This window comes from Hypanus sabinus, unplaced genomic scaffold (assembly GCF_030144855.1).
Source record: "Hypanus sabinus isolate sHypSab1 unplaced genomic scaffold, sHypSab1.hap1 scaffold_922, whole genome shotgun sequence".
Taxonomy (NCBI): Eukaryota; Metazoa; Chordata; class Chondrichthyes; order Myliobatiformes; family Dasyatidae; genus Hypanus; species Hypanus sabinus.
This window is the reverse complement of record NW_026781775.1, coordinates 61,129-133,217: the sequence shown is the minus strand read 5'-3', so window position 1 is coordinate 133,217 and position 72,089 is coordinate 61,129. Positions and strand designations below refer to the sequence as shown.

Sequence of the window (72,089 nt, the reverse complement as noted above, 5' to 3'; positions counted from 1 at the left end):
CACTGACACAACAAAATTATAATGGTGCATAGCTCCCTGAAGGTGGAATCTCATCTGCATAGGGTGGTAAAGAAAACTTTTGGTATGCTGGCCTTTATAAATAAGAGCATTGAGTATAGGAGTTGGGATGTAATGTTAAAATTGTACAAGACATTGGTAAGGCCAAGTTTTGAGTATTGTGTACAGTTCTGGTCACCGAATGATAGGAAAGATGTCAACAAGATAGAGAGAGTATAGAAAAGATTTACTAGAATGTTTCCTGGTTTTCAGCACCTGAGTTACAGGGAAAGGCTGAACAAGTTAGGTCTTTATAATTTGGAGCGTAGAAGGTTGAGGGTGAACTTGATAGAGGTATTTGAAATTATGAGGGGGATAGATAGAGTTGACGTGTATAGGCGTTTCCCATTGAGAGTACGGGAGATTCAAGCAAGAGGACATGAGTTGAGACTTACGGGGCAAAAGTTTAGGGGTAACACGAGAAATATTTTTTTTTACTCAGAGACTGGTGGCTGTGTGGAACGAGCTTCCAACAGAAGTGGTAGAGGCAGGTTCGGTATTGTCATATAAAGTAAGATTGGATAGGTACATGGACAGTAAAGAAATGGGGGGTTATGGGCTGAGTGCAGTGCGTTGAAAATAGGTGAGAGTAAGCGTTGGGAACGGACTAGAAGGGCCGAGATAGCCTGATTCCGTGCTGTAATTGTGATATGGCTACATGGGTATAATCTCCGTGACCAGTTTGGTAGCGTGACGCTGACTCACGTGTCACTGCAAACGCTAAACATCCTTCACCATCTCTCTCAGTGTCACAGATTCGTCAGTCTAAGGAAACCTGCCACCGAAACTACCATCAGTTAAACTCATCCCTTCAATCCAAGCTTTCAGCGCTCAAATCTAATCTGTCCGATCTCCATCACCAGATCTGCGAATTGTTGACCAGAAGCAGAGGTGAGGCATCATCCCCCTCTTTCACCCGCTCCTCATCACAGGGCAGGCATGGAGAGAGGAAGCGTCACTCAGTGCTTAATATCGGGAGTGTGTGAAGAGAAGGTATGGAGGGTTATTCAATCTGTGCTTGACCCGGTGAGTGTGTGATGGAGATGCGTAGAGGAAACTTCACTCTATCACTGAATCCAGTATGGATCCAACTTCACTCTGTGTCAGACTGTGGGGTTCTGCGATGGGACACTGCACAGAGAGATTCACCCCATGTCGGACCACTGAAGTGTGTTATGGCACCGTGGAGAGAACGTTTTACTCTGAATGTGGGAGTGTGTGATGGGACGGTGTAGCGGGGGATTCACTCTGTGTCGGAATCTGGGAGTGAATGATGGGAAGTTGCAGAGGAGGTTTCATTTTGAGTCTGAATACGGGAGTGTGTTATGGGATCGAGGAGAGACAGCTTCAGTATGTGTCTAATTCGGGGAGTGAGTGATGGGACGTTGCAGAGGGAGCGTCACTCTGTGTCTGACTCCCGGAGTGTGTAATGGGATCGTAGAGAGAGAGCGTTTGTGTTTGATTCCAGGAGTGTGTGATGGGACGGTGCAGATGGAGGGTTTATTCTATGTGACACCGGATTGTGTGTTTGGATATTTTGGAGGGAGTCTGACCCCGTGAGTGTGCCATTGGAGGGTGTGGGCGGAGCTTCGCATTGTGTGAAAACACAGGTGGGTGTGATGGAACGGTCCAGAGAGAGCCTCACACTGTGACCTGCCAGGAGATGCGTGACGGGACGAAAGGATGGAGATTCACACCGATATTCGTCGTGTGCACAGAGGGAGTTTCATTCTGTCTCTGAACGCTGGAGTGTGTAATGGGGCCCTGAAGAGAGAGAGATTCACATTGTGCCTGATCAGGCTGTGTGTTATTGGACTTTGTAGAGGATCTAAATTCTGTTGTCTGACCCCGGGAGCGTATGAGTGGCGGTGTTGAGGGAGCTTTCCTCTGTAACTGACCCCGGGAGTATCTGACCCCGTGCCTTTATAGAAGGCAGTGTGCACGGAGCTTCTCTCCGCGTCTGACCACGGACCTTTATTAAAGGCAGTGTGCACGGAGCGTCTCTCCACGTCTGACCCCGGGTGTTTATAATAGTCAGTGTGCACGGAGCTACTCTCCACGTCTGACCCCGGGTGTTTATAATAGGCAGTGTGCACGGAGCTTCTTTCCACGTCTGACCCCGGGCGTTTTTAAAAGGCAGTGTGCAGGGAGCATCACTCCACTTCTGACCCCGGGTGTTTATAAAAGGCAGTGAGCACGGAGCTTCACTCCACGTCTGACCTCGGGTGTTTATAAAAGACAGTGTGCACGGAGCTTCACTCCACGTCTGACCCCGTCCGTTTATAAAAGACAGTGTGCATGGAGCTTCACTCCACGTCTGATCCCGGGCGTTTATAAAAGACAGTGTGTACGGATCTTCACTCCACGTCTGACACCGGGCGTTTATAAAAGGCAGTGTGCACGGAGCATCACACCACGTCGGACCCCGGTGGTTTATAAAAGGCCGTGTGCATGGAGCTTCACTCCACGTCTGACCCCGGGCGTTTATAAAAGGCAGTGTGCACGGAGCTTCAGACCACGTCTGACCCCGGGCGTTTATAAAAGGCAGTGTGCATGGAGCTTCACTCCACGTCTGACCCCGAGCGTTTATAAAAGGCAGTGTGCACGGAGCTTCAGACCACGTCTGACCCCGGGCGTTTATAAAAGGCAGTGTGCATGGAGCTTCACTCCACGTCTGACCCCGAGCGTTTATAAAAGGCAGTGTGCATGGAGCTTCACTCCACGTCTGACCTCGGGTGTTTATAATAGGCAGTGTGCACGGAGCTTCACTCCACGTCTGACCCCGGGCGTTTATTAAAGGCAGTGCGCATGGAGCTTCACTCCACGTCTGACCCCGGGTGTTTATTAAAGGCAGTGTGCATGGAGTTTCACTCCACGTCTGACCCCGGGCGTTTATAAAAGGCAGTGTGCATGGAGCTTCACTCCACGTTTGACCCCGAGCGTTTATAAAAGGCAGTGTGCACGGAGCTTAACTCACGTCTGTCCCCGGACGTTTATAAAAGGCAGTGTGCACCGAGCTTCACTCCACGTCTGACCCCGGTGGTTTATAAAAGACAGTGTGCATGGAGCTTCACTCCACGTCTGACCCCGGGCGTTTATAAAAGACAGTGTGCACGGAGCTTCACTCCACGTCTGTCCCCGGGGGTTTATAAAAGGCAGTGTGCAGGGAGCTTCACACCACGTCTGACCCCGGGGGTTTATAATAGGCAGTGTGCAGGGAGCTTCACGCCACGTCTGACCCCGGGCGTTTATAAAAGGCAATGTGCAGGGAGCTTCACTCCACGTCTGACCCCGGGCGTTTATAAAAGGCAGTGTGTATGGAGCTTCACTCCACGTCTGACCCCGGGAGTTTATAAAAGGCAGTGTGCATGGAGCTTCACTCCACGTCTGACCCCGGGCGTTTATAAAAGGCAGTGTGGAGGGAGCTTCACTCCACGTCTGACCCCGGGGGCTTATAAAAGGCAGTGTGCAGGGAGCTTCACTCCACGTCTGACCTCGGGCGTTTATAAAAAGGCAGTGTGCAGGGAGCTTCACTCCACGTCTGACCCCGGGGGTTTATAAAAGGCAGTGTGCTGGGAGCTTCAATCCACGTCTGACCCTGGGCGTTTATAAAAGGCAGTGTGCACGGAGCTTCACTCCACGTCTGACCCCGGGAACGGTGACGCATGTCTGGAGAGGAGACATGACAGAGGTATACAAGATATAAAGTAGAATAGATAGCCAGCGGCTCTTCCCCAGGGCAACACTGCTTAACACAAGAGGACATGGCGTTCGTGTAAGGGGTGGGAAATTCAAGGGGGATATTAGAGAGAGGTTGGTGCGTGGAATGCACTGCCTGAGTCCGTGGTGGAGGCAGATACACTAGTGAAATTTAAGAAACTACTAGACAGGTACATGGAGGAAATTATGGTGGGGGGGGGGATATAAGGGAGGCAGGGTTTAAGTGTCGGCACAACATTGTGGGCCACTGGGCCTGTACTGTGCTGTATTATTCTATGTTCTATTCACTCTGTGTCCTGACCACAGCAGTGTGTGATGAATGGTGTGGAGGGAACTTCACTGTGTCTGATCCTTGTTACTTTCCGACGGGAGTTTGTGGAGGGAGATTCACACTGTGTCTGACCTCGGGGGTGCGTGATGGGACCGCGTGGAGGGAATTTCACTCTGTGTGTCAACCCGTGTGTGTGTGATGGGGAAGTGTGAAGGGAGATTCACTCTTTGTGTCACTGTTCCTTGTCCCTGATTTTCAGAGCAAACATGTTCCAAGGACTGGGTCACAAATAAAGACCGGAGTTATTACGTATCCAGGTTTGAAACATCTTTCCAAGAAGCGAAGCAAGAATGTTCAATCCGTTATTCAAGGCTGCTGGAAATAAATTCAAGGGATGAAGCGGTATGTGTCACAGCTCGGAAAGATCCCACAATAACCCAGGAATCATCACACACTCCCGGGGTCAGACACAGAGTGAACCCCCCTCCCAACCGTCACATTGCACAGTCCCCGAGTCAGGCACAAAGATAATCTCCCTCCACACCGTCCCATCACACACTCCAGGGGTCAGGCACAGAATGAATCTCCCTCCACACCTTCCCCTCACACACTCCCGGGGTCAGATACATAGCGAATCTCCCTCCACACCGTCCCATCACAGTATCGTGTTATAATCAATAGAGGGAAGGTACGTAGATAGTTTTCAATTCTTGGCAATAATGAATTAAATTTAACTTCTCAGCTCTTTGTATTCCACAATCTTCCTGACAGCAACTTTGCTTACTGGATCGAAAAATGCGAAAACGGGTAAGATTATAAATAATCTGTGGAGTGAAGATTCGTTATTGATATAGTCCTAACGGGAGAAAATGGGATTACTTTACGGACTGAAGTAGTTTTGTCGTAAAATGGAGGGGCATTGTGATTTGTTTGTAGACTGCACCTGGGAAGGGGGTAGGGTGTTTGAATGGGAACATTTTGGGGCCGAAACGTGTCTGTCGGGGAGGACAAGGCAGTGGGAATATTTCGAAAACTGCCAGAGGGCAGTGGGGAGAGATCATGACAGAGTTTATTTTAGTACTGACGTATCTGGGTGAGGACAGCGCGGTTCAGTAGGACTATTTTGGAGATATTCGCCGGACTGTGAGGAGAGGGAGCAACGGCGGGATTCGTTTGGTGAATGACACGGATCTCTGTGGCGAGAGTTGAACAAATGGATTAGTTTGGAAACCGATACAGGGCGGCGGACACACAGTGGGTTAACGGAATTAGTTTGCGAACTGAGGCAAGGATGTGGGATAGAGGGTGCCAGTGGTATAAGTCGGGAGGCGGACCAGAGGCTATGAGAAGAGCGCGGTGTAGTGGGATATGTCAGGAGACAGACACGAAACTCTGGGTAGAGGAAAGGGCAACGAGATGAACCTGGAAACACACAGGGCTGAGGAAAGACTGTGGAACATTGGGATTCATTTCGGGACAGCCATAGGTCTGTGGGGAAACGGTGGGACGGGGGGTTTGTTCGGGGACTGAAACAGATCAGAGGGGGGAGTGTCGGCCTGTTCGATTCGTATGGGGACTGACAGAGGACTGTAGCGGGGAAGCGGTTGGGTGGGATTAGTTTGGGGGTTTACGGGGCTGTGGGGAGACATTGGGTCAGTACGAATAATTTGGGAACTGACACAAGATTGTGGGGAGACATTGGGGCCATGGGATTTTTCTGGGTACCGGCACGGGGCTGTGGGGAGAGAGTGGTTGAATGGGATGAGTTTGGGGATTCACACAGGCAATTAGGAGAGATCGAATTCATGGGATTAGCTTGGGGACGGACTCTGATCGGGTTCTCTACTGAAGCTGTTTTGTCTCTGTTGAAATCGTTTACCCCTCCTGGATAGGAATGTGGGACAGAGTCTCCTGTACAAGGCGTCCTCGGGAATACGCGTCTGCAGTCAATGCGTAATGACTATACTTTGTGTTCATGATCGGCGTTTCATCTGCGAGAGGTCAGCAACTTTGTTCCCGGATGTTCTTCAAAAGACCCAGGGTCTCTACCAACAGCCAGTGGAGTCGACATAAATCAAGTGACTGCCCCTATATTCTCCTCCTGCTCTCCCCTTCACTCTCATTCCTAAATCATGTCAAATTCGCTCCGCACCCTCCCTGCCCCTCCCTCCTACATCTCCTAATCTTGTTGCCATCATTTTCTCTCTAACAGACTACGACAAACGCTTCTCGTCGTCTATTCCCTTCGTTCTCGCCATTACCACGTCACGATCTTCCTAGTTCCCTCTACCTTCCTGTCTGCCCCTCAGCTCCCCTTATTCCCACGAAAGTTCTCCGCCCGCACTTTCTCTGCTCCCTCTGCACTCCTCTTTCACCTCTCTCACCTTCCCTCCTCAGGAACTCTATACCTCCCCTCCCTGTTCTCTCTAAACCCTCCGTCTCCCTGATCTCTCTCTCAATTTCTCCTTTCCACTCACTCTCACCTCAATCCTGTGCCATCTGGTTCTCTACAACCCGACCCTGAGTGAAAGTCTGTGCGCATTCCATCTGTCGGTGCCCCTCTCGGGTTTATGGAACTCTGTAAATGTTATAACTACGCTCCAGGGAATAATGTTCCCACCTTCCTTCCCGCTCTCCTTAACTCAGTCCTCCGAGTTCTGGCAGTATCCCCGTAGAATTCCCTGTACAGTTTATCCAGATCACTGACATTTTTCCTAAAGCAGGGCGGCCTCACCGACGTCTTGTACCACGGCAACGTGACCTCCCGACTCCTGGACTCGGTGTGACTGGTGAAGACCAGCGGGCCAAGTGTCCTGTCCACCCTATCGGATGTTGTCGACAGGAATCGCTATTTCAATTATTATCTGGAAATAACAACCCCTGGAATTTGTTCTTTTGAAGCATAAGTACGGTGCAAAGATGTATAATTAATGTAAATTGCAAATATTAATAAACAACGCAGAAATGTCGAGTTTTTGCTGAAGCATTGGCGTAGGGGAAGAAGCTGTTACTGAATCGCTGTGTGTGGGTGTTCAATATCCCGGAGCTGTCAAATACTCCTCCTACAATACGACTCCCAATCCCGTAATCATTCACCTGAACGCTCTCCAAATGTGACCTCACCAGTGACGTATTAAACCTGAGAATGACGTCAATGCTTTTACGTCCCAGTACTCTTGACACTTCAGTCGTTTTCAGACTCCGAACTTGTGTGATGTAATGTTGGTGAGGGAGCTTCACTCAGCGTCTGACTCCGGTTGTGCATGATGGGATTGTATGGAGGAGTCTCGCTCAGGGTCTGACTGACTGTGTCAGAGACTCATGTATATTTTCCCCTTGGGGCAGCCTCCAATCAGAGTTCGGGAGCGGGAAATGTGTGCATTATAAACCAGTGCCTCGCGTTTGTTTGAACAACAACCAATCAGCAAGGCGGATTCATCAGCAAGAGAAAAGGAAGATAGAAACATAGGAATATAGAAAACCTACAACACAATGCAGGCCCTTCGGCCCACAATGTTGTGCCGAACACGTCCGCACCTTAGAAATTACTAGGCTTACCTATAGCCCTCTATTTTTCTAAGCTCCATGTACCTATCCAAAAGGCTATTAAATGACCCTATCGTTTCCGCCACCACCACCGTTTCCGGCACATTCACCACTCTCTGCGTAAAAGACTTACCCCTGACATCTCCTCTGTACCTACTCCCCAGCACCTTAAACCCGTGTCCTCTTGTGGCAAACATTTCAGCCCTGGGAAAAAGTGAGGATAAAGCCATTAGATAGAAGGTAATTTTTGTAAAGGTTATTTTTGACCTCATGATTAGTTTCTAAATTGACTTGCCAACTTTATTGGAGTCCGGAATGATCTGGCAAATGTGGATTCGGCCAGGCTTTTTATTCTGGCAAAGATGTACGTGCTAAGTTGGAGCCGAAGAGCTGTTTAACCTGTGTGGAAGGGAAGAGTCTGCACTTTAATAATGGGAGGTGTTGAAGGAGAGAGGGAGTTCAATGTAGAGGATTGGGGTTCACACCTTGTAGATGGGGGAGAGAGCCGGGAAACCAAGGGGCAGATAGGAGTTGGCATTGGGTTTGACGTTTTGGAGATTCCTGAATAATTTCTGGACGCTCGGTTGAAGGAAGTGTGCGGGGTCTTTGGAGAGGATACAGAAGGGATTTATTCGGATGCTGCCCGGAATAGAGAGCACAATCCATAAGCAGTGGACGGAATTGTTGGTTTCCTCTATTACTGAGGTGTGGGTGGCAACGTCAAAGGAGATGAGGTCGGCAAGTTTTTTATTCACACGAAGACTAATGGATGCTTGGACTGTGTTACCAGAGACAGTGGTGAGGCAGATCGATAGAGGCGTTTCACTGGCTCTTTGACAGACACGTGGATATACAGGGGATTTATATAGTTGGACGTGTGACGGCCGATGGGATTTAGGTTAATTGGTATATCACAACATTGCGGGCCGAAGGGTCTCATCTGTTCGGTGATTTACGTTCACCGCCCTACAGGAGGAACAAGGAGGGCTTTGAACTCATGAGATGGGAAACGCAGGGGGAGGTGTAGATGAAGGAATATGACGCTGCATTCAGAAACTCAGGGAACGACCTCTCGACATAGTCAGTGAAAGAACCACACAGCCCTCACTACAAAACAGACACCCAGCCCTCTCACCGCGACACCGACACAGCACTCAACGGGACACGAACTCAACGCCCAACGTTACCGACACACCGTCACGCCCTTCACGGTAGCAGGGCACAATCCCCCCGTATGCATAATCCCCTCGCTCTCCAGCACTACTCCTGTCTCCGTCACAGACTGCATCCTTTACAGTACTCCCGTTCCCATCACATTCCCTCCCTTTCAAGCTGTCCCGTCTTCGTGACACACTCCTTCTCTGCACACATCACCGTCTCGGTCAACTCCTGTCTTCCCACCGACACAACCCGTCTCGTGCCCCGCTGGATCCCCTAAATGTGTAGTGAGATTGGTCTGGAGAATGACACGGGGCCGTGAAGAGAGAGAGAGAGAGCGAAGCACTGGGAAATGTTCGAAGAAATCCCGGGGTTGTCTGCTGAATCTATTTTGCTTCTGTTCAGATTGTTCAACACTTTTGATAGGAAATGTCCTGTACAAGATGATCTCTGGAAAGTCCGAATGCAGTGAATGCAAATCGTCCAGGAAGAGTTCCTCTTGTTGTCGTGATAAACACAATTTCATCTGCGAGACGGTGAAGCGCTAGTGTCCTTGAGGGGGCTGTCTGAGTCTACATCTCTCTGCAGAGTCTGGCCACCCAAGGCGTTGACGACTCCACATCAGGCGGTGATGCGACTGGACAGAGCGCCCCCGAGCGGACATCCATGGAAATTTGCTGGTGTACAATGAGAGACCAAATTGTATCAAACTCATGACATGGCAATACTGTACCTTCTTCCTGACACATTTCCTCTCTGCACCCATTACCGTCTCCGTTATCTCCTGTCTTCCCACCACCACAGCCCGTCTCGGTGCCCCGATGTATCCCCTGAGATTAGTCTGGATAATGACGCGGGGTCGTGGAGAGTGATCGGTGTAGTGAGAATAGTTTGGAGACTGACGTGGGGCTGCGTGGAGATCGCAGTATATTGAGATTAGTTTAGAGACCGACACGGGCTGTGGAGAGAGTGGAGTAGTGGGAATATGTCCAAAAAAACTCTTGGGGTTGCCAACTGGATCTATTTTGCTTCGGTTGAGATTGTCTAACACTTCTTAATAGGAAAGTGGCCTCTAATGTTGTCTACAAGAGGCACTCTGGAAAGTTCGAATGCAGAGTGCAAATCGACCATGAAGAGTTCGTCTTGCAATCGTGATAAACACCGTTTCAACTACGAGACGGAGGGAGCGGCGTTGCCTTTGAAGGGACCGGCTGAGTCTACATCCCTCTGAAGTCCCTGGCCACCCTGGGCGTCGTCGACTCCACACCAGGCGGTGATGCGACTGGTCAGAGCGCCCCCCAGCGGACATCCATAGAAATTTACGCGCGTTCAATGAGAGACCAAATCGTCACATACTCCTGACGTCACAATAACTTCTGTGTCCAGGGAGTTATGGATGGTGTCAACCCAATTGCGGAGTCAGGTCTGGAATTAACTCAGAGTTAGGCTCAAAATAAACGACGGCAGTAACTGCATCCGAAGTGTCAATCACAACCCACAGTGCTAGAAATAGATCTTCGACGGTTGAGCACTGAGTGCTCAGTACAATCCATTTAATTACAGACATTCCAGGAAGGATTGTGATAGGCAGAAATTTGCATTCCGAGTCTTAAAGTGGAAGTGTCAGGGAAACACACTCCAAACGAGGCCTCAGAAGAGCCTGAAAATTAATTCCTTGCCCGGGAAATGAATGCGAACCTTTTGTTAGCCTTCCTCTCTGCCGACACCTTGTCCACTCCAGCCTGTTGGTGTCAAAGGTTTTCAATGCCCTACTAGAAACACATTCGGAACCCGATGCCTTGAGAGGGTTCACCCACCTGAAGGATGAATCTTACATCGGCCGAGAAAATAGAGGTTACTGAAGCGAAGTGGGCGAGCAGAGCCGAACATGATGCCCCTCTATAACGTCTTTTTCAAATGCAACGTGACTTTCCAACTCGTGTAGTTACTGAACTGCAACCCCCTTCGTCTCCGTCATCTCCTCCCCGCCCGACATCAGAACCGGTCCCCTCCAATAAAATCCTCCCCGACTCCATGACTCCTCCCTCCTGTGCACCGCTACACACCTCAGTTGTTCCTACTTCTCCTCCTCAACCCCGCCCCCGTCTCTGTCAGTCCCTCCCTCTTCCCCACTCTCGGTTCCAGTCACTCTGTCCCTTCCAATAACCCTTGCCCATCTCCATGAGCCCCTCGCTCTTCTGCACACCGTCAGTCTCTGTCACCACCAGCAGTGCAAGCACCCTACCCTGTCTCCATCAGCCCCTTTCTCCCCTACGACTCCCCTCGTCGCCAACCCCGTTCCCCGTCGACCAACCTCGCCACAGTCAGACAGGACATCCTCAAGGTCACCACCCTCCCCCGTTGTATTCATACCTTCCCTTCCACACACCTCGTCTCCATTACTGTTTTATCCCCTACACCTTACGCCGTCTCTGTTATCCCCCCTTCCCCAACTCCTCTCGCCGTCTCTCTGAAACGCTGCGTCCCCTACAGCCTTCCAGGTTTCCGTCATCTCGCTGCATCCTCTGCCCCGCTCCCTTTCTGTGTTAATGTGGAATTGTGGGGAAGAGGGAGATGTGACGTCTGGTGTTACATCAGCACACCCCTACACCCTACACCCGATGTCGATTTCCCCTACCTTCATTTCCATCACCGCAATCATTTTTACACACCCCGACTCCATCAGCCCTCCGTCTCCCGCACTCTTAGCCGTCTCCGTTATCTCCTCCTTCACCATCTCCTCTTCCCGTCCACCTGACCCGTTCAATCCCCTACACTCTCCACGGTTCCATCAACCCTCTCACTCCTCTACAGCCCTCCCCCCGTTCATCTGGAAATCTGGGGAGGAAGGGGGAGAGGTGACGTCTGGTCTTACAATACCCAACCCCCTCTTCCGGATGTCGATCTCTCGGTTCTGATCCTGTTCACGGTTCTGTGTAGACAGGCCGGTCTTGCGGTACCACACCACTTTCTGCCAGTGACCACTTTCTGCCAACACCCTCCCTACCCCCTCCCCGTCAACCTCTCCCACTTCTCTGCTCTTCCCTGCTCACCATCTGAACACGAACACACGCACAGTCTCCGAGACAGACACACAATGAAGGAGGACTGGAACGGCGGAGTGCTGGGGGTGGGGAGAGGAAAGCAGCTTCTGACCCTCGGAGTGTGTGAAGAGACCGGGGGGAGGGAGCTTCAATCTGTGCCTGATCCCGCGTCGGGGTGTTGGGACGGTGTGGGGTGAATTTCATTCATTGTTTGAATTTCTATATCCGTGTAATTAACAGGAGCAGAGCGGACATACCTCGGAGTAAAGCGGTGGGCAATCGCAGCGGAAATTGTTCAAGTAATCAGTGTCCGAGTGAAAGGTAGAAGGCTGATCAATTTGATGCTGGACGGATGAGAGAGGCATAAAAATGTTGCTAGATTTGTTTTCAATTTATTAATTGTTTCGTTTATAATTGCAGTTAGAAAGAGCAGTGAGCATTCCTGCAGGAGAGTGGACTGCTTTCCTTACGGGTTGTGGGAGGGCATGGAGACCGCCAGAGTCCCTGACAACTTCACCTGTAGGAAAGTCATCCAGCTGCACCTTCTATCACTGCCCGTAACAACGTTGGAACTGGAACTGGACGAACTCGGGATCATTCAGGAAGCTGAGCGGGTGATAGGGCGGGTATATAGAGAGGTACTTACACTCAAGGTGGAGGATACAGGAATCTGGGTGACAGACAGGAAGGTGAAAGGGGTTAAACAGCTATAACCATTGCAGAGAACCCTTGTGGCCAACCTGCTCAATAACCGATAACCCACGTTGGATAGTTCTGGATGGGAGGAGAGAGGTGCAAATGACCAAGCAGGGGAATGTCTCACCGGTCGGGTCTCTGGCACTGCCTATGATTCTGTGACTCAGCAGGGAGGCGGGTGAAATCTGACGAGCTGTGTCGATAGGGTTGTCTTTGTTGGGGGAACGGAAAAGTGGTACTGTGGATGAGAAACACATTCCTCGATGGTATGCGGTCCCCAAAATACAAGATTGTCGCTGGAATGGAGGAGCATTCCTTATGAGGTTGAATGAACTCGATCTTTTCTCCTTGGAGCGACGGAGAATGAGCGGTGAACAGACAGATGTGTACAAGATAATGAGAGGAATTTATCGTGTGGACAGTCAGACCCCTTTCGCCAAGGCTAAAATGACTAGCACAAAAGCGCATTGAGTTATGGTGCTTGGAAATATGTACACAGGAGTTGTCAGGGCAGTTTTTTTTTACGTTGTGTGGTGTGTGCGTGGAATGGGCTGCCGGCGGCGGTGGTGGGGGCGGATACGATAGGGGCTTTTGAGAGACTCCAGGCTGGCTGCATGGAGCTTGTAAAAATAGAGGTCTATGGGTAAACCCTAGGTCTTTCTAAGTTAGGGACATGTTCGGCACCGATTTCCGGGCCTAAGGGTCTGAATTGTGCTGCAGATTCTTCTATATTTCTATGTTGCCTATGTTATAGTCACCAGTATATAGGAACGAAGAGTGAGCCGTTTCTGCAAACTTATGTATGTGCAGGTGTGGCTAAAATTAAAAATAACTTTCAGTTTAACACTAGGGTTGGAATGAGAACTTCAGATATGTGTATCACTAGATTCTCTTCCACTGAAGGTGCGAACTCCACAGACGGAACGGTTTCATTTCATTTCAGTTAATTTCAATTGAAGTTTCATTGTAATTTCAACACAGAGAACTGCCCATGAATACAGCCAGGATCTGCTGTTAATTGCAATGCCAACAGTCCCACATGGCACAAAGCACACACAATATGTATAGAATGGAAAGATAGCAAGCATATGTAGGATATCAAGAAAACACATTATGTACACGCGCGCACACACACACACACACACACACACACACACACACACACACACACACATTCATGCAGCTTGAAGTCCCTGGGCACTTTGAATACACGGTAATCTACAATTGTTCACAAAGAGATTGTCTTCTGCCGAGCAAACACTGGGGGGCATCTCAGACTCCTGCTTGGATACAGCGCCTCGCCGGCTCCATCTTGCGCAGCGCCTTCATTTACTCTCCGATGAGCAACCCTCTCACTTTACACCGAACTTTATTGGAACTAATTTACCATCGGTAAGGTTTGCCATTAAAAAGGCAGAGTGGTGAAATAAAATAGAGTTGCAGGGACATATAAACAAAAACGCCTTTGCAGATAGCTGAGTGGTTGTTGAGACAGATGTTGTTAAGGCCTCCGACAAAGTCAAGTATCAAAAAGTTGAGCCTGCTGGGACTCTGTGGTGAACTATTAGCCTGTCTGGACACGCCCCCTTCTGACTGCTCCTGTGGCACCTCCCACAGGCCCCTGTATAAAGGTGATTCAGGTCTAATCCTCTGCCTCATTCTCCAGGATGTAATATGATGGTCACTCACTGCTGGTTCCTTCTTCAGTCAACAAAAGCCGATATATCGCCTTGCGTCACGGTGTGAGTTATTGATGGTTGCATCAATTTTATTGACTGAAAGTTTTAAAACATGGAAACCGTTTTACGTCCGGAAAGGTTGGATTTGGACCCTAAAGACCCTGACGCAGCTCTCGCTTTTGAACACTGGCTTGCATGCTTCCAATCAGACTTGGCGGAGCTTCGTGCGACTGACCCTGCCGTTATGTACAGAATTCTCCTCTCGAGGGTCACTCCAAAAGTTTATTCCATTATCCGGGACCTGCCGACCTACGAAGGGGCACTGGACGCCCTCATCAGACAGTACGTGCGGCATGTGAACACCGTCTACACAAGACATCGTTTAGCTACCCGGCGACAGCGGCCTGGAGAATCGAGCGGAGTTTCTCCGAGCACTACAGACACTCGTCCGAGCTTGTGACTGCAAGACGCTCTCGGCAGAACAACATGCGGAGCTGCTAGTGCGTGACGCCATTGTGACGGGACTGAGGTCAGTGTACGTGCGCCAGCGACTGCTGGAACACTCCGATCTTACCTTACGCTCGGCGATCGAGACGGCCAACGCTTTGGAAGCTGCGCTGCACTACGCCGACGCTGTCCAGTCGCTCGATTCCCCGCCGGTTCCGTGGACGCCTCCGACCCCGCCACCGCCGGCTCCCGCGAGCGAAATCACCGCTGCCAGTCGCGAGGCCACGAGCTCCCCGAACCCGACCACAGCGGCAGCCTGTCAGAAGCATGTACTTTGTTATTTCTGCGGCCTCAAAAAGCACCCCCGAAAACGCTGTCCAGCGCGATAAGCGACCTGCTCCAGCTGCGGAAAGCGGGGCCATTTCGCCGAGGTCTGTAAGTCTAAATTGCGAGCGGAGTGCAGCGCTGCTAGTGAGACGTGGGGGCCGCCATCTTGCATGCCCGGATGTTGGCGGCCATCTTTGTCGGCGTCAACACGCCCCGCCCGCGACCCTCCGATGCTTATGGGGTACCCCGGATGTGGGCGGCCATCTTTGTCGGCGTCAGCATGCCCCGCCCCCGACCCTCCGATGCTTACCGGGTACCCCGGATGTGGGCGGCCATCTTTGTCGGCGTCAGCATGCCCCGCACCCGACCCACCGATGCTTACCGGGTACCCCGACGGCTCGTCTCTGGCCACTGTGACCCTCGACCAAAGCGCCCCACACCAGCTTGCAAGGTCAATGATGGACATCCGGGTGGAGGGGCACAGGACCAGATGCCTGTTTGACACGGGCAGCACTAAGAGATTTATTCACCCGGACACAGTGCAACGCTGCGGACTCGCAACACGGCTAGTAAGTCAGAAGATCCATTTGGCTTCTGGGTCGCATTCCACAGACATCCGGGCGGGTTGTGTAGCGACATTGGTGGTGCAAGGCACAGCATATCGGAACTTTGCGCTCCTGGTCATGCCTAATCTGTGCGCACCTGTGCTGTTGGGGCTGGACTTCCAGAGCCATCTCGAAAGTGTGACTGTGGTATATGACGGGCCCCTCCCACCACTCACTGTCCGGAATCCTCAGTTCTGTGGAACTTCATCACTGCTGACCACACACACACAGCGGCACACACATCCCATCCAGCACAACAGCTGCCCTACCGACACCACTTGCAGTCTCTCCACTCTCCAGGTCCCTCCCCCGCCGCGGTTCGCCAACCTGAACCCGACTGTAAACGTGTGGCGACTAAAAGCAGGCGGTACAGTGCGCGGGACAGGGCCTTCATTCAGTCAGAGGTGCAGCGGCTGGTCAGGGAGAGGATCACTGAGCCAAGCACAAGCCCTTGGAGGACCCAGGTGGTCGGATGGCGGCCCCAATCCCCCCTCACTAACTCCTATTCTCTTTTCCCAGGAAGTCTGTCACTGGGACCACTCTACCAGTTTGGCTGACGTCCCCGGGGCCAGTGCTGCTCCGGAAACATGTAAAGAAGAATAAATACTCCCCGCTGGTCGAGAGGGTTCACCTTCTGCATGCGAACCCCCAGTATGCCTACGTGGTTCTACCTGATGGGCGGGAGGACACGGTCTCCATCCGCAACCTGGCGCCCGCAGGTGCAGCAGACCACTACCCTGAACACTCTCCGGTAACTATGAACCCTGTACCCGAGGTGACACCGCGCTCACCAGGCCCTACATAGACTCCTCATGACACCTATATCCCAGGTGCCTCGCACATGCATGAGCTGGAACCAGCACAACCTCCGTCTCCTGTCACCAATATCACCAATATCGCCGGCGTCGGTGCAATCACAGCCGGAGTTACGTAGATCGCAGCGACAGATTCGACCACCTGATAGACTTGACCTGTAAGAAACTTCGCCACATGGGTACACGTTTAAACAAAGTGAATGTGGTGAACTATGAGCCTGTATGGACACGCTCCTCCCACAGGCCCCTGTATAAAGGCGATCGAGGTCTGATCCTCTGCCTCATTCTCCAGGATGTAGTATGATGGTTACTCGCTGCTGGTTCCTTCTTCAGTCAATTAAAGCCGATATCTCGCCTTAAGAATCAGAGTGAGTTATTGATGGCGCATCAACCACCTCACACCAGCTCCTCAGCCACCACTTTACCTGGGGTTTAGAAGGCGCCAGATGCGTGGTCTATATATCCTAATATCAGTCTTATCCTGTTCCTTAATGTGACCGGACTTTCAATTCCCTCGCGACCCAGAGGAACAATTGTTCTGATGAATTAACCCTCTTATCACTGGAAGTGACGGCACCCTCGCCCACCAACTGCTGTGTGTCAGGGCGCTCGCACTGGTCATGGGGCCGGGGAGCGACAGACCGAGTTTCTCGGGTATTTCCGGAATGGAAAAGCACTTCCTATAATTTAAAGCATGAGAATCAGCAAATTTCCAGAAAACCTTCAGTGTGTACGTGTTGTGTGAGGGAGGTTTTTTTTTTCCGCTCGAGCGCTGTGCTGCGGATAGGAAATTGCCGGGCCTAGTAAAGTGAAGGCGGAGAACAACACAAAGACTCTTCTAAGAGCCACCCAACACCTCACAGAGGGAGCCGTGTCCACAACCTTTTAATTAATTTTATCGATATATTTGGCTGAGTTACTTTTGAAGCAGATTAATCCATGATACAATTAATGGTACATAACATGAAAAAGTAATCAAGCACCGTTGTTGGGTGCTCTGAAATTGCCGGGCGATTTGAAATTAATCCTGCGCCAATCACACTGTATTCTGATTGCATGAAGTCCGACAGCCAGTAAATTCCTAGGAATGTTTCAGTATGTGAGGGAGGGAGTTTTCTTTCCCCTCTCTGGAGCTCTGTGTTTCGGATAAACCACTGGAAATTGCCGGGCCTAGTAAAGTGAAGGCGGAGCTGGACGATGAGAAGCCGCTCTCGGCTCTGTCCGACACTCTGACTCTGTCCCCTCACCTCCCCGCTCTGTCTCTCTGTGTGTTTCTTGGGCAGGAGTAGTGGCAGAGGATTGGAGGATGGGTTATGTTATCCAGTAACTTGGGAAAGGATCGAAGGAAAACCAAACATTGTTCAGATTCTGGAGGGTCTCGGCCTGAAACGTCGGCTGTTTACTGTTTCTCACAGATGCTGCCTGGCCTGCTGAGTTCCCCCAGCACTTTGCGTGTATCGCTGCAATGAAAAGCCTGGGAGCTGAGTCAGGTCTGCTGCTGCAGTTCAATCATTAAAGACTCGGCTGACAATGTCAATGCCCGGCTCAGCAAATATGCAGATCCCACTAAAGTGTGAAAAAATGTAACTAGCAATACAACAGGACTGTGATCAATGAGCTCAGTGATTTGCGGAATGTGAGATAGAAACATGGAAAATAGGTGCAGGAGTAGTCCATTCTGCCCTTCGAGCCTGCAAACAAGAACAAGAGATGTTCCATTGTCATTCACGAACCAGGGCAGAACTGCCGTGGGGAATGGTCGGTCCCTGGGAGTGCTGTAAAACAGAGATATCGGGGTGCAGATATCGTATTCCTTCAAAGTGTAAACACAGGTAGGCAGGACGGTGAAGAAGGTGTTTGCCACACCAGCATTCATCGGGAGAGCATTGGACACTGAGCAGTGACGTCACATTACAGCTCTACCAGCCTTGGGGAAACGACTCCTGGAGCATGACGTACATTTATAGTTGCCCTGTGAGCAGAGGGTGACATTAAACTGGAGAGGGTGCAAAAGGGATTTAACAGGAGGCTGGATAGGCTGGAAATTCCTCATCAGAGTGTATGTGACATTAGACAGGTTGATAAAATAATGGCAGACATTGATATGTTCAGTAGTGAATCTGTTATCTCCAGGGTCATGGAGTTGGAAGCTAGAGATTCCAGGTATAAAGTGATTGAGGGAAGATTTAAATGGGACCATGAGGAGCAGGTTTTGTACACAGAATGCGCTATGTACATGTAACAAACTACCTCCAGTGATGGTATAGGTGGGCACCATTGCAATATCTCTTGCACTGTGGAGAGGGATGTTTCACAGGGACATGGGCCAAATGTAGATAACTGAGAATGGTTTTGTTTGTCCACTTTGTCAGCATGGATGTGTTGGGCTGAAGGGCCTGTTTCTGTGCTGCACAACTCATTGACAACGTCTGTTGCTCTGGCAGAGCGGGACGGACAGTGTCAGTAGTGAGAAGGTTTGGGGGATGTAGAGAGGAGAGTGAATGGTTGAGGATGAGGCGGATGGAATAGAATGTGTGGAAAAGTGAGATCACCTATTCCCAGGATCAAACTGTAAGAGTCATTTCCACATGGGGATGTTCAAAGGGACCTGGGTGTCATTGTAAACAAATCACTTGAGTTAACATGCAGATACAACAAGTAATGAGAGGGGCAAACAGTATTTTGTCCTGTGATCCAGGAGGAGTGGAGAAGAGGGGTACAGATATCTCACTGGGTTCGATAGGGTCCTGGTGAGAGCACACCTTGAATGTAGTGTCCGTGTTTGGTCACACTTCCTCAGGAAGGATATCCCTGCAATAGAGGGAGTGCAGTGACTGTTCCCCACACTGACTGGGCTGGTTCCAGGGATGGAGGGTTGGTTATGTGAGAGGACAGTGAGTGGACCGGGTCTGTATTCCTTGCAGTTAATGAGAAAACGAGGAAATCTGTTAGATTCTTTCAGGATGTGACAGACAGTAGGCAAGGAGTATCTTTCCCCTGAATGAGAGTTCCAAAACTGAGGAAAATACCCTCAGAATGAGGTGTAAATCGCAAACACGAGAGAATCTGCTGATGCTGGAAATCCAAAGCAACACAAGATGCTTGTGGAACTCATCAGTACAGGCAGCCTGTATGACAAAGAGTAAACAGTTAACACTTCGGGCTAAGACCCTTCCATCAGATCTCAGGGTGAAGGTTCTCAGCCCAAAGCATCATTACTCATTTACATCAGAATGAGGTGACATGCATTCAGAATGGAAATGGAATGATATCTCTTTAATCAGAAAATGAAGAACTTCTGTATTTGCTGTATAAGTAATCTGGAGCCTCAGGTGCTGGGTTGTGTCAAAGCTGAGATCACAAGTCTCTGGGAGAGTTTTCGTCACTCAGTCCATAAGACCACAAGATATAGGAACAGAATTCAGCCATTTAGGCCATCGAGCCCGCTCTGCCATTTCATCATCACTGATCAATTTTTCCTCTTACCTCTTATCTTCCCTTGTATCCCTTTATGCCCTGACCACTAAAGAATCTATGAATCTCTGCCTATACCCAGTGATTTGACCTCTCCTGTTGCCTGTGGCAAAAAATTCCACCGATTCACCACTCTCTGGCTGAAGGAATTCCTCCTCCTCTCCATTCTGAAAGGATATTCTATTTTGAAGCTGTGTGGTCTGGCTTTAGACACTCCCACCACAGGAAAAATCCTCTCCACATCCATTCAATCAAGCCCTTCCACTATTTGATAGGTTTCAATTCGGTAACCCTTCTTTCTCCAACGTCACGGGGAAGAGAGGCCCAGAGCTATGAAACGCTTTTCATATGACAAACCATTTAATCCTGGTAAAATTCTCCATTTGTGACGTCATGACAGCAGAAAAAGTTCTGGATTTCAGAGATTTTTGTATTTTGGAATTATGGACAAATCTGCAAACCTCAATCATTAACCCATGCTATCCCAGGCACACAGATGCAAAATAAAGACAGATGTAAATTTAAAGCAGGAAAGTGGAACCTGACGAGGAGGTGAAGCCTGATTACAAGGCCTCAGAACATTGTACTCTCCAAATGGTCAAAATACAGCCAAGTAACAAGTTCGAAAATCCCCACAACATGCAGAATTACAGTGCTTCAGATTATCTTGGTCCATGGGATAAACACAAGCTGGGTCTGATCAACCCTGGCTCGGTCACCTGGGCAAGAGAGTCTCATGATTAACGACCCGAAACCCCCAATGACCCCAGGTTGCAGCACTGATGATGTGTCCCTTTGCACACCCGGTTCTTTAAGCCAAGTGGGAGTCAGGCCACTTTAATGAAAGGCATCGGCTAGATTAAATTGGCTCCACTACACTACCCTATCCACCATAGTCCCACATATCTCACCATACTAAACTCCACAGCTTTATCTCTTCCAGCCTCACATATACATCCACCAGCCCTACCCTCAAACCCAATCCTAAGAAGGGGCACCCACCGCTTCTAACCCTGGCCACACACACACAAACCCGAAGCCGAGTGTACGGAGGAGTAAGATCCAACAAAGGCAAGTGTTGGACCTGGTGGATGAAGGCATGGGCCGGATCAATGTGGCAGCGTTGCGTGACACTGAATCGAGAGTGACGAGATGAAGAAGCACAAGAGGGGTGATTCTCCGACTGCCCGCATAATCTCTTTGTTATTTTGATTTTGTTCTGATAGTCCTCTGTCTATTTGAATATGTTGGTATAATTCATATTTAATTCCAGTGTTTCTTGTCAATGTTGTGTCTGATGAAATGTGCCTGTGATGCTGCTACAAATCCGTTGTTCCTTTCACCTGTGTGCATAAATAAACTCGATTTGAACTTTACTTTGAAATGTCCAAATCTCTCCTTCGCTCTCCTGCTGCCCTGTGTCATGAACTGAACGTCTTCGTGTTTAATTTTACAATATTTCATCTAATTTTATTTTCGTACTGCTTTTGAAATTTGCGTTTCCCTTTTCAATTGCAGCCCGCACCCCCGCCTGTCTCTGCCCTCTGTCCTCCCTCCTGTATTAAACGCAGCGCGAACCGTCACACATTGGTGCCGCTTCCCATCCCCCAGCGTTCCGCTTGGTGATTCCTTTCTCCAAGCAGCCAATCGGAATGCTCAGCGTCGCCATTCTAATTAACATACCATTTTGTGCGCTGCCCATTTAGTCCGAGCTCCGAACAGTTTCTGATTATTATTGTGTTTGAAACCGACGGGGAAGTGCCTGATCCACCGAAACCCGCTCCCAAGAGGGGCGCCAAGAAAGCTCTGTCCAAACCGGCGAGCAAGTCTGGCAAGAAGCGCAAGAGGTCGAGGAAAGAGAGTGACAAAGTGATGAAGCAGGTTCACCCCGACTCCGGCATCTCCTCCAAGGCCATGAGCATCATGAATTCATTCGTGAACGATATCTTCGAGCGCATCGCGGGTGAGGCTTACCGCCTGGCCGACTACAACAAGCGGTCCACCATCAGCTCCCGGGAGATCCAGACCACCGTGCGCCTGCTGCTGCCCGGGGAGCTGGCCAAGCACGCCGTGTCCGAAGGGACAATGGCGGTGACCAAGTACACCAGCTCCAACTGAAGACAAGTTTACTGACAAAACAAACGGGAAAATCAAAGGATCTTTTAAGAGCCACTCACGCTTTCATTAAAAGAGTTACAAAATATTGAGCCATGGACTTGAGGTAAGTTTGAAAATTGCTTTTTGATGCGCTCATTCAGAATCTTATCTCCGTTACTCAGAAATTGCTGTCCACTATTCAGCAGAATCCCGATTTCTCTGTTACATTCCTGCGTACTGCACAGGCACGGAATCGTGACGCAACCCTTCCCTGTCATTTCCTCTCGGTCATCAGGTTTCTCTGAAGAAGACACTAATTGTTGTTTCTGTTTTAATTACCGTGGAGAATGCGGTTCTTTGAGTTTTGTCCCATTTTGGTTACTTCTCTTAACCCCATTCCAACACGAGAGCAGAACACTCACGGTTTGTTCAGACTGTATTTGTTAAAGCTTCACTTTCTGAAGGGCCATCCGCTGGTAAACTGACTTGAGTTTACACAATGACCGTCCGCTAACATTTATCAATTGAAAGAAATCGGTGAACTAAATCTCCAGACACTGTGGCAATATTAACTACACTTAGTTTAAATCTGTTTCACCAATCATAAACGTCCCGCTACATTTCTCCCGACTGTATATGAAGGGAGAATACGCATATTTCCGGAAGCCAGAATTTTTCACGGTCAAGACTCCAAGTTTATTTCTGATTTATCAAATCTATCTGACGTTGTATGTATTCCGGAAACCTGGTTTCCCACATTTAAATTCTTCCCTCCAGGATTATATTGTAATTAGGCGTGATAGATTATTTGGTAGAGAAGGTGCTATTGCAAATTTTATACAGAAAGGGAGAAGGCATACAGTTGTGGATGTGAATGAAATGTATGAGAGACTTGTAGAAGTATTTGATTCAACAGGGAGCGACATTAAAGAGGAATATTATTATAACCATGGTGGAAAGCTTTCGATTGATGTGTTAGAGTATATGTGGCTCCAGCTCACTAAGGGTTGTATGGTTGGGGATTTTAATGCATAGACTTCACTGTGGGCTTTTTCTCAGAATGATGGTGCTGGTTTGAAATGCAGAAGAGTTTTAGATATTTCACTGTGTCTAACTGGTGGGAGAGTTATGAGATTTAATGTTCATAATAGTTCTGAAATTGCTGTAAATTTAACTTTGGTTTCAAACATTCATGCTGCAGTGAGTGGGTGGTATGTCATGGGAGATGAAACATTGGGGAGTGATCATTTTCCTCTATTTATAAGCCTGGGTTTAGACCAAGATGCCACTTTGAGGAGGTGGAATTTCGGTAAAGCAAATTGGAGAAGTTTTAATGTTTTATGTGATGAATGGGACATCTGTGTGGATGGAATGGTGAGCATGATGTCGATTTCTGCAAAGAAAGGTTGTCACGTTATTTCTCAAATTTGCTGGAAGAGACTCATATTAAAAAGTGCATTAATAGGGGAAAAACTGTACCATGGTGGACGGAGGAGTGTGCAGAGGCAATTAATGAGAAAAATGTGGCATTTTGGAAAGTTAAGAAGTATCACTGTCCGCGTGATCTTATTAAGTGTAACAGGTCACAGGCCGTGGTGAGGAAAATAATGAAGATTGTGAAAAATATTTACTAGAGGTCATATTGTGCTAGAATTGGAAGGACTATTAACCTTGGAGGTGTTAGGGGAATGATTAAGACAATGGGGGGTGAGGGATTCATAGGGTTCCCAGTATTGATTAAAGAAGTTGATACAATTGTGACTGAAACAGAGAGGGTTTAGTTACTGGCTTGGTCATTTGCTGTAACTCATAATCAAAATAATGAAGAGACTAAACAATGTAGGGATAAGCTGTTAAGTGAATACCCAGACGTGTTGGAAACCTGCTGTAGCAATGACAGTGATGTAGAGTTTTATTTGTGTGAATTTAGGAAAACTATTATTAATTCAGGGCTGACGGCTGCAGGGAAGGATGATATATGTTATTGCATGTTTAAACGTATGGCCACAGCTCTCTTGAGATAATATTACATTTTTGAATCCTAATTGGCATTCAGGCCATCTTCCCTCCTCATGGAAAATTGCAATTGTAGTGTCTATTCAGGATCCAGGTAAACCACTGTTGGATCCTCCTAGTTATAGATAAATATTCCTGATGTCCCATTTGTGTAAACATATGGGATATATGGTATTAGAGTGGTTGAATTATATTTTGGAAAAGGGAGGGGACATGTTGTTGTTAATATATTGGATTAGTTTGAGGGGACAAGTGCTGGTTCAACAGCACATGTCCCAAAAGCAGTCAATGTTTTTATGCAGAAATCTCAGCATCTACTTCAACACAGCAAGCTTCCAGAAACAATATAGTCAGTGGAAATGTCAATCCATCGCCTCCTATATTGTCGCGATGAGGCCACACTCAGGTAGGAGGAACAACACCTTGTATTCTAGCTGGTCAGCCTCCAATCTGATGGCATGAACATCGATTTCTTGATCTTCCGGTCATGCCCCTCCCTCATCATTCCCCATTCACTTTTCCCTCTTGTTGCCTGCCCATCACCTCCCTCGGGTGTTTCTCCCCCCGCTTTTCTTTCTTCCACGGCCTTCTGTTCTCTCCTATCAGACTCGCCCTTCTCCAGCCCTGTAGCTCTTTCACCAATCAACTTCCCAGCTCCTTACTTCATCTCTCCCTCTCCCAGTTCCAGTTATCACTTTGTGTTTCTCTCCCCCCTCCCCCACCTTTAAATTTACTCCTCATTGTTTGTTCCCCAGTCCTACTGAAGAATCTTGGCCCAAAATGTAAACTGTACTTTATCCACAGATGCTGCCTGGCCTGCAGAGTTTCCCTAGCATTTTGTGTGTTCTCCTTGGATTTCAATAACTGCAGATTTTCTCCTCTTTATTACTCAATGTCAACAGGCATTCTGTATGACAACTGTCAAAGTCCCACTGCAGATATGAAACTCGAGGTTCGGCAGATGCTGAGAATAAACTGCAAAGGAACACACAAAGAACTGCAGGAGCTCAGCAAGTCGGGCAGCATCTCAGCAGAGAAATAAACAGTCTCGGTAGGATGAAGTGTTTGGGCCCATAATATTCACGATTTATTCCTCTGCATAGATGCTGCTGGGGCTACTGAGACCCGCCAGCATTTTGCAAACATAAACCTCTTTTTTTTCAGTCAATCAGATTCCAGATGTTGCTGAACTTTCATTTGTAGCCTCATCCTCCTGCTCTGGTTCCCTCTTTCTACTCCCCATCAACTCGAGCCTCCATCACATCTAGAGCCTCCTTTTTGCTGACCCCACTTGTTTCTGCTCCATCGAATATTTACCCACCATTCTGCTCATACTTTAGAGGAGAGCATTGTATTGCAACAGTCTGGCTGTGTGAGGCACGGCCCTTCAAAATCAGTGAAAATCACCCAAAACAGTGAATGGAGAAGGGCAGAGCCTATATTACCAGCAATATCCAGGAGCAGATAGGGAAACAGATTCTGGAAAGGTGTAAGAGTAACAGAGTTGTCATGATGGGAAATTTTAATTTGCCAGATATAGATTAGCATCTCTCTAGAGCAAGGGTTTTTATGAGGTGGAGTTTGTTAGGTGTGTTCAGGAAGGCTTCTTGACACAATACGTAGTTAAGCCTACAAGAGGAGAGGCTGCACTTGATTTGGTATTGGGAAATGAACTTGGTCAGGTGTCAGATCTCTCAGGAGGAGAGCATTTTGGAGAGAGTGAATATAATCCTATCTCCTTTACAATATCATTGGAGAGATATTCGGAGCAGACAAGTTAGAAAAGAATTTAATTTGAATAAGGGGAATTATGAGGCTATCAGGCAGGAATTTGGAAACAAATGCTCTCAAGGAAAAGTACGGTAGTGTGGCAAATGTTCAGGGAATACTTGAGTGAAGTTCTGCAATAGTTACGTTCCCATGGGACACGGAAGTGATGGTAGTGTGCAGAAACTCTGGTGTACAAAGGCTGGTCAAGAAGAAAAGAAAACATTACTTCTTACTTCTCCTGACAGTAAGTGTGTTCACTTTGATTTGTAAATATGTGGATTTCATCTTCAGGCACAGTGAGGATATAAAATCCCCATTTGAATACACTAAGATATGAACTGTTTGTTCATAGTCACAGTGCATTGATTACTCTTCACAAACATGTCTATCCAAATAGAAACTATTTGCGCCATTGCAAAATACTCCACTTCAGGTTCCTCCCCTCCCTGAATCACAATATATAGGGGACAACCACCTAAATCTGATACAGCAGCTCAAAGAAAGCAACTTCCATTTCTTTGTTACAGGTACATCTGATTTTCTGAGTCTTTCTGAAATAATTATTGTCAAGCATTAAATGTAGATGGCTTCATTGGTAAATTGGCAGATGAAGAAACAATTGATGGAGCTGTGGATAGTGTGGAGGACTGGCAATAAATACAGCAAAATGTAGATCAATTGCAGATATAGGCTGGGAAATGGCAAATGGAATTTGACCCAGATAAATGTGACGAATTGCACCTCAGTAAGGCAAACGCAAGACAGAACACTGTTATGGGCAAGGTCCTTTGGTGTTGCTGAGCAGAGAGATCATGGCATCCTAGTTCATTGCTAGTTGTAAGTAGCTACACAAGTTGGTATGTTGTTTAGAAATAGGCTTACAACATGCTTGCATTTATTATTCGAAGCATTTAGCTCAATAGTCATGTTCCTACTTTGTAAGACTCTCGTTGGGCCACATCTGGATGACTGCATACAGTACTGGTCGCCCCACACTTGGAAGGATGTGGAGGCTTTGGAGAGGGTGAAGAATATGTTTACCAGGATGCTGCTTCATTTAGAGGGTGTGTGCTATCACAGGAGGCGTAATAAAATGTTGTTTCCACTGGAGCTCCAAAGGCTGAGGGGTGATCTGATAGAGGATTGCAGGAAGATGGAGGGTATGGACATGGTATAGGCAGGAAGGATTAGTGTTTGGGTGTTTTTGATTTGCTTTATAGCTAGTTCATCACAACATTGTGGCCCTAATGGCCTGCTGTTGTGCTGTACTCTTCATTGTTCTATGTTCTCCTTAGTTCTCAAAGCATTTTCATAGCAAACTGACCCATTTGACAGTTACCTTGTAGCTGTTGGTTAAATCCTTTGCGATTTACAATTTGCTATTTCTAAACTCAAGGTAAAGATTCCATTTAGTATTTTAAATCTCTCACAATATCATTAGACATTTTGGATCTTAAACCACACAAGCAGCAATGACGTTAAATTAGTTTCGTCTTTCCATGTTCATGAGATGTTCTTCTGCACACCATTGATTTAACATGTGGTAATTTAATAGCACCTTTCTGTCAGCTTAAACAGTCTGACATATCACAGAAACAAACGTTTTCACTGATAGAACTGCCAATGATCAAATGACTTATCTTTAAACGCTTTAAACTCTTGTACATGAAAGTCGCTGAAGGCTCTGATATTCTCAATCCACCTTGCCTGGTACAAATGATCAATCCATGGTCAAAGTCACTAAGATCTCATTTCTCTCCTATGGTGATGTTTGGTCTCAACAACAAATGAATCTCTTGACCATTCTTGCATGCTTTTATGCATTAAGTTTCATCGACAATATTGGATGATGAGATATCGGCACTAACAAGTGTAATGGGATGTACGGGTGTTCCTAATAAAGTGGCCACTGAATGTACTATGCTCTGCTTGGGCTGTCCTGAACCATTTCTCTGTCATTGAGGTATTTTAGAAGTAGAGTTTCTGATAAATTGGAAACACAGCAACCAACCTCACACATGCAGCAATGTTATGCCCTGATAGAAAGGAAAATGACTCAAAACCAGGGAGAACTTGCCCATCTTTTCCAAGGTATATGGAAATCACTCAAGAGGCTTTAACATATCTGCCTGGATTCATTCAGGATGGCATTGAAATAGCATCCTAGAATTTGAACTGTTCACTCGATTGGACCTCAAACCCACGCTATAGCCTCAAGGAAATAATCACACCACCTTGTCACTCTTGACACTGTTAAGAACTCAGCATAGAAACAACTTTAGGGAAATGGAAAACAATCAGCTCAGCAAAGGCAGCAGTACAGGAACTTGCAGCTCATACTGAATGGAATCTAAATTCATACTCTCTGTGATTAAAGAAGAGAATAGTAAATTTAATGTTATTCTATCTACAATTGAAAGGTGTCCTGAAGTTGTCTTCAAGGCTACCAGAGTCTGTACTTCTGCAGATAATCTATTACCTTCAGTGACAGTGTCTGATTGTACAAGACAATATGTGGGAACCGAATTCAGCACAGATATACTATAGCCCATTGTTGAACACACACAACTTAAACTAGAAAAATACAGTATTGCCTTTAAAACTGATCTGATTTACTGTCCCAGCTATCCAAAGATAAGTCATTCTTGTCATATAGTAGTATGTCTGTATTCATTTTACCTGTATTCTCAGTTTTCTGAAATATCCTCCCTCTCAATTTGTAGTTTCCAAAAGTCATAGGAGCAGAATTAGGCCATTTAGAACCAACGGGTCTGCCCATCATTCCATTTTGGATGATTTATTATCCCTCTCAACCCCATTTGCTTCCCCTGCTGCGGAACCTATCACAAACATATTAATGAATAATCTATCAACCTCTGCTTTACCCATCCCCAATTACATAGCTTCACAGCTGTCTGTGGCAAGCAATTCCACAGATTCACCACCTTCTGGCTCGAGAAATTCCTCCTCATTCCTGTTGTAAAGGGACATACTTCTACTCCAAGGCTGTACCGTCTGGTCCCAAACTCCCCCACCACAAAATACATCCTCTCTACTTCGGCTCTATTTAGGTCTTCCAATATCCATAAGCTTTCAATGTCCTTCTTTTCTCTTTACCAGAGCTATCAAAAGTGAGATTTCTTCCTCCAGATAATTGCCTTCCAAAAAACTCTTGTCGTCCTGGTGTTTCTCCTGCTGATTGTTAACACTGAGTTTTCCATTGCCCGAGGGGTCAGACGACTTGATATCAGATTAAACAGTAATGCAGAGGGAATTTCTTCACAGGTAGGATTGTCTTATCTCCACTTCTTTAACCAAACGAAACAACATTCCTCTGCAACTTGCTCCAACCACAGATCATTGATCGCACAAAGCACATAAAACTAAATATTGTCAAAAATAAGTGCATAAAATATAACTCACAATACATGCAGTGTGCAGCACATTAAAAAACAACTAACAGTAGAGAGCTCACTGTCCTGTGATGAGAGGTCGGTTGTGGCAGGGCATTCATTGGTTTTGTAACCTAATGGAAGAAGCCTATTACCCAGTCTAGCAGTCGTAGTCCTCAAGCTGCAATGCCTCCTTCTCGATGATAATAGGTCAAAGAGATTGGGAGATATGTGCCAGGGATCCTCAATGATGTTTTGGGCTTTGACTAAATCAAATGTGTCAGATAATTAATATTCTAAACAACATTTTATTTAAAGTCAAACATCTATTTTTTGATATAATGAACATACTGAAATGCAATATAAAAGATTAATTTTTCCAACTCAAATTGAGTTTATTCTTATTATCATAAGTTCAGTGAGGTACGGGTTCAGTGCCAAGGAAAATTTGCATGCAGCAACATCACAAAGATGAAGGGACAGACAGCACACAGAATATAGATTATGCATTAGGTCTACCTTAAGTCATGCCATATGCAATAAAGTCGATTTGCCATCATGAGTATATATTTTCAGAAGTTAATTGGCTGGAATAGTAATGAATGGGAGATTGGTTTGACTAGACAAAATAGATGAATGTCACTTGAGGCAGGCATCCCCAAGAGTGCTGAAAACATTGTCAATTACAATTTCCCACGAGACGTTACTCACGGACAGTTATAGAAAATCGTGTAGGTCTTGTAATGGAAATGTTCCCATGATAGTTCAGGGTTTATTCATCAAGAAGATACTTTGATTGATGTACCAGTTGGGTGGGAGGTGGACGGGGTAATGTTTTGGTAATATTTTCTGAGGAGCTGACTGGTCAAACTAAATAGTGAGAACTGGTGCCGAATACTTTCCTGTGTTCAATGGTGGGTGAGGTTCACCAATGACGGACTGGGCCATATTTAGTACATATTACAGGCTTTTCCGTACAATGGCATTGATGCTTCCATATCAGGCCAAGATGAAACTAGTCAATAAACTCTCTAACAGACATCTGTAGAAATTAATCAACGTTTCAGATAATAATTCAAATTTTGTCAAGCTTCCAAGAAAGCATAGCGTTTTTGGTGACATTCCAAATCTCCTCAAATTCCAATTGAAATATAGCCGCCGTCACACCTTCTTTACAGCTGTATCAATATTTTGGGTCCAGGTTAGCTCCTCGGACATACTGGCACCCAGGATCTTAAAATAGCTCCCTCACTGCATTTCTGATCCCTCCATGAGGATCAGTGTGTGTCATTCACTCAACTATTATGTGTCATCTGTCCTCATACCCGAACTCCGGAAAACACGTTGAGGAATTCTTCCATGGGCAACAAAGTCAATGGTCTGAGATAACTGAGCAGCAAGTTGACTTCACAATTCTTTGTTAATTGTCAATTCAAATATGAGCGAAAGTCTGAGAATCAGATTCCCACGACACAATAGGTGACTTTGTGGTTTGTTAGAAGTAAAGGTCTGTTAAGATCTATTAAGAACAGTGCATTCCAGTGATCCACCACTCTCTGAATAAATAAAACCCTACGCCTCACATGCCCTTTGAACACACACCTTCTCACTTTAAATGCCTGCCCTTTGGTATTTGACATTTCAACCCCGGGAATCAGATCCTCCCTGTCTACTCTATCTATGCCTCTTTTAAACCTTCATCGGAATTCCCCTCAGGCTATGGTGCTCCAGAGGAAACAACTCACCGTCCTTTCCTATTGTACCCAGTCTCAATTGTAAGCCAGACTGACGCTGTGGAAATACAGCTCCAGAAATATGATTTTTATTTCTGCAAGGAGCATGTGTGTGTGTGGCAAATATCCGTCGACATTTCCTGGTACATGCTTCAGAGCATCGACTGATGATAAGAGGATGCTCACCATGACACTGGAGTAAACTCCAGATGTCTCCTTCTCCTGTGTAGTAAAGGACTTCAATTTGCTGCATCCTACTACAGGTTCTGAGTTATCATAATTCGAAAATGAGCAATGCTAAAAGTTCAGGTGCAACTGTTCTATTTATATTTTCTGCCCATTACACTACTGGTGTTTTGGCAGCAATAAAGGTCTTCCTTCTTTGGCTGTGTTCAGGGCTTCCTTCATCATGTCAGTGTTACGCCTGTGACAATAGACAATAGGTGCAGAAGTAGACCATTCAGCCCTTCGAGCCTGCACCGCCATTATGAGATCATGCCTGATCAATTACTATCAATACCCTGTTCCTGCCTTGTCCCCTAATCCCTTGATTCCCCTATCCATAAGTTACCTCTTTAGCTCCTTGAAAGCATCCAGAGAATTGGCCTCCACTACCTTCCGAGGCAGTGCATTCCAGACCCCCACAACCCTCTTGCAGAAGAAGTTTTTCCTTAACTCTGTACTAAATGACCTTTTTTAATGATCCTCTTTTTAAAACGTTTTTTATTGCGTTTTCAAATAATTACAGAAAGAAAAACAAATATACCCTTAGCCCCTCCCCTCTAACAACCCTACAGAAAAAAAGAAAATGAAAAAAAAGAAAGAAAGCGAGAGTGCCTGTATATCTGAAGATCCCCACATGCTCCACGGAGTTCGTAATAACTTTATTATATATACTTATTTCTTTCCCCAAATAACCAATTATTTTATCTTCGTAGCAGTCATTTGAGATCTTAAGCTGTGTTGCCTTTAAGGCATTTGTTTAGTTTATTATACTTTTGCTTTAGTAATTTGTTTGTTATCATTTTCTAGTTAAAGTTAAGGTTGTTTAAAGTAAATTCGTTTTCTGTGACACATAGCGGCATGCGATGACGTCACTCCCGGTTTCGCCGTGTGTTGTGGGAGAATACCGGTTTGGAGAAACAGGAAGGAGGGGGCTTATGTGTACAGTATCAGCGCGAGAAAAGTTTTCTTTCTACGCACGAGAAACATTAGTGAATCAACGCCCTAAGTTCATGAGATAATCGATATGTTGAATTAAAAATGTTAACGCTGATTCTGTTAAAAGTAATGATGATTGATAAAGTTTATGTTTTTTGTTATTTAAAGAGTTGCGGATAGTTTGTGTTGAAGTGTATTTAAAGCCAGTCGATGGCGTGGGTAGATTCTGACTGTATGTTGCACTTTAATGTAAGATTGTTGTTGTTGTTTTACTTTTGCAAGTGTTTATGATGTAAATGTGATGTCAAGAAGGAAACAAATACAGTATATTTTTTGTATTGTTTTATCAACAGTTTTCACCATACCTTAATGTGGAAGAGTGACCAGTAAATGGTTAATCTTACTGGGAGCGCCTCATTGATTGGTTTATGCTTGGTGTTTAGTTCGGAGTTATTTTACAGCTGTGCGAGAACACTACATAAGCATTTACGAGAATGACACCATCTGATTTCAAATCCCAGAAAATCCTGCAGTCTCGTTCCTGCAGTTCTTCCATTGGAGTGAAAATCATATAGTTATTGGAGATGATGTATGTTGCCGTATGTCGATTACAATAATGACATTTGTGCTGTTCATTTTTTTCAGACAGCTGCACCATAGACCCTGAAAGTGACATCAGGAATATCTTCTCCGCAAGTTACAGTGAGCATCTGGGTTAAATCTGATCAACAGCACAAGGTCAGAAACTTAGTGTCACTACCAAAAGTTCCAGCCAATAGAAGTTCAACACTGTATAATGTGTGTTAAAGAAATGTGAAATAGTGCAACACTTGTAATAATAATTAACAATCAATGAAGCATACAAACAATGTGTTCTTCATTAGCATTTATTGTAAGACTGGAAGTGGTTACTACTGATATTGGCAACATTTATTCACCATACCTAATATCTGTGCTCTTGAGATTGTCCCCATTAAACACAAAATTATTATAAATAATTAATTTTAGACGTACTTATTTAAGACCATATGACATAAGAGCAGAATGAGATAATCTGGCCCATTGAATCAGCTCTGCCATTCAATCACTGATGATCCTTTGTTTTATCTCCTCCTCAACCCCATGAGAAAGTAAGGATACATGGGATCCAAGGAGACATTGCTTTGTGGATCCTGAACTGACTTACCCCAAGAAGGCAAAATGTGCTTGGAGACGGGTCATATTCTGCATGGAAGCCAGAGTCCAGTGTTGTGCCTCAGGGATCTATTCTGGGACTCCAACTCTTCGTGATTTTTATAAATGACTGAGACGAGGTAATTTAATGAGATGAGGCATTAATAAGATGCAAAACTGGGCTGAGAAATGGTAGATGGAGTTCAACCCAGATAAGTGTGGCCTGGTTCATTTTGGTAGGTCAAATATGATGGCAGAATGTAGAGTTAATGCCTAGACTCTTGGCAGTGAGGAGGATCAGAGGGATCTTGGGGTCCCAGGCCCAAATTTTCTTTAAATAACTATTTATGGTTCTTAGTAATTGTTCCATCCAAATAAGTAAGTTTATTTCTTACAATTTTAAAAGGAAGGTTAGTATTAATTGATACTAAATGATTCAATAGAATAAGTTCACTCTTATCCTGAATACTGACTAAAACTGGAGACAAAAGAATGTACGATAGCTAATAAAGTCTCAACATTAGGAATATAAAGCAAAAGGTCATCGGCATAATGCAAAATTTCTAAGGTAAGGACATGTTCGGCACAGCTTTGTAGGCTGGAGGGCCTGTATTGTGCAGTAGTTCCGTGTTTCTATATTTCTATCATATCTGTTTCCTCAACATTTCATGTCCCTCCACCAATATTCCTAATATCTGCAAACCTGGCAGGAAAGCCATCTATTCCTTCATCTAAGTCATCATATACAGCATAAAAGTAAGTGGCCCCATAGGAACCCTGCGGATCACCACTAGCCACTGGCAGCCAACCAGAACAGGATCCATTTATTCCCACTCGCTGCCTCCTACCAATCAGCCAATGTACTACCCATGTTAGTAACATTCTTGTAATACCATGGGTTCTTAATTAAATGCGCAGCCATCTGTGTGGCACTTGTGTCAAAGGACCTCATAACGCCCAGATATACAAAATACACTGCATCCCCTTTATCTATCCTACTGGCATTCTCATCAAATTATCGCAAAAGGTACATATTTTTAGCCAGATGGTGGTGGAATTATGGAATTCGTTGCCACATACAGTGTGGAGGCCCAATCATTGAAGGTGCTTAAGGAGGAGATTGATAGGTATCTAATTAGTCAGTGTATCAAGGGATATGGGGAAAAAGTCGGAAATTGGATCTAGATGGGAGAATAGTTCAGCTCATGGTGGAGTGGCAGAGCAGACTCAATGGGTCGAATGGCCTCCTTCTGCACCTTTACCTTGCTTGAAATGTAATATGAATTATTAATAGAGTAAACGAATAGACTATAACAGAGACAGTACTTAGCTCATGACGAATTAATGTTGTCACAAATAAAGTGACTATGAATCACTGATTATTTCTACTTGGCATAATTTATAATTATTTATTTCTGGTTAAATATTGCTATATTTCTACACAATTCCTGCTTAGTATGAATGTAACGAGACCCAATTTCCTTCGGGATCAATAAAGTATGTCGTTCAGTCTGTCTGTCTGACTGAAGTTTCTGGCAGACTGAATTCCTTCCGATGGATCATTGCTGGGAGTGCTCGTTCCATTTGGGCAGCTCGCCATCTACAACACAAGTTCAGAAATATTCATTTGTTACTGAAAGCATAGTACCTTAAAACCTGGAATACAACAAATGATTAATATTGAATAGGATAAAAAAACCTGACACATAAAGGTTTGGAACAAGAGGAAGTGGATTATGATGAATGTTAAATTGTGCCAATGCTTGAAATAAGGGATGGCAATAAATAAAGGGCTGCAAGAAGACCACAGACATGTCATCAGGTTTGAAGGACCATGTGCCTCAATGACCCTGAGTTCTATGTTGTCTGGAGTCAGGGCCTTCTGCTTTAGCTCTTGGTAGTATCAGCCATACCTAACAGGTCAATAAGTAGAGGCCAGGTGAAGAGATGTCCATGGGTCCTGCCCGTTCAGGGTTTCAGTTCAGCAACAAAAATTCAGACTAGTAAATCAAAACTGGTCTGGAAATGCAATAAAGAATAATTCTACATCTGAGTGTAACTGTATTCCTGAGTCTCCACATGAAATGCATACTAGACAGTAGAGAAAACTAAGTGGAAGTACTGACATGATGAAGGAAGCCCTGGACACAACCAGAGAGGAAGACCTTTATTGCTGCCAAAAACACCGGTAGTGTAATGGGCAGAAAATATAAATAGAACAATTGCATTTGACTTTCAGCATTGTTCGTTTTCGAATTACGATAACTCAGAACTTTTAGTAGGATGCAGAAAATTTAATTCCTTTACTGCACAGAAGAAAGAGACATCTGGAGTTTACTCCAATGTCGTGGTGAACATCCTCTTATCATCAGTCGTGTGCTCTGAATCATGCACCAGGAAATGCTGCTTGATATTTGCAACACACGCATACTCCTTGCAGAAATAAAAATCTTGTTTCTGGAGCTGTATTTCCTCAGTGTCAGCTTAGCTTACAATTGAGACTAGATACAACTATTGTATTATACAATATTAATTAAAGTTCATAAAGTGCTCCTTTGTTGCCTTTACATAGATCTAGTTTTATCAAGAGAACAGAAACATTCCCCGATATGTGACACAGCAGACTCTGCTTAGCTAATATTATAGACTGATTACTTTTGTTGAAAGTTATCAATATACGTTATCAAATGACAAATTTAATTAAATTACAAAGCACTTCAAATCACTTCAACAGGACTGACGATTTGGTATTCACTTAATGAGTGACATGTCAACAGAAACATTGAGAAAGTTTGTAGTATGATACCAAAGCAAAACGGATTATTGTGTAATGTGGGCATTGATTGCAAATTGATTGGAACTCATTGTCCTGTAATTCTGTTTGAGGCATCATGATCGTGGAATTATGGAATTCGTTGCCACATGCAGTGTGGAGGCCCAATAATTGAGGGTGTTTAAGGAGGAGATTGATGGGAATCTAATTAGTCAGGGTATCAAGGAATATGGGGAAAAAGTCGGAAATTGGAGATGGGAGAATACTTAAGCTCATGGTGAAGTGGCGGAGCAGACTCAAGGGGCCGAATGGCCTACTTCTGCTCCTTTACCTTGTCTTGTCTTGACATGTGAATTATTAATATAGTAAATGAATAGACTAAACTCAGAAACAGTGCTTAGCTGATAACGAATTAATGTTGTCACGAATAAAATGACTATGAATCACTGATTATTTCCACGGCATAATTTATTATTATTTAATTATTTATGGTTTTATATTTCTATATTTCTACGTGGGCTTTTCCGCCGGCTTTCACTATTACGCTGTTACAGTTCTAGCCTTTCTTCTGGTGCGTCTCAAGGAGCTGTTCCCCAGACCCTCTTTTATCCCCACTCATAGGGTCTCAGATGTCACTCAGGGTGGAATGATGCCATCCCCTAACCTGCCCACGTTGCCTGAGGGCTTCCATGAAGCAGAATACTCAATACACAATTCCGCCTCCAAGAAACAATGACCTTTTCCGTGGCTTTGTATCGCTGGGGGCCAGGACATTCCAAACTTCTCTCTCTCATTTCCTGGGTCTCCTGCCCTGACTTAATAGCGATCTTGCAATTCTCAAAAAGGAAGAGGGAGAAAACAGAGAACTATCGGCCTGTCAGCCTGACATCGGTGGTGGGAAAGATGCTGGAGTCCATTATTAAGGATGAAATTGTGGCATATCTAGATAGCAGAGACAGGATTGGGCCAAGCCAGCATGGATTTACCAAGGGTGAATCATGCTTGACTAATCTGTTGGAGTTTTTCGAGGATGTAACCAGGAAGTTAGACGGGGGAGATCCAGTGGATGTAGTGTACCTTGATTTTCAGAAGGCATTTGATAAGGTCCCACATAGAAGATTGGTGAGTAAAATCAAAGCTCATGGCATCGGGGGGAAGGCAGTGACATGGATAGAACACTGGTTGGCAGATAGAAAGCAAAGGGTAGGTGTGAATATGTGTTTCTCGGAATGGCAGGTGGTGACTAGTGGGGTGCCACAGGGCTCGGTATTGGGACCACAGCTGTTTACCACTTACGTTAATGATTTGGATGAAGGCATAAAAAATAACATCAGCAAATTTGCTGATGATACTAAGCTGGATGGCAGTACGACATGTGATGAGGATGCTGGGAGAATTCAGGGTGACTTAGATAGGCTGGGTGAGTGGGCAGACACTAGGCAGATGGCGTTTAATGTGAATAAGTGTGAGGTTATCCACTTTGGGAGTAAGAACAGGAAGGTAGATTGTTATCTAAACGGTTTAGAGTTGGGTAAGGGAGCAATACAAAGAGATCTCGGAGTCCTTGTTCATCAGTCACTGAAGGTGAATGAGCAAGTACAGCAGGCAGTGAAGAAGGCTAATGGAATGTTGGCCTTTATTGCAAAGGGAATTGAGTACAAGAGCAAGGAAATCCTCCTGCATTTGTACAGAGCCCTGATGAGACCTCACCTGGAGTATTGTGTACAGTTTTGGTCTTCAGGGTTAAGGAAGGACATCCTGGCTGTAGAGGAAATGCAGCGTAGATTCACGAGGTTAATTCCCGGGGTGTCTGGACTGTCTTACGCAGAGAGGTTAGAGAGACTGGGCTTGTACACGCTGGAATTAAGGAGATTGAGAGGGGATCTGATTGAAGCATGTAAGATTATTAAGAGATTGGACTAGATAGAGGCAGGAAATATGTTCCAGATGCTGGGAGAGTCCAGTACCAGAGGGCATGGTTTGCGAATAAGGGGTAGGTCATTTAGGACAGAGTTAAGGAAAAGCTTCTTCTCCCAGAGAGTTGTGGGGGTCTGGAATGCACTGCCTTGGAAGATAGTGGAGGCCAATTCTCTGGATGCTTTCAAGAAGGAGCTAGATAGGTATCATGGATAAGGGAATCAAGAGATATGGGGACAAAGCAGGAACAGGGTATTAATAGTAATTGATCAGACATGATTTCAAAATGGCGGTGCAGGCTTGTAGGGCCGAATGGTCTACTGCACCTATTGTCTCTTGTCACAGGCGTAACACTGACATGATGAAGGAAGCACTGAACACAGCCAGAGAAGGAAGACCTTTATTGCTGCCAAAAACACCAGTAGTGTAATGGGCAGAAAATATAAATACAACCGTTGCACGTGAACTTTTAGCATTGCTCATTTTTGAATTATGATAACTCAGAACTTGTAGTAGGATGCAGCAAATTGAAGTCCTTTACTACACAGGAGAATGAGACATCTAGAGTTTACTCCAGTGTCATGGTGAACATCCTCTTATCATCAGTCGATGCTCTGAAGCATGTACCAGGAAATGTCGATGGATATTTGCCACACACACACATGCAGAAATAAAAATCATATTACTGGAGCTGTATTTCCTCAGCGAAAGCTTAGCTTACAATTGAGACTGGATACAATTGGAAAGGACGGTGAGTTGTTTCCTCTGGAGCACCATAGCCTGAGGGGAATTCCGATGAAGGTTTATAAGTTTAAAAGAGGCATAGATAGAGTAGACAGGGAGTATCTGATTCCCGGGGTTGAAATGTCAAATATCAAAGGGCAGGCATTTAAAGTGAGAAGGCGTGTGTTCAAAGGGCATGTGAGGCGTAGGGTTTTATTTATTCAGAGAGTAGTGGATCACTGGAATGCACAGTTCTTAATAGATCTTAACAGACCTTTACTTCTAACAAACCACAAAGTCACCTGTTGCCTGGTCGGAATCTGCTTCTCAGACTTTCGCTCATATTTTCCTGTGAATTGACAAGAAACAAAGAATTGTGAATTCAACTTGCAGCTCAGTTATCTCAGACCATTGACTTTCTTGCCCATGGAAGAATTCCTCACCGTGTTTTCCGGAGGTCGGGTTTGAGAATGTAGAGTTCGGGTATGAGGACAGATGACACATTATAGTTGAGTGAATGACACACACCAATCCTCATGGAGGGATCAGAAATGCAGTGAGGGAGCCATTTAAAGTTCCTGGGGGCCAGTATGTCCGAGGAGCTAACCTGGACCCAACATATTGATACAGCTGTAAAGAAGGTGTGACGGCGGCTATATTTCAATAGGAATTTGAGGAGATTTGGAATGTCACCAAAAATGCTATGCTTTCTTGGAAGCTTGACAAAATTTGAATTATTATCTGAAACACTGACAAATTTCTACAGATGTCTGTTAGAGAGTTTATTGACTGGTTTCATCTTGGCCTGATATGGAAGCATCAATGCCATTGTACGGAAAAGCCTGTAATATGTACTAAATATGGCCCAGTCCGTCATTGGTGAACCTCACCCACCATTGAACACAGGAAAGTATTCGGCACCAGTTCTCACTATTTAATTTGACCAGACAGCTCCTCAGAAAATATTTCCAAAATATTACCCCGTCCACCTCCCACCCCACTTGTGCATCAATCAAAGTATCTTCTCGATGAATAAACCCTGAAGTATCATGGGAACATTTCCATTACAAGACCAACACGATTTTCTATAACTGTCCGTGAGTAACTTCTCGTGGGAAATTGTAATTGACGTTGTTTTCAGCCCTGTTGGGGATGCCTGCCTCAAGTAACATTCATCTATTTTGTCTAGTCAAACCAATCTCCCATTCATTACTATTCCAGCCAATTAACTTCTGAAAATATATACTCATGATGGCAAATCGACTTTATTGCATATGGCATGACTTTAGGAAGAGCTAATGCATAATCTATATTCTGTGTGCTGTCTGTCCCTTCATCTTTGTGATGTTGCTGCATGCAAATTTTCCTTGGTACTGAATCCGTACCTCACTGAACTTATGATAATAAGAATAAACTCAATTTGACTTGGAAAAATTAATGTTTTTTTATTGCATTTCAGTATGTTCATTATATCAAAAAATAGATGTTTGACTTTAAATAAAATGTTGTTTGGAATATTAATGATCTGACACATTTCATTTAGTCAAAGCCCAAAGCATCATTGAGGATCCCTGGCACATATCTCCCAATCTCTTTGACCTATAATCATCGGGAAGGAGGCACTGGAGCTTGAGAACTATGACTGCTAGACTGGGTAATAGCTTCTTTCATTAGGTTACAAAACCAATGAATGCCCTGCCACTCCCGACCTCTCATCACAAGACAGTGAGCTCTTTACTGTTAGTTGTTTTTTTTTAATGTGCTGCACACTGCATGCATTGTGAATTATATTTTATTCACTTATTTTTGACAATATTTAGTTTTATGTGCTTTGTGCGATCAATGTTCTGTGGTTGGAGCACGTTGTAGAGGAATGTTGTTTCGTTTGGTTGTATATCTGTAAAGAAAATTCAACAATGAACACTGTTAAAGAAGTGGAGGTAAGACAATCCTACCTGTGAAGAAATTCCCTCTGCATTACTGTTTAATCTGGTTTCATGACGACTGGACATTTGGGCTTTGGAAAACTCAGTGTTAACAAGCAGCAGGAGAAACACCAGGACGACAAGTGTTTTTTGGAAGGCCATTATCTGGAGGAAGGTATCTCACTTTTGATAGCTCTGGTAAAGAGAAAAGAAGGACATTGAAAGCTTATGGATATTGAAAGACCTAGATAGAGTTGAAGTAGAGAGGATGTATTTTGTGGTGGTGGAGTTTGGGACCAGACGGTACAGCCTTGGAGTAGAAGTATGTCCCTTTACAACAGGGATGAGGAGGGATTTCTCGAGCCAGAAGGTGGTGAATCTTTGGAATTGCTTGCCACAGACAGCTGTGAAGCTAAGTGATTGGGGATGTGTAAAGTGGAGATTGATAGATTATTCATTAGTATGTTTGTGAAAGGTTCCTGACCAGGGGAAGCAAATGAGGTTGAGAGGGATAATAAATCAGCCAAAATGGAATGGTGGGGCAAACCCTTTGGGTTTAAATGGCCTAATTCTGCTCCTATGACTTTTGGAAACTACAAATTGAGAGGTAGAATATTTCAGAAAACTGAGAATACAGGTAAAGTGAATACAGACATCCTTCTATATGACAAGAATGACTTATCATTGGATAGCTGGGACAGTAAATCAGATCAGTTTTAAAGGCAATACTGTATTTTTGTAGTTTTAAGTTGTGTGTGTTCAACAATAGGCTATAGTATATCTGTGCTGAATTCAGTTCCCACATATTGTCTTGTACAATCAGATACCTGTCACAAGGTAATAGATTATCTGCAGAAGTACAGACTCTAGTAGCCTTGAAGACTACTTTAGAACACCCTTCAATTGTAGATAGAATAACATTAAAATTACTATTCTCTTCTTTAATCACAGAGAGTTTGAATTTAGATTCCATTCCGTATGAGCTGCAAGTTCCTGTACTGCTGCCTTTGCTGAGCTGATTGTTTTCCATTTCCCTAAAGTTGTTTTTATGCTGAGTTCGTATCAGTGTCAAGTGTGACCAGGTGGTGTGATTCTTCCCTTGAGTCTATAGAATGGGTTCAAGGTCCAATCTTGTGAACAGTTCAAATTCTAGGATGCTATTTCAATGCAGCTCTGAAGCAATCCAGACAGAGATGTTAAACCCTTTTGAGTGATTTCCATGTACCTTGGAAAAGATGGGCAAGTTCTCCCTGGTGCTCAGTCCTTGTCCTTTCTATCAGTGTCATTATCAATCACATTGTCGTAACGTTGCTGCATGAGTGAGATTGGATGCTGTTTTTTCAATTTATCAGAAACTCTACTTCTAAAATACCTCAGTGACAGAGAAATGGTTCAGGACAGCCCAATCAGAGCATAATACATTCAGTGGCCACTTTATTATGGACACCCGTACATCCCACTACACTTGTTAGTGCCGATATCTCATCATCCAAAATGTTCGATGTAACTTAATGCATAAAAGCATGCAGGAATGGTCAAGAGATTCATTTGCTGTTGAGACCAAACATCAGCATAGAAGAGAAATGAGATCTTAGTGACCTTGACCATGGATTGATCACATGTGCCAGGCAGGGTGGTTTGAGAATCTCAGAACCTTCAGCGACTTTCATGTACAAGAGATTCCAGCGTTTAAAGATAAGTCATCTGATCTTTGGCAGTTCTATGGGTGAAAATATTTGTTTCTGTGATATGTCAGACTGTTTAAGGTGACAGAAAGGTGCTATTAACTCAAATTACCACATGTTAAATCAATGGTGTGCAGAAGAACATCTCATGAACATGGAATGTCGAAACTAATTTAACGTCATTGCTGCTTGTGTAGTTTAGGAGCCAACATGTCTAATGATATTGTGAGAGATTTAAAATTCTAATTGGAATCTTTACCTTGAGTTTAGAAATAGCAAGTTGTAAATTGCAAAGGATTTACCCAACAGCTACAAAGTAACAGTCAAACATGTCAGTTTGCTATGAAAATGCTTTGAGAACATAGAACAATGACGTGTACAGCACAGCACCAGGCCATTTGGGCCACAATGTAGTGATGAACTAGCTATAAAGCAAATCAAAAACACCCAAACACTAATCCTTCCTGCCTATACCATGTCCATACCCTCCATCTTCCTGCAATCCTCTATCAGATTACCCCTCAGCCTTTGGAGCTCCAGTGGAAACAACATTTTATTACGCCTCCTGTGATAGCACACACCCTCTAAATGAAGCAGCATCCTGGTAAACATATTCTTCACCCTCTCCAACGCCTCCACATCCTTCCAAGTGTGGGGCGACCAGTACTGTATGCAGTCATCCAGATGTGGCCCAACGAGAGTCTTACAAAGTAGGAACATGAGAATTGAGCTAAATTATTTGAATAATAAATGCAAGCATGTTGTACGCCTATTTCTAAACAACATACCAACTTGTGTAGCTACTTACAACTAGCAATGAACTAGGATGCCATGATCTCTCTGCTCAGCAACACCAAAGGACCTTGCCCATAACAGTGTTCTGTCTTGCGTTTGCCTGACTGAGGTGCAATTCGTCACATTTATCTGGGTCAAATTCCATTTGCCATTTCCCAGCCTATATCTGCAATTGATCTACATTTTGCTGTATTTATTGCCAGTTCTCCACACTATCCACAGCTCCATCAATTGTTTCATCATCTGCCAATTTACCAATGAAGCCATCTCCATTTAATGCTTGTCAATAATTATTTCAGAAAGACTCAGACAAATCAGATTTACCTGTAACGAAGAAATCGAAGTTGCTTTCTTTGAGCTGCTGTATCAGATTTCGGTGGTTGTCCCCTATATATTGTGATTCAGGGAGGGGAACAACCTCAAATGGAGTATTTTGCAATGGCGCAAATATTTGGATAAACATGTTTGTGAAGAGTAATCAATGCACTGTGACTATGAACAAACAGTTCATATCTTAGTGTATTCAAATGGGGATCTTATATACTCACTGTGCCTGGAGATGAAATCCACATATTTACACAATCAAAGTGAACACTCTTACTGTTAGGAGAAGTAAGAACCAAGATGCACTTATACCTCATCCGTAGCATGGACTCTCAAATTGCACCGTCCACTGCAATCTTGGTCAGCAACCAATAATTTCCTATCTTTTTCCTTCCTGTGTTCCTCAGGAGTAGAGTGACATTTGTGATTTCCCGGTCACGGGGAGCAATTCCTGACTAATTATTCTTGCTCTGTGAATGCCTTCACAATCGCCTCTTTTTGCGAATCCGTGATGTCTTGTCCATCCACCGTCAGGATTTACAACTCTCCAAGCAATATCTCCTTATTAAAAGTGATGATACTCAATGCCGCCCAGGCTTCAATTTCTGGCATCTCTTCATGTCGGAAAACATTGGAGACTGACACAAAGTACGTGTACAGTTCTCTGCCGTTTCAGTGTATCTGACAACTTCTCCAGTGTCATTTCCCAGAGGTCCAATATCCATTCTACACTCTCTTTTACTGTTTATACATCTGTAAAAGTACTCTTTGTATCCTCTTTAATATTCACAAAAAGAATTAGGTTTAATATCACTGCTATATGTCTTGAAATGTGTTATGCTCGAGAAGTACATCGTAATACATTATAATAAAACCAGTAAATCACAGTTAGATTTCTATAAAAATAGTATAAAAAAGTTAAATAAGTAAGAAATCCGATGTCAGATGGGAAGAGGCTGTCGCTGAACTATTGAGTGTGTGCCTTCAGGCTCCTGTACCTCCTCCATGATGGTAGAAATGGGAAGAAGGCATGTCCTGGGTGGTGGTGGTCCTTCATGATGGATGCTGCCTTTTTGAGGCAGCGCTCGTCAGTGATGTCATGGATGCTATTATTTCATCCATACTTTTCCTTAATTCTATTGTAATTATTCTGCACATTATTCTACACCTTCTGCATTATTAATGTTTTACCTTATCCTACCTCATTACACTGTGTAACGATATGATTTGATTTGTCTCAAGGGTATACATGCAAAAACATTCACTATTGCGGTACCTATGGCAATAATAAAAACATTCCAATTCCAATCTGTTGAACCCACTTCCCTGCTATTTATTGAAATACTGTCCACAGCCCTAGTTATGTGATTTGTCAGGACTTCAGACCTAGCATGTTTCAGCTGGAACCTGTCCAATCAAATCATCTCCATCCTTCCGCAATAGTGGAAGCAAAGTACCATGAATCTCAGCATTCTTCTCTTCCTCCAGCCAGCCCTCCTGTCACCCGCAGCCATTGGATCGTCTTGACTTAAGGAGGGACAGCTGTAGCCTAATAGGGGGCAGGTGTTTATAAGGGACTCGGGGACTGAGCCTGGGTGTGGGTTGTCCTACTCCGAAGCCGGTTTAACCCGATCTGTACCTGGGCTGCCGGCTCTGAATTCTGCTCTTTCCCTGGTTGCCGGCCTGCTCGGAATCCTGTTTTGCCCTGTTGCCGGCCTCTTCTGCATATGTTCTGTCCGGTTGGACTTGTTCCACTGCTTCTCTCGTGTGCGCTGGTCCCGCTGTTCCGCCTTAGTCGCCTTGCCTGCGCTGTCACGCTGTTGGTTGCCCTTCCCAATAAACCGGTGTATCACGGTAGCCCTACTGCTCACGCTGGACGCAGCTTTCTTCTGATTCCTTGCCTCCCTCAGGCAGGCCCGGCTGGACTGCCGCTGCCCGGTGGGGATTCTGCCCTTTCCACCCATTGCTCACTAAGGGTTGTGCCCCGCACCTGCCCAGGTGTCCGCTCCTTGCAGATGCCTCCGTGTTTTTAGCCTGGGAGGTGGCCCTGCCCGGGATCCATGCGGCCCGCCACGAGCTCTGGGATCCTCCTGCCCTATCACGAAATCGGGGATCCAGCCCCGCCTGCATAAGCCCCTGCATGCCACGGCATCCCCATCCTGTCCTACCACTAGTACTTCAGTGCCTGCGTTCTGCATTCGGGTCCAATCCTGTCCCCGTCCTGACAAGCTCCTGGAGACTTGATACTATCAAAAGGCTTGTCAGGAGGCAGATAAGAGTCAGGGGTCTAGATGTAGGGATGAGAGTGATGAAAAACGAGAATGGGTAAGGATGGGATTTCTCTATTAGGTCTCCAGATAAAGTTTGTATAACCAACAGACTTATGATCTGTTATGGCTTCTGTCACATGAAGTGGATGTTTTTCACTGGGTACTGTAAAACAAATGGAAAGTTAAAAACAGTATATTCCACGAATGGATGGTTACGTACTCGTGACATGACAGTGGTACCCTTGTCACTTGACAGGGGTTGAAGCTGTACTGGACTTGAGGTAATGGTCTTGTGATGGTGAAATGACATCATTTTCCCGCCAGTAGAGATCATGTGACAGTTTTTTTTACTGGTTATAAAAGGAAGACCCCACCCTGTGAGGAGGGGCAGCTCGTGGCTGGATTTGTCAAGTTGATTTCATGCCACTGCGTGATTTAATGGGATGACGCAGTTTAGCTGAAGGTTGAAGTTTTATCAAATGCCAAAAGTTTAAAAGATCATTGCCAGCAGGTTCTTGAAATACTGCTAGTTCCGAAATCAGTGGAGAGTGAAGATCGAAGATCGAGGAGGATCTATTTCGACGGTGAAACGGGTTCGACCTTATTTAATCCTTAATCGAAAGGATTTCGTGGACTGTTCACGTGTTAATCTCTGCGGGAAAGCCGGAGATTGAGGACAGTGTGATAAAGGAAAGGTCAGTGCCTTTAAGCCGTTCCATTTTGTAAATTCGTCGTGGGAGAAGTTCGACATCGGGTATGGAAGTGAAGCGACGTGAAAGAAAATTTAAATAGTCTTATAAAGTCTCTCCTTTTAGCTGAACTGTGAGCATATCGAACTTTTGGCAATACTACTTTCAAGAACTGTTTTTGCAATATCGCTTTAAGGACTGTTTGAGCTGCCGCACAGCAGCTGTTTCCGGTTACGTTAGTGTTTGGTTACTTTTGGGGGGGTTTGTTTTCTGTGTTTAATAAACGTGTTATTTGTTATACAGAACCCCTTGCCGAACATATATTCATTGTTGCCGGAATATGTAACAGGATGACGTCAGCTTTTCTGTCAATGCAGAATCATCTCACCCACTTCCACGTAGCAAATCAGTGGTCAGCACTTTACACCACTTAATATCTTTGAATCCAAACCCCAGCTCCTGAAGGGAAAAAGGTAGGTCATCGGGCATCGTGAATAAATTATTGAGATTTATTTCTCGTCAGCTGAGGAATACTATGTTACCCTGCAGACTTTGTATGAATTGAACGAGCTGGTCTTTGTGCAATAGATGTCAAGTCTGATCTCTAATTGCGACTAATACGTATCTGTGGAGGGAAATCCCCATAAATGGACAGCTGTAAATCCTGCATTGGACTCAGCCGACGGCCCCTGTGCTCCACCATAGACTTTCCATAGAGTCCAAAAAGAGAGAGTGGCATTCCACAGATCTTCCCAGTTCACAAGCTGGGAAATCCCCTGGCTAAATTCATCTCAGATTTACTAAGTACAAACTAAGTTAATAGACATGTTTTTACCATTTAGAAGACATTTGGACATGTGCATTGATTTGAAAGATTTAGAGGGTCATTGAGGGCAAATAAGAAGCTCATTCAGGTAACTTGCTCAGCGTGGATGTGTTTGGCCGTAGTGCCTGTTTTCTGTGCAGTATATTTCTCCAAATCTATTGTATTAAGTAGTTCAAATTATTTTCTTTTTGTAATAGTGGACATGTGTTTTCAGCCGATGAATCTTTAACACTGAGTTTGTGGAAAAAGCTCCTCACTGATTGCCGATGTCAGCAGAGCAGCTGCTCGCTCTGGAACTGGCCCTGTGCTCTTTGAGTCCAGCTGATGTGCAGTCAGCTGGCAAACCAGTGCAGAGGATCAATTGTCAAACTGATCTACTGTCACTAGTGCTTCCAGCTCCCCTGTGAGCTGACTCCGTTATCGAGTGTGACTTTATATATAGTAAGCAGCACTCAGCTTTCGGGCTTAATACTGAATTAACCCCATGGACTGGCGTTATGAAGTGTCTGTGGGCCAAGATGGGAACATACCCAGATGAATTGTCCTAGGCCATTCTGAGCAGGTTCTCCAGAGAAAAATTGTAGTAAGAGGACAGCTTGCATAATGTAGATTTTGAGTGAATGATGAGTGATAATCTCAAACACTTTAGAATCTCAGTGTTTCCTGTGGGACTACTAAACCTGTTCCACTGTCCAGCAGAGATCAGAGGCTGGTCACTGTCTGAACTTGATACATTCATGGTGTTCTTTGCCTTACATCCACATCAGGTTTAAAAATGTTACTGGTGTTTATCTGCTGCACCTATATTTCCAGTACGCTCATCGCTACCCTTTCAGTGACAGATCTGAATGCCACTCGTATTGACCCAGACATTTACATTCGACCATGTGGCCTTGCTTATCTTGTTGCTGCTCAGTTCTGTTATTCAGCTGATGGAAGACTGACGTATCATAGAGGGAGAAAGATGAACTTAGAGAAATGGAGACTGCAAGAACTGCTTCTGTTCCCAGCCATTCTCCATGACAACAAGAATTCTGGACTGGCTGGTTGTCAGGACACGCTCAAGGAACAAAGACAGAATGAATGTTAACAACGTTTGAGGGCAGCATTAGTGAAATAACAAAGTTGAATTTGTTCAGGTCTCGTACCACACATCCGCCAATCTCTTTGACACCCACAATCTTTAGGAATTAAATGCTGGAGCATCAGGTCTACGACTGCCAGACTGGGTAACAGCTTCTTCCCTCAGGCTGAGAACCTAATAAATATCCTCGCACCACCAAGGTCTCATCACGAGCAATGTGAGCTGTTTATTGTTTACTGTTTACTCTTTACAATTCACCCGTGCTGCCCACTGCATGTATTGTGAATTTTATTTTAGCCATTTATTTGTGATAATGGTGTGTTTTATGTGCTGTGCTTTGTGGGTATATGTTTTCTGAGTGCACCATGGTTTGGAGGAACATTTCTTTATTTGGTTGTCTGTACAGAGGAACAGAGGGTCCAAGTCCATAAGACACTCAAAGCTGCTGTTCAGTTTGACTGTGGTTGATGAGACATACGGTGCATTGGCCTTCACCAACTGTGGGATTGAGATCAAGAGCCGAGAGGTTAATATTGCAGCTATATAGTACGCCTGTCAGACCCCACTTGGAATACTGTGTCCAGTTCTGGTCGCTGCACAAAAGGAAGAATGTGGAGACTACAGAGAGAGTGCAGAGGAGATTTACGAGGATGGTCCCGGTAGTGAGGAGCATGCCCATTGAGAATAGATTGAATGATCTTGTCCTTTTCTTCTCAGAGCAACGAAGGATGAGTGGTGACATAATAGAGGTGTATAAGATGATCAGGGGCTTTGTTTGTGCAGATAGTCAGAGGTCTTATCCCAGGGCTGAAAAGGCTAATGTGTGAGGGCACATTTTGAAGGTGTTTGGAAGTAGATACAGAGGAGATGTCAGGGGTAAGTATTTTAAGCAGTGAGTGATGAGTTTGTGGAATGGTGCAGGTGGATACAATAGGGTATTTGAAGAGACTCCTGGGATGGAACATGGAGTTTAGAAAAAATAGAGGGCTATGTGTAATCCGGGGTAAATTATAAATTCAAAAAAATGTTCTGTAAACCATTGTGGGCCAAAGGACCTGCATTGTGCTGGAAGTTTTCCATGTTCTATGTTCTAAATGCTCTTCATATTACAAGACATTCAATCCTCGGTTTTATATTCTGATTCTCTTGAAATAAAATTTTACACGGCATTTACCTTCCTGACCACAGAATCAACCTACAAATTAAGTTTTCAAATGCTGCACAGGAATCCCAAATGCTTTTGCACTTCAGATTTTTATGTTTTATTTCCATTTAGAAAGCAGTAAAACTTTCATTTCTTCTAACAAAGTTTACAACCATAAACCTCTCAACATTGGATTCATCTGCCACTTATTTGACCATTCCCTTAATGTATCGAATTCTTCTGTATCTTCCCTATTCTTTCAAATCTACCTGCTGATTCACTTATGTTTGTATCGTCTGCAAACTTTGCAACAAGGCCATCAATTCCATCAGGTCCATCAATCCCATCACTCAAATCATTCTCATATAATAATAAAAAAAAATTGGTCACAACACAAACCCATGAGGAACACCAATAGTCAGGGTAATGAATCAGAAAAGGATCCCTTTCTCCCCGCTCTTTTCCTCCTGCCAATCAGCACTTCTTGAATCCGTGCTGGTATCTTTTCTATAATACCATGGGTTTATAGTTTGTTATAGTGTTATAGTGTTACAGTGTGGCAGCTTGTGAAAAGCCTTCTGAAAATCTATGTCCACAACATCAACGTATCTACATCGACACAACATCAACATATTTGCGTATCTTATTTTTTTTTCTTTCTTCAAAGAATTCCAACAGATTAGTCAGGCAAGGTTTTCTCAAGGAAACCATGCCTCTGACAAGCTATTCGTGCCTTCCAGAATCTCTAAACCACATCCTTTACAATCAACTCCAACATCGTCCCTACCACTAAAGTCTGATTACCTAGCCCCTTGTTTCCTATCTTCTGCCTTTCACATTTCTCAAAGAGTGGGGCGACTGGGACGTTCCGGAGTTTGGAGAACAATTCCAGTCCCATCATGCTCGGAGTCTCTTTACATCCACTGAGTGGAAAGCTTGGGATATTCCCGACTGATCGAGTTTCTTTTCACGGTTCAAAGACCGATAGGCTTGGGAATTGATCATTACAAATTGTCCTGTGATTACACAGCTTGTACCTTGGTTTACTAGGTGGCGCAGCTTGAGGGGATGGAAGTCCTTGTTCCATCTTGCATCTCAATAAATAAGTAACTAATAGATTTGGGGCATCACATCTGAACTGCGGAGGAATTTGGGGTGGGAGAAAAAAAATGATCAGTGGTCCTGGTCCAGGTGAGTCCAGCAAATAGGATAACCACTGAAAAGTGACTGCTAAGCAGCTAAGAAATAAATATAGGAATCAGAATCAAAAGGTTAATATACTCTGCATTGTTATGTAAAGTGCGTGCGCTTGTTACAGGATCAATTAGATTAGGGAGTTAAAAGTGTGCCTCAAAGACTGGAGGAAGATTGCTGATATTCATGATACTTTGGTCCCACTTTTGGGGAGGAATGGAGATGATTTGATTGGACAGGGTACAGCTGAATCATGCTCGGACTGAGGTCCTGACAAGTCACATAACTACGGCTATAGACAGTCTTTCACTAAATTGCAGGGAAATGGGTTCAACAGATTGGAAATGTTATGGATGATGTTTAAGTGTATCTTGTTTCTCACTTCTTCTGGCAGCAATAGTGTTAACTTTGATGTCTAAATATGTGGATTTGATCCCAGGGACAGTGTGGACATACGACCCCCAACTGACGACACTGAGTCAGGACCTGTTTGTTCATGGTCACCTTCAATTGATTATTTTTGGCAAACTTGTTTATCCAAATAGAAGCTATTTACATAGAGCTTGATAAGGGTAGGCAGTGCATGTATCTACATTGATTTTACTCAGGCGCTGGGCAAAGTCTTTTTGGATGGTAATCCGGAAAATTCAGATGCATGTGGTTGGCAGGGAATTGGCTGTTTGGAGTCAGTACTGGCTTTCGCATAAGAGACAGGAGGAGTGGTTGAAGGAAAACATTGGAGCTGGAGGTCTTCGATTAGTGGAGTTTCACAGCGATCTATTATGGGACCTCTGCTATTTGTAATGTCTCTAGATGTCCTGGATGAAAATGTAGATGGATTCATTAGTAAATTAGCAGATGATACCAGGATTGACGGAGCTGTGGATAGTACAAGGGAGTGGCAATAAATACAACAAAATATAGATCAATTGCAGATATAGGCTGAGAAATGGCAGATGGAATTTGACCCAGAGAAATGTGAGGAACTGCAACTCTGCAGGGCAAATGCAAAGAGACAGAACTCTGTTATGGACAAGGTCTTTAGAGTGTTGCTGAGCAGAGATCATGGCATCCCCATTCATTGCTAGTTGAAAGTAGCTACACAGGTTGATATGTTGCTTCAGAGAAGCATACAGAATGCTTTCATTTATTTGTCGAAGTACTGAGTTCAAAATTCATGTTCCAACTTGGTAAAACTCTCGTTGGGCCACGTCAGGATCACTGCATAAAGTTCTGGTGGCCCCACACTTGGAAGGATGTGGAGGCTCTGTAGAGGGTGCAGAGTATGTTTACCAGGATGCTGCCTCAGTTAAAGGGTGTGTACTATCACAAGAGGGGTAATAAAATAGTTGTTTTCACTGCAACTCCAGAGACTGAGAGGTGATCTGATGCAGGAAGATGGAGGGATTTGGACATGGTGTAGGTAGGAGGGATTAGTGGGTTTGGTTTACCAATGACGGACTGGGCCATATTTACTACTACTGACAGGCTTTTCCGTACAATGGCATTGATGCTTCCATATCAGGCCACGAGAAAACCAGTCAATATACTCTCTAACATACAACTGTGGAAATTTGTAAATGTTTCAGCTAACATGTCAAATTTTGTCAAGCTTCCAAGAAAGTATAGCGTTTTTGGTGACATTCAAAATCTACTCAAATTTCTATTGAAATATAGCCGCCGAAATACCTTCTTTACAACAGCATAAATATGTTGGGTCCAGGTTAGGTCCTCGGATATTTTCACACCCAGGAACTTAGCTCCCTCATTTAATTTCTGATCCCTCCATGAGGATTGGCGTGTGTTATTCTCTCAACTATTTTCTGTCACCTGTCCTCATACCTGAACCCTTTTCAGTGCAACAGCACTCCAGAAAGCATGCTGTGGAATTCTTCCATGGGCAACAAAGTCAATAGTCTGAGATAACGGAGCTGCAAGCTGAATTCTCTGTTCTTTGTTTCTTGTCAATTCACAGGAAAATATGTGCGAAAGTCTGAGATGCATATTCCCACATAGCTGTCCAGAACACAGCAGGTAACCGTTTGGTAAGTAAAGATCTGTTAAGAGCTCGTAAGAACAATGCATTCCAGTCATCCACAACTCTCTGAGTCAAAAGCCTACCTCTCATGTGCCACTTGAACCCATGCCTTCTCACTCTAGATGCCTGCCCTTTGGTATTTGACATTTCAACCACGGGAAACAGATACTCCCTGTCTAATCTATCTGTGCCTCTTTTAATCTTATAAACTTTTATCTGATCCCGCCTCAGTCTCTGGTGTTCCAGAGAAAACATTTCAGCTTCCTTTCCAATTGTATCCAGTCTTAATTGTAAGCCAAGCTGCTGCTAAGGAAATACACCTCCAGAAATATGATTTTGATTTCTGCAATGAGTATGTGTGTGTATGGCAAATATCCATCAGCATTTCCTGGTGAATGATTCAGAGCACACGACTAATGATAAGAGGATGTTCATCATGACATTGGAGTTGTTTCCTTCAGTGTAATAAAGTACTTCAATTTGCTGCATCCGACTACCACTTCTGAGCTGTTATAATTTGAGAATGAAAAATGCTAAAAGTCCAAGTGCAACTATTTTATTTATATTTTCTGCCAATTACACTACTGACAGTTAGGGCAGAAATAAATGTCTTCCTTCTCTGGCCGTGGTCAGGGCTTTCTTCACCATGTCAGTAGATTCCTCTTGGGTTTCAGTGCAGTCCAGTACACATCCCACGTGGAGACTGAGGAGAAGCATTACACTCAGATCTAGAATAATTCTTCATTGCTGTTTCTGGAGCAGTTTGGTCTTACCAGTCAGAGTTGTTATTCCTTGGCTGAACGCCCAGACCCGTGGACCTCTCTTAGCCTGGCCTCTACTTATTGACCTATTTGGTACGGCTGATACTGCCGAGAGCCAAAGCGGAAGCCCCTGTCTCCAGACAACATAGAACTCGGGGTTATTGAGGCACAATGGCCTCCAAACCTAAAGCTTGTGGTCCTCTTTCAGGCCTTTAATTTTTGCTATCCCTTATTTTAAGCATTGGCACAATTTAACATTCATCATAAACCACTTCCTCCTGTATCCAAACCTTTATGAATCAGGTTTTCTATCCGATTCAATGTTAAATGTTTATTTTATAACATTTTTATGGCTCCAAGCTTTCAGTAACAAATGAATATTGCTGACCTTGTATTGTAGATTGGGAATTGCACAGAGGGTTAGGATCACCTAAAGTCTGGATGGTGACAATCTTCAATCTTCCACGACTCTTCAGTCAGTGATAAATGGATGCTTTAGTTGTGTCAAAATAATTCGTCATCGGCTAAGCACTATCTCTGAGCTTAGTCTATTTATTTACTCTTTGAATAATTCACGTCTTCCTGTTGGAATTCTTTGAGGAGAATACAAGTAGGATAGATAAATGGGATGCAGCGGATTTTGTTTATCTGGACGTTAGGAAGGCCTTTGACAAGTTACCACACAGATGGCTGATTACCAAAGTAAGAGCCCAGGATATTACTAGAATGTTATTAACATTGTTAGGTCATTGGCTGATTGGTAAGAGGCAGTAATTGGGAATAAAATGCTCCTTTTCCAGTTACCTGCCAGTGGCCAGTGGTGTTCCACAGTGGTCGGTGTTGGGATCACTTCTTTTTTTTGCTGTATATAATGACTTATATGATAGAATAGATGGTTGTGTTGCCAAGTTTCATATGTTAGAAAGATTCGTGGAAGGGCATGTAGTGTTGAGGAAACAGGTAGAATAGGAACATACAGAACATAGAATTGCAACAGCACAATACAGGCTCCTTGGTCCACAAAGCTGTGTCAAATATGCCCTTTCTTTAGAACTTTTGCATTATGCCGATGACCTTTTGCTTTATATTTTTAATGTTAAGACCTCATTACCTTTCGTACTTCCTTCATTCTCCTGTTTTTGCCAGTTTTCAGGACATAAAATAAATTTTCATAAGAATGAACATTTTCCTTTGAATAATTTGGTATCAATTAATAGCAACCTTACTTTTAAAATTGTAAGAAATCAATATAAACACAAGGAAATCTGCAGATGCTGCTAATTCGAGAAACACACACAAAATGAAGGTGGAACGCAGCAGGCCAGGCAGCATGTATAGAAAGAAGCATTGTCGATGTTTCGGGCCGAGACCATTCGTCAGGACTAACTGAAAGAAAAGATAGAGATTTGAAAATAGGAGGTGGAGGGGGAAATGCAAAAATGTAAGAAAAGACCAGAGCGCGTGGGTTGAAGCAAAAAGCAAGAGAGTTGATTGGCAAAAGGGATACAGGGCTGGAGAAGGGAAAGGAACATGGGACGGGAGGCCTAGGGAGAAAGAAAGGTGGAGAGGAACACCAGAGTGAGATGGAGAACAGGCAGCATGATGGACAGAGAGAGAACAGAAAGTGGCGGGGGGGGGAATAACTAAATCAGGGCTAGGGTAAGAAGGCGAGGGGCATTAACGAAAGTTAGAGAAGTCAATGTTCATGCCATCAAGTTGGATGCTGCCCAGACGGTATATAGAAAAAGGAAGACATCTGCTTCGTCCTGGAATGAAAAGCCTCATCCCGAGAGCAGATGCGGCGGAGACGCAGGAATTGCGAAGAGGGGATGACATTTTTGCAAGAGACATGGTGGGAATACAAATAGTCCAGGTAGCTGTGAGATTCAGTCGGCTTATAGAAGATATTTGTAGATAAGCCGTCTCCAGAGATGGAGACAGGAAGATCAAGAAAGGGGAGGGAGGTGTCGGAAATGGACCAGGTAAATTTGAGAACAGGATGGACGTTGGAGGGAAAGTTAATGAAATCAACGTGTTCAGCATGCGTGCAGAAAGCAGCACCAATGCAGTCGTCGATGTAGCGAAGGAAAAGAGGGGGGCAGATACTCGTATAGGCTTGGAACATGGACTGCTCCACAAAGCCAACAGAAAGGCTGACGTAGATGGGACCCATGCGGGTGCCCCTGCCTGCACCTTTGGTATGGAGGAAGTGGCAGGAGCCAAAGGACAAATTATTGAGAGTGAGAACGAATTCCTCTAGACGGAGGTGAGTGGTGATAGACGGGAATTGGTTTGGTCTGGAATTCAAAAATAATCGGAGAGCTTTAAGACCTTCTTGGTGGGGGATGGAGGTATATAGGGACTGCACGTCTATGGCGAAAATAATGCAGTGGGGGGCAATAGAACTAAACATCACTGAAAAAATTCAGAACATGAGAAGTGTCACGAACATAGGTGGGAAGGGATTGAACAAGGTTGGATAAAACAGTGTCAGGATACGCAGAAATGAGTCCGGTCGGGCAGAAGCAAGCTGAGACAATAGGTCTACCTGGACAGGCATGTGGATTTGTGGATCTTGTGCAGGAGGCTGAGACGGGAAGTACGGGGTGTGGGAACTATGAGATTGGTGTCAGGGGATAGGAGCTCCCCTGAGCTGACAAGGTTGGTGATGGTGTGGGAGACAGTGGCCTGGTGCTCCTTAGTAGGGTCATGATCGAGGTGTAAGTAAGAGGAGGTATCAGTGAGTTGTCGCTGTGCCTCGGCCATGTAGAGGTCAGTACACTAGGCCACAGCAGCGACCCCTTATCAGTGGGTTTGATACTGAGTTTGGGGTTGGTGCAGAGGGATCGGAGAGCAGAGCGTTCGGAAGAAGTGAGGTTGGAAGTGGAACAAGGTGCGGTGAAGTCCAGATGGTTGATGTTCCGTCAGCAGCTAGCAATAAAGAGATCCAGAGCAGGCAGAAGACCAGAGCGGGGTGTCCATGTAGAGGAGTTTGGTTGAAGACGGGTCATGGGTGGGGTGGGAGTCCTTGCCGAAGAATTAGGCTCGTAGACGGAGCCGGCGGAAGAAAAGTTCAGCATCATGGCGTACGCCGAACTCGCTGAGGTGTGTGCGAAGGAGCACAAAGATGAGGTCTTTGCTGAGGACAGAGCACTCTGCCTCAGAGAGTTGAATGTCGGAGGGGATGGTAAATACCCGGCACGGATGAGAGATGAGATCACAGGGGAGAGGCTGGTGAAGTCGGTGGAGAGCGGAGGATTAGGGTGAGAGGAAGGTGGAACCTCTGAGGGTCCAGGAGCTGACGATTGGATTGAGGGAGAGGAGATTGCAGAGTGGTGCTTGGGGAAGGTCAGACAGGAGTCACAACCGCAGCACGTGAAGACCCGGCCTGGAGTTCAATGCTGGAGTCGCAGTTGGGGTCTGCGCAATCGCGTTGAAGGTGTCCATGGTCGTTGGAACTGGCATTGATGATGCTGGAGTCCGGATTTTGAATATGCCCTGGGTTGCTGTGGCAGCCGAGATCGACGGCGGGGCCATTCCATGGTCTTTGGAACCAGTATTGATGGTGCTGGAGTCCGGGTTTGAGAGAGTGTGAGATGTTTGAGAGAGCCATGGTTTTCAAGGGACATTGGAAGATTATTTCGAAAAAGAGAAAGGTCTATAATAAATATAGGCAGCATGGTGTAAGTGACGCGTTTGAGGAATATAAAGAATGTAAATAAATCTTAAGGAAGAAAATAGAAAAGCTAAAAGAAGATACGAGGTTGCTTTGGCAAGTATGGTGAAAATAAATCCTAAAGGTTTCTACAGTTATATCAATAGCAAAAGGATAGTAAGGGAGAAAATTGGTCCCTTAGAGAATCAGAGTGGACAGCTATATGTGGATGGGGTCGATTTTGAACAATTTATTTTCTTCGGTATTCAATAAGGAGAAGGATATTGTATCGTGTAAGATAAGGGAAACAAGTATGGTAGTTGTGAAAACTATGATGACTAAAAAAGAGGAAGTACTGGCGCTTTTAACGAATATGAAATGGCAAAAGCCTTCGGGTCCTAACAGGATTTCCCCTAGGACCTTGAGGGAAGTTAGTGTAGATACAGCTAGGGCTGTGACAGAAATATTTCAAATGTCGTTAGAGACGGTCATCCCTACTTCGAGGCACACCGCTAATTCTGAGACACCTCTGGTGCCTGACTGCATCGGTCTTGACCATTGGTCTGGAATCATCAGCTGCGTGGAGAGCATTCACCCCTGCATGGGCAACAGCTTGCTTTATGTATCGTACTACCCTGACTTGCATATTGACTTTCATCCGCGAAGGTACAATATCCATGGTCGAACCTGACCTGCGGAGGGCCATCAACAGCATGTCTGACTATGGCCTCCTCTCCTGCTGCGATGAGGCCAAGGATAGGTTGAATGAACAACACCTCTTATTCCGATTGTGTAGCCTCCAACCTCGACGGCATGAACATTGATTTCTTCAAATTCAAGAGATGAATATCCTGTGCTTCTTCCCCCCACTCTACCTCAACGTTCTTTCGGATCCCCCCACCCCATTCTGGTGGCTATTTACTCCTTCACTTCCCCTCACGCACCGCCATGACCTCCTCATCAATTCTGTCTGGCTCTCCATCTCTTTTGTGTAATCCCGTGGTCCTGCGTCTCTCCTGTTAGATTCCTTTCTCTTCATCTCTTTGCCTTTTCTGCCTGTCACAGCTCTTCACATAATCGTTCCTCCAGAAACCAGACCCCTCCCGCACTCACTTGTCCTTCTACTCCTCCCCCATCACCTAATTCTGGCTTTTGTCTCTTTCTCTTTAATCAGAATGATGGTTCCCATCCCGAGCTGTCGACTGGTTGCTGAGTTCCTCCAACATTCTCTGTGTGTTTGCTTCTGTTTGTTTATTGATTAAAATAATCAAACTGGTACAGTGGAAGAGGAATTTGTGGAATGGTCAGAGACAGTTTCATACAGTAGTTTATTTACCCAGGAACATGCCATTTCAGTTGTAATCTGTGTAATGAGGTGGTATTACAGAGAGTTCTTGCGGTGAAGGATCCTGAATATGAGCAGTGGCAGATGTTTAAGGAGAAGGTTCGTTAGAGCCGACATTTATCCCGATCAGACAGAGTAATCACAGAGAGCAAACAACAGTCTGTGGTTAAAAGAGTTCAAGGTAAATATTAAATCAGAGAACAAACAAAGAGGCAATGACAGGGTGGACAAAACAGTCGGGATTTTTCCTGTAACTCATGATGCGACAAAAGATAAAAATATCAAGGAAAAAACAGATTAGTTAACTCAATAATTTCCATTGGTGTTTTCAGTGGGGACACAGCAAACATCCTACAGATATCTAACGGTGACATTTCAATGCTGTGCCATAATGTGTAGCAATCACCATCAGGGGTGATAAACTAATGGGACTAAAAGCAAAAATATCCAGTTCCCAACGACCTGCACCAGACGGTTTCACAGGAAGGCTGGAGAGAAAGTAGAGACATTGGAATCTGTCAAAAATCACTGTTACAGAAAGGTCCCAGTGGAGCTGAAAACCATTGCTGAAGGGTGGAAGAGAAAGGAAAACAAAGTAGGTAACTGTACTGGAGTCTATAACCTGTGAAGAAATGACAAGTCATTTAGAAAAGTTTAATGTCATTGAACTAAACCAAGAGGGTTTACAGCCAGATTCACACAGCACAGAAACAAGTCTTCAGCTCAAATGGTCCACACTGACCAAAATTCCCATCTGAGCTTCTGGTCTGTAACCGCCTCACCACGATATTATGAACAATGTTATCCTCCGTCCTTTTCCCATTTCCCACCTTTTGACCCATATCCTTCAAAACCTTTCCTTCCCATTAGCCTGTCCGAGTACTGCTTCAATGTACCTGATTCAACCACTCCCCCGGTAGCTCATTCCATTTGCTGACCAGCCTGTGCTTGGAAATGTTGTCCTTCAGGTTCCTATTAGATCTCCTCTTAAACCAATGCCTTCCGGTTCCTGATTCCCCAACACTGGCAGAAAGACTGTTTTATTCGACCCACACTGCAATACACCTCTGCAATACCAGCACTCATTCTCTGACATTCCGGGGAAAATTGTCCAAAACACCTTTCACAATTCAGTCCTTTGAGATCCAGTCACATCCCAGTAAATCTCCTCTGCACTCTTTCCAGCGGAATGGTGTCTATCATACAGCAGGGCGACCTAAACTAAACTCTATTTGCAAAATACGGCGAAACCAACGTGGTGTACATCTGCACCATTTCTTCCCAGCTTCTATATTCGGTGCCCTGACTGAAGGACAGTGTTCCAAACCCCTCTTCACCACCCTGTCCATCTGGAACCTGGTCTTGGACCCTGTAACCTGGGTTACTGAATATTAAAACAACACACAGAAAATGCCGGTGGAACACAGCAGGCCAGGCAGCATCTATAAGGAGAAGCACTGTCGACGTTTCGGGCCGAGACCCTTCACCCAACACTCAGGTTGGAGGAATAACACCTTATATACCAGCTGGTTAGCCTCCAACCTGATGGCATGAACATTGACTTCTCTAACTTCCGTTAATGCACCTTCTTACCCCATCCCTGACATATTTAGTTTTTTTCCCCTTTCTCCCTTTATTTTTTTCTTTCTCTCTCTGCGCATCACTCTGCCTGTTCTCCATCTCCCTCTGGTGCTCCCCTCCCCTTTTCCTTCTCACTCGGCATCCCGTCCCATGATCCTTTCCCTTCTCGAGCTCTGTAACCCTTTTACCAATCACCTCTCTGGCTCTCAGCTTCACCCCACCCCCTCCGGTCTTCTCCTGACATTTTGCATTCCCCCCCACTTTCAAATCTCTTACTATCTTTCCGTTCAGTTAGTCCTGACGAAGGGTCTCGGCCCGAAACGTCGACAGCCCTTCTCCCTATAGATGCTGCCTCGCCTGTTGCATTCCACCAGCATTCTGTGGGATACCAGAGTTTTGAGACTTTATAGGGGAAGTTGGAGAAGTGTGTCTTAGTACTTTCTGGAGCATTTACCACATGTAAGGCAAGTGCACAAGACAAGAGCTCTGTGCTGGGAAGGAAGTGTGTTAATATTGATTGAAGTCAGGTTATCATACTGAGACAGAATAACGTGTAAGGAGGATATAATTGGTGGAGTTTTCCAGGGACCAGTTCTGGATCATCAATGACTTATTGATATTAATGACCCGATGGAAAGGCAGAATGTGCGGAATCCACGGTGTCAATGATGGGGAACGTGATGAGGGGACATGTTGTGATTGAACATTTGGTCTCTCCAACAAGACAGGGGGAAGCTGGTGAGAAGAATACTTGGTAAATGAAGCTTAATGTGGTAAAGTGTGATGGCATGCAGAGAAGCAGGAGGAAACAAAAGTCAGACAATTATTTATGTAGAGATAAATTGTCAATGAGAGAAATAGAGAGGCGTCAATGTGTTCTCCTGCACAACAAAGTAGAGATGGGTGTAGTGAGTGGTTCATAAAAACATATATGACCAAGGTTCAGAGGTGAATGGTTCATTGATATTTATTGCTGTAGAGAAATAGAGAGGTTTTGTTACAGTGTCAGACAAATGCACAATGATGGATTTTGGAAAGTTAAAGCAGGTTATGACACAGACAGAGAAAAATAGGTTCCTGAGGATTGTTGACGAAAAGAAAGACTTGGGGTACAGGTACATAATTTCATGAAGGTGCCAACACAGGTAGACAAGGTTGTGAAGAAGGTGCACGTCATGCTTGCCTTCATCGGCAAAAGGCTTTGGGAGGAGCTGGGATATCATATTACAGTTGTACAAATCAATAATGAAACCACACCAGGAGTACCCTGTGCAGTTCTGGTCACCACGAGAGGAAGGATGTGGTTAAGCTGAAACGATGCAAAAACGATTCACAGGAATGTTACCTGGACGGCGGGATTCAGTTTCAAGGAAAGATCATACTGACTTGGACTGTTTTCCACGAAGTGAAGGAGGCTGACAGGTGAAATGGTAGAAGTTTATAAATCTAAGAGAGGAGTAGACAAGCAGATTCACTTACCCAGCGTGCAAGTATCAAATATGACAAGGAGCAACTTTAAAATGCCAAGGTGAGTACTTAAAGGTGGACATTAGTGGAGGTAAGATTAGTGTCTCCGTAAAAAGGGAGGGTGGGGAATAAATCGATCAGGGATGGGCTAAGAAAGGGAGGAAGGTTATTAACGGGTTAGAAAAAAATCAATGTTCATTCCATCAGGTTGGAGGCTACCCAGACGGAATATGCGGTGTTGTTCCTCTAAACTGAGTGTGGCTTCATCGTGATAGTAGAGGAGTCGTGGATAGACATATCAGAATGGGAATGGGACGCGGAATTAAAATATGTGGCCACTAGGAGGTGCTACTTTCTCTGGCTTTTCATGTCTATCCACGGTCCCAGAACAGGAACACTGCAATCCAGTAACGTTGCTCAGTCTCCCTTATCCTTCAACGCTGGCAGATGGTATTTATTTGGTACTACATATGCCGAATTGTAATAACCCCTTGACAGCGTTTGTTCAGCCTGCCAGCCGACTCTGTAACTGCCATCAGCAGAAGTTGTGATATTACTGGTGACATAGCTATTGTCCGTACAGTTAGCTAAATCTGATCCCATTACCCCGTAGTTGCAATAACAGACTTCACGCTCATTCTCGTGAAGTTTTTTCAGAGATTAGGATTCGTGCAGTCCATTATAAGAAATTTAATGTCAGCGTACAAAACAGTTCCATTGGCAAGAGTAATTTCTCTGGGCAGTTCAGACCAGTGCTCCCTTCACAGATCTAACGTTGCTACTAAAGTAAAACACAGACTCAATCTTGCCCAAACCTCAGCACCTGCAACTGGCTTTCGCACGGTGCTGACACCGATCGAAGCTTGTGTTTTCCTTGCTCTCAGCAAAGGATCGGCTATCTCGCCTCGGTTCAGCCACATCAAATTGTCTTCAATTCCAAAAGGAAGTTACAGACTATAACGTACGATGGTCTACACACTCAAATTGCTTGAAGAACTCAGCAGGCCAGACAGCATTAACAGAAGAAGTACTTTTTTTTCCAAAGATGCTGCCTGACCTGCGAAGCTCCTCCAGTATTTTGAGTTTGTTGCTCGAATTTCCAGCAGCTGTAGATTTCCTCTTGTTTGCCAATTGCGATGATCGTTTGTCAGCGCAGAACCTCAGGATACTGACCACCACCCCTTTCTAGTGAAGATGCAAACCATCCCTTTGGTATCGATCACCCCTGCACAGATGAAGTCCCAGTGATTGGGTGAATGCAAGTCGGCTTTTTCCATGGGGGTTGGGAGGTACTACAACCAGAGGGCATGAGTTAAGGATGATGGGTGAAAGATTAAGGAGAACAGGAAAGGAAAATTCTTCACTCAGACGGTTGTGAGAGTGTTGGAACGAGCTGCCAGAATGAGTGTTGCATGCAAGTTTGATTTCAATATTTAAGAGAAGTTCGGATAGATGCGTGCGAACGATCCCTGCGAAAAGCAGAGAGGGGTAGAGAGGGAACGATGTCCTTCGTGGTGGGGTCCTGTTGAAGGTGGCGGAAGTTGCGTAGGATAATATGCTGGTTCCGGAGGCTGGTGTGGTGGTCTGGTGTGGTCAACAACCCATTGTGCTTTCCCCTTAGATACCTTCTTCTCCTCTCCTGCCTAACCCCTCTCTGCTTCCCCTCCCCACCCCTTGATCTTTCCTCTGATTGGTTTTCCGCCATCTTCTTCATAGGGCCCCTGCCCCCTGATTCTTTAGACCTGACGAAGGTTCTCGACCAGAAACATTGACTGCTTTTTTCAACTGATGCTGCCGGCCCTGCTGAGCTCATCCAGCTTTTTTGTACGTCCAGTAAATGGTTGACTCGTGCATTAGTCTTTACATTAATTCTTACTCATAGACTCAACTCACATCGGTAAAGGCATATTTTTTTTGAGGTTTGCAAAATGGCTTTGTGTGGGTGAGATTATAGTTTACAAACCTGATCACATTGTTTATGAAAAATGGTTGATTGATGAAGCCCGGGGTGGATATTGTATTAGTCGAATTTGAAAAGCTTTCAACAAGGCCTCTCATGGTGGTTCGGAGGGAGATTCACTCTGTGTCTGAACCCGGGAGTGTGTGATGATACGGTGTGGAGGGAGATTCACTCTGTGTCTGACCCCGGGAGTGTGTGATGGGACGGTGTGGAGGGAGATTTACTCTGTGTCTGCCCAGGGAGTGTGTGATGGGATGGTATGGATCGAGATTCACGCTGTGTCTGATCTCGGGATTGTGTGATGGGACGGTGTGGAGGGAGATTCAATCTGTGTCTCACACCGGGAGTGTGCGATGGGACGGTGTGGAGGGAGATTCAGTCTGTGTCTGACCCGAGAGTTTGTGATGGGACGGTGTGGCGGGAGATTTACTCCGCGTCTGACCCCGGGATTGTGTGATGGGACGGTGTGGAGGGAGATTTACTCTGTGTCTGCCCAGGGAGTGTGTGATGGGATGGTATGGATCGAGATTCACGCTGTGTCTGACCTCGGGATTGTGTGATGGGACGGTGTGGAGGGAGATTCAATCTGTGTCTCACACCGGGAGTGTGCGATGGGACGGTGTGGAGGGAGATTCAGTCTGTGTCTGACCCCGGGAGTTTGTGATGGGACGGTGTGGCGGGAAATTCGCTTTGTGTCTGAAACCGGTAGTGTGTGATGGGACGGGGTGGAGGGAGATTCATTCTGTGTCTGACCACGGGAGTGTGTGATGGGACGGTGTGGAGGGAGATTCACTCAGCGTCTGACCCCGGGAGTGTGTGATGGGACGGCGTGGAGCGAAATTCACTTTGTGTCGGACACCGGTAGTGTGTGATGGGACGGGGTGGAGGGAGATTCATTCTGTGTCTGACCACGGGAGTGTGTGATGGGACGGTGAGGAGGTTGATTCACTCTGTGTCTGACCCCGGGATTGTGTGATGGGACGGTGTGGAGGGAAGTTCACTTTGTCTCTGACACCGGTTGTGAGTGATGGGACGGTGTGGAGTGAGATTCCCTCTGCGTCTGACACCGGGATTGTGTGATGGGACGGTGTGGAGGGAGATTCACTCTGTGTCTGGCCCCGGGAGTGTGTGATGGGACGGTGTGGAGGGGTTAATGATTCAATGACTGACTCCCAGACGGGCAGAGGGAGAATCACTGTTCCTTGTTCCTGAATTCCAGAGCATGCTTGTTCCAAGGACTGGATCAGAAATGAAGACCGGGGAGGGGGGGGATGTCACGTGATGACGTAGGATCGGGACGCTGTAACCCAGCCCTCCCGTAAAAAAGTTAATAAATTAATGTTTAAGTGAAGAAAAGGTAATTAATACTTTTTTAAGGTTACTTATCAATTACTTTGGATTGTTTTAAGCTATGCCTGATAAACAGAGGACGAAGAAAACTGCTACCGCGAAGACCGCTCAAGTTGGAACAGAATCAAGGCCTACTTCTACTGAAGAACTGCGGACTCAGGTACAACACACCACCGGTGAAACAGAAAAGGAGACTGCGGCAGCATCGGCCATTTCTAAAGGAAAAGATCAACGAGAACTGCGCAAGAGTAAAGGAACGAGCATGCGCAAAAGAGAGCAAGTAGAACTACAAAACCCAGCAACGACTGAAACCGACAGTGAATCGAGTCTGAGAGAGAGGCGGACTCTCTGGAAAAATCAGACGAAGATGGAGAAGAAGAAGAAGAAGAAGAAGAAGATGAAATTTCCTCTGAAAATACAAAAAAAGATTTTGAGGCAAATAATGCATAAATTAAATGCATTAAAAGTAATTAAATGTAACCAAAAAGTAATTAAAGAAAACAATAACAAATATGGAGGCTATGTTTGATAAAATGACAAAGAAACAGGAAAAAATGGAAAAGAAAATTACAGATTTGGACGTCAAAATGGAAGAAATGGATGGAAGAATGAAGAAGATGGAAGATGATAATGATGCCTGGACATCAGAAAGAAAACAACTCGTGGGAAAAATTTATAAGCTTGAAAATTTTAGTAGACGCAACAATATTAAAATTGTTGGACTTAAAGAAGGTACCGAAGGAGAAGACCCAATAATTTTTTTTTCAAAAGTGGATTCCTGAGAAATTGGAAATGGGAGAAGAAACTTTAATTGAGATTGAAAGGGTGCACAGAGCCTTAAGACCAAGATCTCAAGATGATCAAAATCCGCGATCAATTTTGATAAGATGTTTAAGATACCAGGATAAAGAGAAGATTTTGAGGGCGGCTGCCCAGGGTGCTAAAAGAAGAAAAGGTCCGTGATGATAGCAGAGAAACCAGTTCTTTTTTAACCTGATATAAGTTATAACCTTTTGAAGAGAAAGGAAGAATTTAATCCAGCTAAAAATGTTTTATGTGAAAAAGGTTATAAGTTTTTAATGCATCACCCAGCAACACTGATAAATTTTTTGGAGGAAGGAAAAAGATTTTTTTCTGATTATCAAGATGCGGAGGTGTTTGCACAAAAACTTCCATTTCTTCGTTAATTAAACGTAGCGATTTCTAAATGTAATGGTTAAAGACGAAGACAGAGAAAGCAAATGGAACTGATGGACATTTAAGGACGATATAAGGGAGAAAAGTAAAATTTTAGAAATATTAATTGAGAATAGTATGTTTTTTTATATATACTTTTTACGTTGCGGGGGGCTGCGGAGCTTTGAATCGGTTACTACTGGATTCACGTGTGTAATCATGGCGATTGCCATGACCCGTACAATAGAGGGGGGTAATGTTGTGTTTTTTTTTCTTTCACAACATTAGTAAGGGGGTATTTTGTTTTTTTCTTTATTTTCTATTTTTCTTCTATTGTTTTGCGTGGATGATTGGTGGGGACACACATAGCAACATGGTGACTTCTAAAAAGATTTCCCAGGATGCAATGAAAGTTGAAAGATTAGGTATTATTATAGATTGGAGTGACATAAATAAAAATAATTACTAATTTATTGATTTTTTTAAGTTTTAATGTTAGTGGGCTTAATGGACCAATAAAAAGAAAAAGAATTTTAACATATAATAAAAAAATGAAAATAGATATAGCTTTCTTACAAGAAACTCATTTAACGGATATAGAACATCAGAAATTAAAAAGAGACTGGGTTGGAAATGTTATTGCAGTTTCACTTAACTCAAAGGCAAGAGGAGTTGCAATTTTGGTTAATAAATTTTACCAATTAAAATACAAAATATATTAATTGATTCGGCCGGAAGATATTTAATTATACATTGTCAATTTTTTTCAGAACTATGGACTCTTATGAATATCTATGCACCAAATGAAAATGATGTAAAATTTATATAGGAGGTCTTTTTGAATTTGGCTAATGCACATGATAAAATATTAATAGGTGGAGATTTTAATATTTTGTTTAGATCCAGTTTTAGATAGATCAACAAAGGCTATTACAAAATCAAAAGTAGCAAAATTAACTCTATCATTGATGAAAGATTTAAATTTGATTGATATATGGAGAAGAATCAATCCAAAAGAAAGGGATTATTCATTTTATTCAAATAGACATAAAACATATTCAAGGATAAATTTTTTCCTATTATCAACAAATACTCAAGATAGAGTGAAAAATGTGGAATATAAAGCAAGAATATTGTCTGATCACTCTCCTTTAATAATGACAATGATAATGATAGATAAAGAGGAATCAATTGAAAGATGGAGATTTAATTCAATTCTACTAAAACGTCAAGATTTTTGTGATTTTATGAAAAAGCAGATTCAGTTCTTTTTAGATACAAATTTACATTCAGTTGATGATAAATTTCTATTGTGGGAAGCAATGATAGCATATTTGAGAGGCCAGATAATAAGTTATACTTCTAAAATTAAGAAGGAATATATGATAGAAATAGATCAATTGGAAAAAGAGATTATAAAATTAGAAAAAGAATCTCAAAGAAATATGACAGAAGAAAAACGAAGGCAACTTATTCATAAGAAGTCAAAACATAATACACTCCAGACATATTGAACAGAAAAAGCAATTATGAGAACCAAACAGAGATATTATGAACTAGGTGAATTTCTTGCATGGCAGTTAAAAACAGATCAGATTTCTAAAACAATAAATGCAATTCGAACAAAAATGAATGAAATTACATATAAACCTCTAGAAATTAATGAGGCTTTTAAGAATTTTTATTCTGAGTTGTATCAATCAGAATCAAAGAATGATGACGTTAAGATAGAAGAATTTTTATCACAAATAACTCTTCCAAAATTAAATACAGAAGAACAGAAGGGATTAGGTATGCCTTTTACATTGAAGGAAGTTGAAGAAGCTTTGGGATCACTTCAAAGTAATAAATCTCCAGGAGAAGATGGTTTTCCACCTGAATTTTATAAAAAAAGTTTAAAGATTTATTAATTCCTCCTTTTATGGAGTTAATATATCAAGCGGAAAGAACGCATAAACTTCCAGAATCTTTTTCAACAGCTATTTTAATAGTATTGACAAAAAAAGATAGAGACCTTTTAAAACCAACATCATATAGACCTATTTATTTATTAAACACCGATTATAAAATAACAGCAAAAATCTTATCTAATAGATTATCTAAATGCTCACCAAAATTAGTGCATATGGATCAAACAGGATTTATCAAAAATAGACAATCGGCAGATAATGTAACTCGGTTATTTAGTATAATCCATCTAGCACAAAAGAGGGAGGAAATGAGTGTGGCAGTTGCTTTAGATGCAGAAAAAGCATTTGATAGATTGGAATGGGATTTTTTATTTAGGGTATTGGAAAAATATGGACTAGGAACATCATTTATAAAATGGATTAAAACCTTAAATACTAATCCCAAAGCTAAAGTAGTGACAAATGGTCAAATTTCAACATCATTTCAGTTAACAAGATCAACGAGGCAAGGTTGCCCACTATCACCTGCTTTATTTGTGTTGGCAATAGAACAACTAGCTGAATTAATTAGAATGGACCCAGATATTAAGGGTTTCAGAGTTAATCAGGAAGAATACAAGATTAACTTATTTGCTGATGATGTTCTACTTTATTTAACAGATCCATTACATTCACTACGCAAATTATCTTATAGACTAGAAGAATATGGGAAAATATCGGGTTATAAAATAAAATTGGGATAAAAGTGAAATTTTACCTCTTACTAAAGGAGATTATAATCAATGTCGATTAATAACTCAATTTAGATGGCCAGCAAATGGTATAAAATATTTAGGTATAAGAGTTGATAATGATATAAAAAACTTATACAAATTAAATTATTTACCACTTTTGAAAAAAATTCAGGAATATCTTGAAAAATGGATGGCATTACCAATAACATTAGTAGGTAGAGTAAATACTATAAAAATGAATATATTCCCTAGATTACAATATTTATTTCAATCATTACCAATACAATTACCCCAGAATTTTTTTCAAGAGTTAAACAAATTGTGAGGAAATTCCTCTGGAAAGGAAAGATGTCAAGAATATCGTTGGAAAAATTGACATGGAAATTTGATCTAGGAGGATTACAACTTCCAAATTTTAGGAATTATTATAAAGCAAATCAACTTAGATTTATTGCATCTTTTTTCGAGAAAGATAAACCGGCATGGATTAGAATAGAATTAGATAAAATAGGAGAAAACGTACCAGAAGATTTTATATACAAATGGGAATCTAAATGGATACGGGAAAAGAAAGAATCTCCTATATTAAAACATTTGATTGATTTATGGAATAATATAAATGTTGATGATGAGACAAAAAAATCTTTATTAGCAAAGAGATCTTTAATTCAAAATAGACTTATTCGTTTCACAATGGACAATCAACTTTTATATAATTGGATTCAAAATGGGATTAGATATATAGGGAATTGTTTTGAAGGAGGTATATTAATGTCATTTGATCAATTAAAGAATAAATATAAAATATCAAATAACATTTCATTTTGTTACTTCAATTAAGGGCTTATTTAAGAGAAAAATTAGGTCAAACAATGTTATTGCCGAAATCTAATGAAATAGAAATTTTAATTCAAAAAGGAAATAATAAAAAATTTATATCTTGTATGTATAATTTGATTCAAAGACAGGTATATAAACAAGGAGTCCATAAGTCAAGACAAAAATGGGAAAGTGATTTGAATATTAAAATTGAAAAAACAAATTGGTCAAGACTGTGTCTTGATAGTATGACAAATACAATAAATCTTCGGTTAAGATTAGCGCAGTATAATTTTCTACATCAATTATATATTACACCACAAAAAAAAAAAATAAATCCAAATTTATCGGATCAGTGTTTCCGATGTAACCAGGAAACTGGTACTTTTTTACATTCGACATGGTCTTGCTCTAAAATTCAACCTTTTTGGACAAATTTAAGACTTTTACTGGAACAAATTACAGGAACACAATTTCCTCATAATCCAATATTATTTTTACTAGGTGATATTGAAGGGATAAAACCGAAACTCAAACTAAATAAGTATCAGAAAGAATTTATAAAAATTGCACTGGCAGTAGGCAAAAAAGCTATTGCAGTTACTTGGAAATCGGATACACATTTAAGTATAGACTCTTGGAAGAAAGAAATCTATGGTTGTATTCCATTAGAAAAAAATACTTATAATTTAAGAGATAAATATGAAACATTTCTGAAAATTTGGAGCCCTTATTTACAAAAGACAGGATTAAATATATAGATGCTCTGAAGATGAAACAATTGCTTATTAGGGGAAAGAAATAAATATACATATTAAAGTTATTACGAATTCCATGGAGCATGTGGAGATCTTCCAACAACCAGGCATTCTGTCTTTCTTTCTTTTTTTTTCTTTCTTTCTCTTTTTTTTCTATAGGGCAGTTAGGGGGGAGGGGTTAAGGGGAGGGGGTAAGGGTTACATACATTGTTTTTTCATACTTTACTTTGTAACCATTTAAAAATGCAATAAAAAAAGTTTAAAAAAAAAGAAATGAAGACCGGCTTTATTACATATCCACGTTTGAAAGATCCTACACTGAGGCCGATCTGCATTGCTGCAACTCTAAATCGAATCTACTTGAAATCAGTTCAAGCCAGGAAGAGGTATTTGTCAGATGAAATGAAGAGCAGTATATATATATATATGTATATATATTGATAGATAGATAGATAGATAGATAGATAGATAGATAGATAGATAGATAGATAGATAGAGAGAGAGAGAGAGACAGAGCTCCCTCCATACGGTCTCCTCACACACTCCGGGGCTCAGAGTCAGAGTTAGGCTCCAGCATCACCGTCCCAACTCACACTCCCTTGATCAGACACAAAGTGAAGCTCACTCCACACCGTCGCATCACACACTCCCCGGTTCAGACACAGAGTGAGTCTCTCTCCAGTACGTCCCATCACACACTCCCGTGGTCAGACACAGAGTGGTCTCCCTTCCATACCATCTCATCACACACTCCCGGTGTCAGACACAGAGTGATCTCCCACCACACCGTCCCATCACACACTCCCGTGGTCAGACACAGAGTGATCTCCCTTCCATACCGTCTCATCACACACTCCCGGTGTCAGACACAGAGTGATCTCCCACCACACCGTCCCATCACACACTCCCGGGGTCAGGCACAGAGTGAATCTCCTTCCACACCGTCGCATTACCCACTCCCCGGTTCAGACACAGAGTGAGGCTCCCTGCATCTTGCCATCACATTCTACTGGTGTGAGATACAGAGTTCCTTCCACACCGTCCCTTCGCGCTCTCCCTTTGTCAGACGTAACGTGACGCTCCTTAAATTCAAACTTTAATGATAGTAATTTATTTTCACAGAATTTTGTTGAGAAATCTGTCCGCGACCAAGGCAGTTCATACTGGATTGGAAAATGCAACTATGGGTGAGATTTGGGGTATTGCAAGTTTCTGAGAAAAGAGTGAGTCGGGGATCGGTGCAGGCTGAGTGAAGGGAGTGGGCAATGTGTTTAGTTTGGGGACTGACACAGTCTGCGAGAGGGGAGTGGGCAGTGAGATTAGTTTGGGGACTGACGCTGTTTGCTAGAAGGAGTGGGCATTGATATTAGTTTGCGGACTGATAAGGGCTGTATGGAGAGCGTGTGCAATTGGCTTTGTTTGGGGATTGACAAAGTCTGTTGGTAGAATGTGTGCAGTGTAATTAATGTGGGAACTGACATGGGCTGTGGGAAGAGAGTGCGAAGTGGGAGTGTTTTGGTGGTTGACACAGATCTTTAGGGAGAAGGCTAGGTATTGGGTTTATCGTGGGGACTCGCGCGGGGTCTTGGAGTGAAAGTGGGATGTACACGTATTTTGGGGACTAACATGGGTCTGTGGGGAGAGACTGGAGCTGCAGAGCTCTTTTGGGAACTGACCCAGGTTGTGGGAGAGAGTGAGGCAGTGGGAACACTTTGGGGCCTAGCACATGTCTGTGGTGAGGGAATGAGGGAGGGGTGTACATAGGGGACACACACAGATCTGAGGGGAGAGAATAGTTCAGTGGGAGTACTCTGGGGACTGAGACACGACCGTGGGGAGAGCATGATAAGCGGGAGGTGTTTTGGTGATTGACACAGGTCTCTAAGAAGAGGGTTGAGCAGTGGGATTATTTTGGGTTCCGGCACGGGGCTGTGGGGAGAGAGTCAGGCAGTGTAGTTTGGACTGACACTGATCTGTGTGGTGGGAGTGGTGAGTCTGAGTACTT

The 72,089-nt window shown here is 44.0% G+C and overlaps 1 long non-coding RNA gene across 2 annotated transcripts; it reads right to left on the bottom strand.

The window, feature by feature from the left end:
• Nucleotides 1–38,907: 38,907 nt before the first annotated feature.
• On the bottom strand, nucleotides 38,908–64,913 carry LOC132390477 (uncharacterized). 2 transcript variants are annotated; one of them, XR_009510920.1, is made up of 3 exons: nucleotides 64,823–64,913; nucleotides 40,550–40,714; nucleotides 38,908–38,943 (listed from the first exon to the last, which is right to left on the bottom strand). It is a non-coding gene; the product is annotated as an uncharacterized LOC132390477 (long non-coding RNA). The 2 variants fall into 2 exon arrangements; XR_009510919.1 differs by lacking the exon at nucleotides 64,823–64,913 and adding an exon at nucleotides 43,324–43,353.
• Between the last annotated feature and the right edge of the window lie 7,176 nt (nucleotides 64,914–72,089).